General features: G+C 48.4%; 4 protein-coding genes and 1 pseudogene across 4 annotated transcripts; 2 read left to right on the top strand and 3 right to left on the bottom strand.

Moving 5' to 3' along the window:
• Positions 1–7,245: 7,245 nt before the first annotated feature.
• LOC120372653 (olfactory receptor 52R1-like) lies at positions 7,246–8,274 on the top strand. Its single transcript, XM_039489951.1, has one exon. It carries the CDS (start codon positions 7,246–7,248, stop codon positions 8,272–8,274), a length of 1,029 nt encoding a protein of 342 aa, XP_039345885.1.
• Positions 8,275–30,526: 22,252 nt separating this feature from the next.
• On the top strand, positions 30,527–31,483 carry LOC120372962 (olfactory receptor 52E4-like). The gene has a single exon (XM_039490603.1). It carries the CDS (start codon positions 30,527–30,529, stop codon positions 31,481–31,483), a length of 957 nt encoding a protein of 318 aa, XP_039346537.1.
• Positions 31,484–35,658: 4,175 nt separating this feature from the next.
• LOC120373041 (olfactory receptor 52B2-like) lies at positions 35,659–37,061 on the bottom strand. Its single transcript, XM_039490869.1, has 2 exons — positions 36,129–37,061; positions 35,659–35,667 (listed from the first exon to the last, which is right to left on the bottom strand). The coding sequence occupies exons 1-2, from the start codon at positions 37,059–37,061 to the stop codon at positions 35,659–35,661; spliced, it is 942 nt and encodes a 313-aa protein (XP_039346803.1).
• Positions 37,062–48,540: 11,479 nt separating this feature from the next.
• LOC120373148 (olfactory receptor 52E4-like) lies at positions 48,541–50,661 on the bottom strand. Its single transcript, XM_039491093.1, has 2 exons — positions 50,031–50,661; positions 48,541–48,869 (listed from the first exon to the last, which is right to left on the bottom strand). The coding sequence occupies exons 1-2, from the start codon at positions 50,659–50,661 to the stop codon at positions 48,541–48,543; spliced, it is 960 nt and encodes a 319-aa protein (XP_039347027.1).
• A 14,589-nt stretch (positions 50,662–65,250) lies between these two features.
• Positions 65,251–66,198, bottom strand: LOC120398400 (annotated as a pseudogene).
• Positions 66,199–71,153: the final 4,955 nt, after the last annotated feature.

The following is a 71,153-nucleotide window of genomic DNA, read 5'->3' on the forward strand; positions in this document are numbered from 1 at the left end:
GGGACGTTAGATTGCCCAAACCAAGAGACCGGGGAATGCCTAGGGCTCCATACAGATGTTATGCCTGCGGGGAGTGGGGACATATAGCTGCACAGTGTCCCAATGCTGAGGAGCCGATGCAGTGTAACCTGGGGAACTGGGCAGACACATGCTCCCTAATCCACCTTGTGGGGGTCTCACTAACCCCACATATGTACACCAGACCAGTAAAGCTAAATGGGGTAGAGACCATGGCACTGGTTGATTGGGGGAGTGCTATCACGCTTGTCTCGGGGAAGCTTGTGAAGTGTAGTCAGCTGCTGCGGGCTAAGCATACGGGGATAACATGCGTCCATGGGACAGTTGGTTATTACCCCACCATCCCAGTAAAACTCGAGATTCAGGGGAACACTACTGAGGTAGCAGCAGGTGTAGTCCCTAAACTCCCATACCCGGTGCTCATAGGAAGGGACTTCCCAGGGTTTGGAAACTTACTCCCAGCAGGAGGATTGGAGAAAGAGGGGAACCCTGAAGTTAGTGAGGCCTCCACAGTAGACTGTCAATCTCCAGTCTTCTCTGAAATATCCCCAGATTTATTTTCCATTCCCAGACATGGTAGAAAGTCGAAAAGGGAAAGGAGGGCAGCTAAGGACTTGGGAACCCGAATACTGACTCAAAGCCAGTGGGTCGCTCTCGTAGTTGGCGGACCCGAGCAGCTGAAAAGGAGGCCACCCAGGAGGGAGAAGCACCCGAGTCTGACCTCCACCCTAACGCTTCTGAACCAGTAGAGGCAACAGAGACTGGGCCCCTAGATCTTGGGCAGATTAGCCCTGGGAGAGGAAATTTTGGATGGGACCAGGCCGAAGACCCAAGGTACGACAACATTAGGAAGGAGGTGACTGAAATAGATGGGGTCCCCGTGGAAGGGAAAACCCAAGGACCAGGACCCTACTTCATAATGAAGAAGAATCTCTTATACCGGATCAGATGATAAACAGTCACATAAAGAATCTGGCACATCAGAAAAAGGCAGGCTAATAAACAGGGACAAGTTTTTAAAGTGCTTGTACACAAATGCCAGAAGTCTAAATAATAAGATGGGTGAACTAGAGTGCTTTGTGATAAAGGAGGATATTGATATAATAGGCATCACAGAAACCTGGTGGACTGAGAGCAATCAATGGGACACAATCATTCCGGGGTACAAAATATATCGGAAGGACAGAACAGGTTGGGCAGTGGGAGGAGTGGCACTATATGTGAAAGAAAGTGTAGATTCAGATGAAGTAAAAATCTTAAGCGAATCCACATGTTCCATAGAATCTCTATGGATAGAAATGTCATGCTCTAGTAAAAATATAACATTAGGGATCTATTATCAGCCACCTGACCAGGACAGTAATAGTGATGATGAAATGCTAAGGGAAATTAGAGAGGCTATCAAAATTAAGAACCCAATAATAGAGGGGGATTTCAATTATCCCCATATTAACTGGGAACATTTCACTTCAGGACGAAATGCAGGGATAAAATTTCTTGATACTTTAAATGACTGCTTCATGGAGCAGCTGGTATGGGAACCCACAAGGGGAGAGGCAGCTCTAGATTTAATCCCGAGTGGAGCGCAGGAGCTGGTCCAAGAGGTAACTATAGCAGGACCACTTGGAAATAGTGACCATAATACAATAGCATTCAACATCCCTGTGGTGGGAAGAACACCTCAACTGCCCAACACTGTGGCATTTAATTTCAAAAGGGGGAACTATACAAAAATGGGGGGGTTAGTTAAACAAAAGTTAAAAGGTACAGTGACTAAAGTGAAATCCCTGCAAGTTGCATGGGCGCTTTTTAAAGACACCATAATAGAGGCCCAACTTCAATGTATACCCCAAATTAAGAAACACATTAAAAGAACTAAAAAAGAGCCACCGTGGCTTAACAACCATGTAAAAGAAGCAGTGAGAGATAAAAAGATTTCCTTTAAAAAGTGGAAGTCAAATCCTAGTGAGGCAAATAGAAAGGAGCACAAACACTGCCAACTTCAGTGCAAGAGTGTAATAAGAAAAGCCAAAGAGGAGTTTGAAGAACGGCTAGCCAAAAACTCCAAAGGTAATAACAAAATGTTTTTTGAGTACATCAGAAGCAGGAAGCCTGCTAAACAACCAGTGGGGCCCCTTGATGATCAAGATACAAAAGGAGCGCTTAAAGACGATATAGTCATTGCAGAGAAACTAAATAGATTCTTTGCTTCAGTCTTCACGGCTGAGGATGTTAGGGAGATTCCCAAACCTGAGCTGGCTTTTGTAGGTGACAAATCTGAGGAACTGTCACAGATTAAAGTGTCACTAGAGGAGGTTTTTGAATTAATTGATAAACTCAACATTAACAAGTCACCCCAACTATACATACAACATGATGGGGGCTAATTTAGCTACAATGAGTCAGGAAAAAGATCTTGGAGTCATTGTGGATAGTTCTCTGAAGATGTCCACGCAGTGTGCAGAGGCGGTCAAAAAAGCAAACAGGATGTTAGGAATCATTAAAAAGGGGATAGAGAATAAGACTGAGAATATATTATTGCCCTTATATAAATCCATGGTACGCCCACATCTCAAAAACTGTGTACAGATGTGGTCTCCTCACCTCAAAAAAGATATTCTAGCACTAGAAAAGGTTCAGAAAAGGGCAACTAAAATGATTAGGGGGTTAGAGAGGGTCCCATATGAGGAAAGATTAAAGAGGCTAGGACTCTTCAGCTTGGAAAAGAGAAGACTAAGGGGGGATATGATAGAGGTCTATAAAATCATGAGTGATGTTGAGAAAGTGGATAAGGAAAAGTTATTTACTTATTCCCATAATAGAAGAACTAGGGGTCACCAAATGAAATTAATAGGCAGCAGGTTTAAAACATATAAAAGGAAGTTCTTCTTCACGCAGCACACAGTCAACTTGTGGAACTCCTTACCTGAGGAGGTTGTGAAGGCTAGGACTATAACAATGTTTAAAAGGGGACTGGATAAATTCATGGTAGCTAAGTCCATAAATGGCTATTAGGTAGGATGGGTAAGAATGGTGTCCCTAGCCTCTGTTCGTCAGAGGATGGAGATGGATGGCAGGAGAGAGATCACTTGATCATTGCCTGTTAGGTTCACTCCCTCTGGGGCACCTGGCACTGGTCACTGTCGGTAGACAGATAGTGGGCTAGATGGACCTTTGGTCTGACCCAGTGCGGCCGTTCTTATGTTCTTATGGGTTGCACCAGTACAAGGGCAGAAGGTACAGCAGATCCTAGTACTTCAAAAACACCTGAACGCTGTATTAAGTTTTGCTCATAGTCATCTTTTTGGGGGCATTTGGGGGTAGAGAAGACCCTGGCACGAGTCCTACGATGGTTCTTCTGGCCCAGAGCACATGAAGAAGTGCGGAGGTACTGTGCGTCCTGCCCGGAGTGTCAGCTGCACAGTCCCAGTCCCCACCTGAGGGTACCTTTAGTACCCCTTCCCATCATAGAGGTCGCCTTTGAACGAATAGCCATGGACCTAGTGGGACCCCTGGAGAAGACGGCTCGGGGCCACCAATATATACTTGTTCTTTTGGACTATGCTACTCGCTACCCAGAAACCGCCCCCTGCAGAACACAGCCTCTAAAACGATAGCCAAAGAGCTGGTGTGGATCTTTGCCCGAGTGGGGCTACCAAAGGAGATATTAACAGACCAAGGAACCCCATTTATGTCAAAGCTAATGAAGGACCTCTGTAAGATGCTCCATATACATACCCTGAGAACTTCAGTCTACCATCCACAGACTGATGGGTTGGTAGAAAGGTTTAACTGAACCCTCAAGGCTATGATAAGGAAGGTGGTAAGTCAGGACGGGAAGGATTGGGACACCCTACTACCCTACCTTATGTTCACTATCCAGGAGGTACCTCAGGCCTCAACTGGGTTTTCCCCCTTCGAGTTCTTATATGGGCGTCACCCCCGTGGCATACTAGACATCGCCAAAGAGATCTGGGAAGAGGAACCCAATGAAGGGTGAACATGTAATACAGATGCGAGACCGGATAGCCCGGGTCACCCCTATTGTATGGGAACATTTGGAAAAGGCACAGGAGGCCCAGAGAACCCATTACACTCGGCAGGCAAAAGTCCGATTGTTCCAACCAGGGGATCGGGTGATGGTGTTGGTACCCACAGCAGAAAGCAAGCTTCTGGCCCAATGGCAGGGGCCCTATGAGGTGGTTGAACCCGTGGGGAAAGTAACCTACAAGGTGCGGCAGCCAGGATGCCGAAAAGAAGAACAGATTTATCACATCAACCTTCTGAAACCCTGGCATGCACAAGAGGCGTGCATAACTGTCCAAAAAGACCTAACCCAGGAAAACAAGCCTTCCAAACAGGTGAGAGTGTCTCCCGATTTAACACCAGAGCAGAAGAATGAGGTGTCTGAGATGATCCTCCAGAACCAAGATGTGTTCTCAACAAAACCGGGTCGAACGACTGAGACATATCACCACATCGTCACAAACCCTGGGGCCAGAATAACAATGAGGCTCTATCGGGTGCCAGCGGCCAAAAGGGAGGAAATAAAAGCAGAAGTAAAAAAAATGTTGGAGTTGGGGATCATTGAAGAATCCCACAGTCAGTGGTCCAGCCCAGTCGTGCTGGTGCCCAAACCTGATGGCACCACAAGGTTTTGCAACGACTTCCGGTGACTAAACGAAGTCTCCCAGTTCGACGCGTACCCCATACCTCGCATAGATGAGCTAGTGGACCGTCTGGGTAATGCCCGGTACTTGACTACCCTAGACTTGACAAAGGGGTACTGGCAGATTCCCCTTGCGGAAGACGCAAAGGAAAAGACTGCGTTCTCTACACCAGAGGGTCTTTTTCAATATACTGTCCTCCCTTTTGGACTACATGGGGCCCCAGCTACTTTCCAGCGCCTCGTGGACAAGCTATTACGTCCTCGTAACAGTTATGCTTCTGCCTACTTGGACGATGTGGTCATTCATACCCCAGACTGGGAAACCCATCTAGAGAAGGTGGAGGCAGTCCTTGATACCTTCAGGCGAGCTGGCCTTACAGCAAACCCTGCCAAGTGTGCTGTAGGGTTTACGGAGGCCAAATATCTTGGCTACATTGTGGGAAAAGGTCTGGTAAAACCCCAAGTGAACAAGTTGGAGGCCACCCAAAATTGGCCCCGACCACATCGCAAGAAACAAGTCCTGGAATTCCTAGGTGTAGTGGGGTATTACCGACGATTTATCCCCCACTTTGCCACAAGGGCAAGCCCCCTGACAGACCTAGTGAAAGCCCATGGACCTGATCTGGTGAGATGGTCTGACGCAGCAGAGGAAGCATTCACAGACCTACGGACTGCCCTCTGCAGTAACCCCGTACTGATAGCCCCTGATTTCACCAAGGAATTTATCCTGCAGACAGATGCATTGGAAGTAGGGTTGGGGGCCGTTCTATCACAGATGGTCGGGGAGGAGGAACACCCAATTCTCTACCTCAGTAGGAAACTCCTTCCGAGAGAACAAAAATATGCAGCGGTGGAGAGAGAGTGCCTCGCTGTAAAATGGGCCATGGAAGCATTGTGCTACTATTTGCTCGGGCACAGATTTGTCCTCGTGACCGACCATGACCCTCTTCAATGGATGCAGCGGAACAAGGAGAAGAACACAAGGGTGACCAGGTGGTTCTTATCCCTTCAACCTTTCCAGTTCCGTGTGCAACACAGAGCAGGGAGCCATCATGGCAATGCTGATGGCTTGTCACGTGTGCACTGTCTGGCATCCCAAGCTGCCCAACCCCTTGGTGTTGAGCACGGGGGAGGGATATGTGACAGATCCAAACCAGTGGGGTACAGGAGTCTGGTAGAGGGCAAATATACTGGTCACTGGATGAGTAGTTTTCTGTTCCCTGAGTGATCAGAGCATGGGCTGCACTAGAGTAATCAGCAACCTGCTAGAACCAATTCAGGCAGACAGGCTGATTAGAACACCTGCAGCCAATCAAGCTAGGCTAATCAGGGCACCTGGGTTTAAAAAGGAGCTCACTTCAGTTTGTGGTGCAAATGTGAGGAGCTGGGAGCAAGAGGTGCAAGGAGCTGAGAGGGAGAGGGTGTGCTGCTGCTGGAGGACTGAGGAGTACAAGCGTTATCAGAAACCAGGAGGAAGGTCCTGTGGTGAGGATAAAGAAGGTGTTTGGAGGAGGCCATGGGGAAGTAGCCCAGGGAGTTGTAGCTGTCATGCAGCTGTTACAGGAGGCACTATAGACAGCTGCAATCCACAGGGCCCTGGGCTGGAACCTAGAGTAGAGGGTGGGCCTGGGTTCCTCCCAAGTCCTGATCAGACACAGGAGGAGTTGACCCAGACTGTGGGGAAGATCACTGAGGTGAGCAAATCTGCCAATAAGCGCAGGACCCACCAAGGTAGAGGAGGAACTTTGTCACACATCCTATTTTTCTTTTCTCTAAACTAAACAGTCCCAGACTTTTCAGTCTGTCCACATACGGCAACCTCCTCCATTTTCACAGACTGCTTCAGAAACCCCCTTTCTATTGGTGATATCCTTTCTAAAGGCTGGATAGCCAAAACTGAGTGCATGTCCAGAGCAGGTTCTTCTCTATCCCATTCCTAAGGCATTCTAACATTCTCACTGTTTTGCGACTGCTGTGAAAGAGCAGGTGTTTCCACGGAGCTGCTAACAATGACACCCAGGTCTTTTCCCTGAGGCGTGTTCCAGTTGAGATCTTTCTCACTGGCACATGTCTGGGAAAGGTTTAGATTTTTTCCACTCAGATGTTGAACAACTGGGTTAATGGGGAACTCCCTAAAGCATGCATTCTCTAACCTGGGTAACAATGAGGGATAACCAGTATCCACGCTTGTGCTTCCCACTGGTGCCTGTTAAGGTGTCCCAAACAAGACATGTAGGAATTATTGTTATGGTGAGCACCATGCAATATGGAATTGGCATTAGTAGAGTCAGTTGTTCATAATTCATTTATCTGAATAATGAAAATGATATTTTTTGATGTGTGAAGAGCGACCAATCTGCTTCACCCATGAGAACATCCTCCAGTAGTGCATGTACTGGCTCATATTAATATTGTCTCTCCATCTAGGAATTTGTACTGCGACCATCACCCTAGACCCTGGGCACATACAGGAAGTCAGCAGAACATATAGTACATACATATAGTACGTACAGGAGACATTGTTCTGCCTCAGAGTTGGACACCTTCTCCCCTACTCCATGTCAGATTCCAACACAACTGACTTCACCAACCCCTCCACCTTCATCCTGCTGGGCATTCCTGGCCTGGAGGTGGCCCATGTCTGGATCTCCATCCCTTTCTGCACCATGTACGCCATAGCCATCTTGGGGAACTTCACCATCCTGTTCATCGTGAAGAGGGAGCCGAGCCTCCATGAGCCCATGTACTATTTCCTCTGCATGCTGGCCATCACTGACCTGGTCCTGTCCACGTCCACCCTACCCAAAACACTGAGCATCTTCTGGTTCAATTCCAGGGAGATCAATTTCAGTGCCTGCCTCACCCAGATGTACTTCATTCACTGCTTCTTAGCGATGGAGTCTGGGATCTTCGTGGCCATGGCTTTTGATCGCTACGTGGCCATCTGTGACCCCCTGAGACATTCCACCACCTTGACTAACCCTTTGGTGGCCAAGATCGGCCTGGCCGTGGTGCTGCGCGGCAGCATGTTCATACTGCCCTATCCTTTCCTGGCGAGGCAGTGGCCATACTGCAGAACAAACATCATCCACCACTCATACTGTGAACACATGGCTGTGTTGAAGCTGGCCTGTGCTGACATCCGTGTCAGTAGTTACTATGGCCTCTTTCTGGCCTTCTTGGTCACTGGTCTGGATGTGTTTTTTATTGCCTTGTCCTATATCCAGATCCTCAGGGCCATCTTCAGCCTTCCCACAAAGGACGCCCAGCTGAAGACCTTTGGGACCTGCGTCTCCCACCTCTGTGTTATCTTAGCCTTTTACATCCCAGCTCTCTTCTCCTTCCTCACACACCGGTTTGGCCACAATGTGCCCCTGCATTTCCACATTCTCATTGCCAACATGTACCTCCTTGTGCCCCCTATGCTGAACCCCATCATCTACGGTGTGAGGACCAGACAGATCCGGGACAGGCTCCTCCAGCTTGTTACTCATAAAGGGATGAAAGTTTTCTCCTGGTGCCCTGGCTCTCAAACCGAGCTCCATGCAGAGATGGTTGGTGGCATTGGGCTGATCCCTCTTCCCTGAATCACTGTCTGGAGAGTGAAAGTGACATTAAGCCACTTCCTGACCTTATTGTGCTGTGTCTGTGTACCAAACTGGGAAATCGATCTATGTACAATTCATTAACTCATAGGGATGCCACCTTTCCAATGTCTGTTAACTGGAGCCCTGAGATGCTGCCCACTCTTTCCTCCAATCCCCACCCCTGCTGCACATCTCACCTCGAGACTCCACCCACTTCTGCGCCCTTTCCCGCAAGGTCACACTCCTGTTGATCACTCCTCTCTTGCCTTCCTCCGTCACTCTCTAGAACATCTCCAGCTTCCTCTCCTCCCCAGCTGTGCCACCTCTGCTTCAGGGCTGGCAAAGGAGCTGCTACAGCCTGACAAACAGTCTGCCTGCTGGTAGGAACAGCCCCCGATGAGTAGGGGTGGCACAAGTTAATGACCTGCCATCTCTCCCCGCTCTGCAGTAACTGGACACTGCCAGTTTCCATTTTTGATCTGACTTTCTGGTTGAAAACTGGTTACCTGAGAACCCTAAATGGCACATAGACACATAAGCCAAAAACTGGACAGTCTGGGTAAAACCCAGATGAGTGGAAACCCTATAAACTCATGTTTGCTTGTATGAAACATCTCTATCCTTATGTCTTTGGGATTTTCCCGTACTCTTCACTCACATGCCACAGAGGCAGGGAATAGCGTGCAGGTATCATATTGTGTTTACCTGGATCTGGGTATCTCTTGTGCTGTCTAAAGTAGATGAATTGTTTTAGCAACCCCTTTGCAAGGCCTGGGTCTGTTTGCTTTAACAATCTTGTGACCCAATAGAGAGAAATTGGAAAGAGAGTGCACCCAAAGGGGAGTTCTGGGAAGGGTGGGCCGAAGCAATTGGAGAATCTGGGAAGCCAGGCCAAAACTACCCTCCGGGCCTTGGCACATAGCTCTCCGTTCCCAGGGGGAGGTGCTAGAACAGAAGCTACACCCTGAGAGTGGGCCTAGAAACCCAACGTCAGAGGCAGGGCCTGAATGGTGCTGAGACTCAAAAGCACATGGGACCTGTGTGTGGGACCCAAACACAGCTGCCCGGTGGGTGTCCAACTGTGACAGGAAACCTGGAGTTGCTACATGGATGCTGCATGGTAGCTAGGGGACTGTGAGTGGAAGGCAAGTGCAGCTGGGCAGGGAGGTGTCCACAAGATGATCTCTTCACGCAAACCTGGCTTTTCTGCCCTCTGTGTTTCCCTGAGTGCACTTGTTCCAGGAGTGACCCAGCCAGGCTTCCCTGAAGGAAATGTTTCCTGAACAAGCATCACAGGTTTGGGGTCAGGGAGAAGGTTTGGCTCTCTCTTGGAACGTGCTCTCCCTAACAGAAGAGGCAGTGCGTCACTGTGTTGTGAGACACCCCTGATGCTTTATGAAAATATACTTTTAAATATGAATATGACATAACTGGAATATGCTTTATGCAAAATTCCTCTTGTAAGATATCATTAGAAAAGTTATAATCTACTGAATGTGTTCATCCTATTTATGTGCCTGTATCATGAATATGAAGCATATGAGGGCCATTCATGGTAATTCAGGAACTTGATGACTTTTAAGCAAGAAACAATTGGCTGTGAATGGATTTGTTTTCCTGTAGGTCTGTGGGATGCCTGTGCAAGAGGAGGGGTGCTGTGAAGGCCTGCGTCTGTGTCACCTGATACTGGAATCCATCTTGGAGTTGATACAGTCAAACTTCGCAATAACGCACCCCGCCATAACGCGAAATCACATATAACGCGATCATAAGTTGGCTCCCCTTTAAGGCCTAATACCAGTGGTTCCCAATGCCATGGTGCCCGCCAGGACATTGATGTGCCCCTGTCTAGTGCCCAGCAGGGGAGAGGGAGAGTTCCCTGGTGTTCTCTGTCCCCGGCAGGCGCGGGGCCGCGGCTCCTCTCCCCTGCTGGGCACTAGGCACTAGGGGCACTAGGCACTATGTAGCGCACATCAATGCACCGCATTGGGGACCACTGACTTAAACTGACCGGCTTGAAACCCTGCTACACCGCGACCCCGCATTTATTGCAATGGAATTTTTTGGACCCCAAACATTGCATTATAGCGGGGTTTCACTGTATTTGTTCACAAAGCGGGGGGGGGGGGGGAGTTTAAACAGAGAGACACACGATTCCAGGCTTTTGCCAAATCTATATAAGTGTGTGAAGCAAGACAAGAAGGAACGATACCCCATCTTACCACTCAAGATGTCTGCTGGATCTAACAGAGACTGAGCAGGAGGAAGGATTTGGCTTGGACTAGAAATGAGTCTAATCTGTAAAAGAAGCTTATTGGAACATCTTTGAGAATGAGATATAACATGCCAGAAGTTTCATAGTGTATTAAGCTTAGCTTTGCATGTTTGTTTTATTTTGCTTAGTAACTTACTTTGTTCTGTCTGTTACCTCTTATGATCACTTAAATCCGACCGTTTGTACTTCATAAAATCACTTTTGTTTATTAATAAACCCAGTGTAAGTAATTGTTATCTAGGGGTGGAGGGCAAATACTCTGTATCTCTCTCTCTTTACTTCAAGAAAGAAGGCGAACAATCTGAACTTATACTGTGTAAAATTTTAGGGTGTAAGGCTGATTTGTCTGGGGGTCAGGGCCCATTGGGGCTGTGCAGTTGGGAGCCTTTCCAGAGCTGAGCTAAGCTCAGTGTCTGTGTTCTGCAGAGGGGTGTGGCCCAGTCTGTGTGTCTGGCCTGGAGGAGGCCTGGAGTCTCTGGCTCAGCAAGACAGAGGCAAGGGGTGCCCAGGCTGGCAGAAGGGTCAGGCTCAGTGGTATTGTTAGGCCTGAATAAAGATATAGCAGACAAAACAGGTATGACAACCTGACCGAAGTCAGGCTAACAAGGGCTTCTGGGTAATCCTGGAGTGGAAAATACTGAGAAGCAGCATGTTTCACAAAGCCGTGGGGAAAAGTGAGATAAGTGAGGGGCTGCATTCCTGGCATGGTACCAGCTGTGCTGTGTTAGGAACAGTGTTTGAAGAACTGATAAGAAACCCCAGCCTCCCAACGTTCTGTCTGTTTTTAACTCCCCTACATTTCTAACTTTTGGTGCTTGTTAAGATATTACTAACAATCTAATGTTGTAGACATAGGGACTAGGCATGCGTGTATATTAAAGGTGTCTAGTTTCTAGTTGTTGGAAAAAGGGGGGAGGGTTGTTCAAATGAATGATCTATGATGTAATAAAACTGTCTATATAGGCTGCTACTAAGCTGTAAAGAGGGGGCCGGTTCTCTCTGGAGACGAGCTGCTCTCTATTGATGCGTGCACTTGTCAATAAGAAGCTTTTGATCGGACCTTGCTGGTGTTGCCTGTCTCTCTGCGGTCAGACAACGAACTTCACTGTCGGGGTTAGAGTCCCTGACAGTATCTCAGCACATCAAGTGACTGTCCCACAGAGCTCCCAATGAGGGAACTGGTCACACCCTGTTCTAGTGGGTTTCATCCCATCTCTCTTTTTCTCTCCCCCGGGCCATACAAAACTGTTCCACTCTCCCTTTCCTTTGTAATTCACTATGTGAATTATACATAGAATAAGTTTTGCTGAAATCATAGAATCTCAGGGTTGGAAGGGACCTCAGGAGGTACCTAGTCCAATCCCCTGCTCAAAGCAGGACCAACATCAACTAAATCATCCCAGCCAGGGCTTTGTCAAGCCGGGCCTTAAAAACCTCTAAGGAAGGAGATTCCACCACCTCTCTAGGGAACCTATTCCAATGCTTCACCCTCCTAGTGAAAAAGTAATTCCTAATATCCACCCTAGCCCTCCCCCACTGCAATTTGAGACCATTGCTCCTTGTTCTGTCATCTGGTACCACTGAGAACAGACGAACTCCATCCTCTTTGGAACCCCCTTTCAGGTAGTTGAAGGCTGATATCAAATCCTCCTTCACTCTTCTCTTCTGCAGACTAAATAACCCCAGTTCCCTCAGCCTCTCCTCGTAAGTCATGTGCCCCAGCCCCATAGTCATTTTAATGTCAGTGCCAAGGAGTTCCACAGGGCAAATATGGATTATGAAAACAATTTTCTTTTTTCAGTGTTATATGTTCAGATTTTCAATATAATTGAATATTCCCTTGTTGTAAGACAGAGTAAATATTAATGTTGATCTTTATCTTTTCTTTACCAATAAGTTCATAGGGTTCAATGTCAGAAGGCACCATTAGATCATCCTGTAGGACCTCCTATATAACACAGGTTCTGGAAAGGGTCTTCCACAACCTCCCAAGGAATCTGTTTCACTGTCCTGTTGTTACAGTTAGGAACTTTTTTTCTGAGATTTCACTTAAATCTGCTCTGCTGTAGTTTAAACCCATTGACTCCTGTCCCACCCGCTGCGGTGAGACAGACCAGCTTTTCTCCATCTTTTTTATGGCAACCTTTCAAGTAGTTGAAGACCGCTGTCATGTCCCCGCTCAATCTCTTCTTTTCCTTTACACAGCGCACAGTCAACCAGTGGAATTCCTTGCCTGAGGGGGTTGTGAAGCCTAGAACCATAACAGGGTTTAAAAGAGAACTGGATAAATAAATGGAAGTTAAGTCCATTAATGGCTATTAGCCAGGATGGGTAAGAATGGTGTCCCTGGCCTCTGTTCATCAGAGGATGGAGATGGATGGCAGGAGAGAGATCACTTGATCATTGCCTGTTAGGTTCCCTCCCTCTGGGGTACCTGGCATTGGCCACTCTTGGCAGACAGCATACTGGGCTGTATGGACCTTTGGTCTGACCCAGTATGGCTTTCTTATGTTCTTATATTCCAAATTACACATATCCAGTTCCTTCAGCCTTTGCTTGTATGGCTTGAATTCCATCCCTTGGATCCTCTTTTTCCGTCGCCTCTGGATCCTTTCCAGTTTCTCTACATCCTTCCTATACACTGGTGACCCAAACTGGACAGAATGCTCCAGCTGAGGCCTAACCAGTGCTGAGTAGAGGAATACTATCACCTCCGGAGACTTGCATGCTATGCCTTTGTTAATCAACCCACAACTGCATTTTCTTCTTTTGCAATAGCAAAAAAGTCCACACCCCAGAGAGATGTCACTCTATCAACCTAGTAGACAGCATGAAGTGAATGGAAGAATTCTTCCATTAACCTAGTTACCACCTCTTCGGGAGGTGGCTACCTATGCAGATGGGAGATCCCCTGCCATCGGTGTAAGTCGTGTCTACACTGAAGCTGTATGGCAGCACCGCTGTTGTGTTTTAAGTGTAGACAAGCCCTCAAGCAGATCTTCCAGAAAAACATCCAGTCTGCATCTGCAGCCATGGGGAGTTGGTGAGTCCACCACTTCCCTTCGCAGTTTGTTCCAATGGTTAATCACCCTCAGTGCTAAACATCTGGCCCTTATTTCCAGCTAGAATTTGTCTGGCTTCAGTTTCCAGCCATTGGGTCTTGCTCTGCCTTTCTTCACTTTACTAAGGGTTTTCATGCCATGACAGTCTCCACTTGATCGTCTTTTGATAAGTTAAATATCTGATGCCCTTTTAGTCTCTCACTGTCGGACATTTTCTCCAGTCTCCAATCAGTTTTGTGGCTCTTTTCTGCACCCTCTCCAATTTCTCAACAGCCTTTTTGAAATGTGCAGTTTCTGGTTTCACCAATGCGCTGTGCAGAGGCAAAATCCTTCCCCTGCTCCAGCTCACCAACCCCCTGTTTATGCATCCAAGGGTCACATCAGCTCTTTTGCCCACAGCATCGCATTAGGAGATCACAATGAGTTGGTTTCCACAGTGACCACTAAATCCTTTTCAGGGGGGAGGGATAGCTCAGTGGTTTGAGCATTGGCCTGCTAAACCCAGGATTGTGAGTTCAATCCTTGAGGAGGCCACTTAGGGATCTGGAGCAAAAATTGGTCCTGCTAGTGAAGGCAGGGGGCTGGACTCAATGACCTTTCAAGGTCCCTTCCAGTTCTAGGAGATTGGTATATCTCCAATTATTACCTTTTTTTTAGGGTCCCTGTGTTCCATAATACAGTGCCCTAGTCTGAGGGTTGGGCCTGCATTGCCTGTTCCAGGAGAATAACTTTTCATGTTTGTTTGCATGGGCCCAGCTCACCAAACACTCCAGATCAATCGGTGTGCCTGCCATGACCTCCTCATTGTAACCACTCTGCTAACCTTTGGGTCATCTGCAAATTTTATCTGCAGTGTTTTTCTATTTCCTTCCAGATCATTGATGGAACTATTCAATAGCATCGAGCCTAGAACCGATCCCTGCAAAATCCTGCTAGAAACACCTCCATTCACTGACAATGGCCCTTGACAACAGCTTTCTGTCAGTTAGCCAGTTTTTAATCCACTTCACATGTGCTCTACTAGTATTATAGACTGTTCATTTATTATCTGAATGTTTTCCACTACTAAATTAAATGTCTCAGAGAAACTGAAGTTTATTGCATCTGCACAGTACTCTTGATCAACCAAATGTTCACTCGCATTAAAGGATTAAATCAGTTTTATTTTATTAGACAAGACCTGTTTTCCATAAACCATGTTGTTTACTGGCATTAATTATATTCCCAGACATTTTTTTAACTAATCCCATACCAGCTTTTCCATTGTTTCGCAACTGTGTCAAATCTTTTTTTTTAATTTCCCTTTATTTTTTAAATACTTTTCACTTAACACAGAGCTGTCCTGGATTTACCCCACTTTTTTCTTTTGGCTCCGCTGTTGACAGGATGTGTACTTCTACTTTTGAATGAGATGCGTGGTTGATCGGTCAGTTTGCAACTCTGGTATTTGTAACTCTAAGGTTCTACTGTAGATGCTGTTTAACATTCTCCTTGGCAGCTAATGGACTGGAGACTATTCCATCACCTTATGTGATAGTAGCACCTCATACTGCTTCTTTCCAAATGCAGAACAAAACTATTTCTTCAATACATCCATATTTTCTGTAACTTTAGCAATTTTCCTTTCTTCCTCTAGGAATTGGCCTAAATCTTTTTTAGGATTTCTTTTGTTCTTAATATAGTTAATAACCTTCTTTTTCTTATCCTTTGCCACACAAAGCATGGAGTTTTCCCAGATGTCTTTAACATCCTTTATCAATTTTCATAACTTCCAATTGTATTGCTTGCTATCTATTTTCCCTTCTTTCCGATTTGCATATATCGCTTTTCCCCACATAATTGCTGCCTTGACTGTGGAATCGTGATTTTTTTTAGCTAGCTAATAAACTAGTGATTCTCAAACTTTCTAGTGGTGACCCCTTTCAGATAACAAGACTCTGAGTGAGACCCCCCCCATCCAATCAATTAAAAATGCTTTTAAATATATTTAACACCATTATAAATGCTGGAGGCAAAGCGGGATTTGAGGTGAAGGCAGATAAATTGCAGCCCTCCATGTAAGAACCTTGCATTGCCCAGAGGGGTCCCGACCTCCAGTTTGAGAACCCCTGAAATAAACTCTTCTTAAAGAACTCCCAAGTTTCATTCTCATTTTCCTGTCTTATCAAGAAAACTGATTGGGAGGAAAATATTTTCTTCAGCTTTGGGGAATAAGCCCTTTTGAAGCACTATAGGTATTACTGGTTGGGAACTGTTCTCTGTGGTGAAGCACTGGAACGGGTTACCTAGGGAGGTGGAGGAATCTCCTTCATTAGAGGTTTTTAAGGTCAGGCTTGACAAAGCCCTGGCTGGGATGATTTAGTTGGGGTTGGTCCTGCTTTGAGCAGAGGGTTCATAGAATCATAGAATCTCAGGGTTGGAAGGGACCTCAGGAGGTCATCTAGTCCAACCCCCTGCTGGATACCTAGATACCTCCTGAAGTCCCTTCCAACCCTGAGATTCTATGATTCTATAAAGAATGGAACTGATTACATTCAACTGGATCCAACCTAAACCTCCCACACTGCAACTTGAGACCATGGCTTCTTGTTCTGTCATCTGCCACCACTGAGAACAGTCTAGATACATCCTCTTTGGAACCCCCTTTCAGGTAGTTGAAAGCAGATATCAAATCCCTCCTCATCCTTCTCTTCCGCAGACTAAACAATTCCAGTTCCCTCAGCCTCTCCTCATCAGTCATGTGCTCCAGCCCCATAATCATTTTTGTTGCCCTCTGCTGGACTTTTCCCAATTTTTCCACATCCTTCTTGTAGTGTGGAGCCCAAAACTGGACACAGTACGCCAGATGAGGCCTCACCCATATCGAATAGAGGGGAATAATCATGTCCCTCAATCTGCTGGCAATGCCCCTACTTATACAGCCCAAAATGCCATTAGCCTTCTTGGCAACAAGGGCACATTGTTGACTCATATCCAGATTCTCATCCACTGTAACCCCTAGGTCCTTTTCTGCAGAACTGCTGCCCAGCCATTTGGTCCCTAGTCTGTAGCAGTGCATGGGATTCTTCCGTTCTAAGTGCAGGACTCTGCAACTTACCCTGGTTGAACCTCATCAGGTTTCTTTTGGCCCAATCTTCTAATTTGTCTAGGTCCCTCTGTATCCTGTCCCTATCCTCATGTGTATCTACCACTCCTCACAGTTTAGTGTCATCTGCAAACTTGCTGAGGGTGCAGTTCATGCCATCCTCCAGATCATTAATGGAGATATTGAACAAAACCAGCCCCAAGACTGACCCTTGGGGCACTCCACTTGAAACCAGCTGCCAACTAGAAATGGACCCATTGATCACTACCCATTGAGCCCAATGATCTAGCCAGCTTTCTATCCACCCTATGGTCTATTCATCCAGCCCATACTTCTTTAACTTGCCACAAGAATCCTGTGGGAGACTGTATCAAAAGCTCTGCTAAAGTCAAGGAATAACACATCCACTGCTTTCCCCTCATCCACAGACCCAGTTATTTCCTCATAGAAGGCAATTAGGTTAGTCAGGTATGACTTGCCCTTGGTGAATGCATGCTGACTGTTCCTGATCACTTTCCTCTCCTCTAAGTGCTTCAGAATTGATTCCTTGAGGACCTGATCCATGATTTTTCCAGGGACTGAGAGGAGGCTGACTGGCCTGTAGTTCCCCGGATCCTCCTTCTTCTCTTTTTTAAAGATGGGCACTACATTAGTCTTTTTCCAATCGTCCGGGACCTCCCCCGATCACCATGAGTTTTCAAAGAGAATGGCCAATGGCTCTGCAATCACATCCACCAACTCCTTTAGCACCCTTGTGTCATAAGTAGTTAGTTAAGGGTTAAGTTCTACCTGATAGACATTCATAGGGTCTAATCTTATTAATCCCTGGAGAAATTCCTCCCTTTTCCTCACTACAAACAATACAGGCAAAATTACGAATAATCAATACAAACACACAGAATTGCAGACACGGGATTCTTATATGAAATTACCCAGTACTTCTAATACTCACTAGCTTGAATAGAAGAAATTAGTTCAGAAAGATGAGCAGGCTTGATTAAGCATCTGGGCTGGTGTAGTTCCAGACGGCTAAGAACACAGAACAAAGAACACAAAGACCCAAGTTCCCGCTCTCTGGGATTTTCAAATTCTCTTCCCTGATTGGTCCTTTGGTCAGGTGTTTCACCAGGTCTGTGTTAACCCTTTACAGGTAGAACTTAACCCTTAACTAACTACTTATGACACGCCCCCCAAATCACCAACAGTGGAAGCACTGGCGGTGATTTCCTCCTAACCTGTAAAACCAACAGAGTAATAAACACATGCACTATTACATATACTACTAAGCATATAACATGTAAGGAACACTTTTTAGCCACTAGATTCTGGGAAACTGTCACGAAAGAGTGCATCAGCAACTTTGTTGGAAGCTCCTGAAATGTGTTGAATTTCAAAATCAAAGTCTTGGAGAGCTAAACTCCATCTGATAAGTTTTTTGTTGTTTCCCTTGTTAGTATGAAGCCACTTTAGTGCAGCATGATCGGTTTGTAGCTGGAACTGCCGTCCCAAAACGTATGGGCGTAGCTTTTCCAAGGCATACACAATGGCGTAACACTCTTTTTCACTGACGGACCAGTGGCTTTCCCTCTCAGACAGCTTCTTGCTGAGAAACACGACAGGATGGAAGTTGTGATCCGGTCCTTCCTGCATTAGAACCGCTCCTATACCACGGTCAGATGCATCGGTGGTAACTAGGAAGGGTTTGTCAAAGTCCGGGGCCCGTAATACAGGGTCAGACATGAGCATTGCCTTAAGCTGGATAAAGGCTTCCTGACACTCATCAGTCCACTTAACTGCATTTGGCTGGGTTTTTCTGGTCAGATCAGTTAGTGGAGCAGCGATTTGGCTGTAGTGTGGTACAAATCACCTGTAATATCCGGCCAAACCTAAGAAGGATTGGACCTGTTTCTTTGACCTGGGGACAGGCCACTGTTGGATAGCCTCCACCTTGGCCTGTAGGGGGTTGATGGTTCCTTGACCCACCTGGTGCCCTAGGTAAGTCACTCTGTTTTGGCCTATTTGACACTTTTTGGCCTTAACAGTTAGTCCTGCCTGCCTGATGCGCTCTAAAACCATTTTCAAATGTTCTAGGTGTTCGGGCCATGAATCAGAATGGCCACATCATCGAGGTAGGCAACTGCACAGTCTCCCAATCCGGCTAGTAGACCATCCACCAGCCTTTGGAAGGTGGCAGGTGCATTCCGCAGTCCGAACGGAAGCACATTAAATTCATACACCCCTGCATGGGTGATGAAGGCAGACTTTTCCTTGGCAGGTTCATCCGGCCAAACCTAATACAAACACACAGTTCATCCGGCCAAACCTAAGAAGGATTGGACCTGTTTCTTTGACCTGGGGACAGGCCACTGTTGGATAGCCTCCACCTTGGCCTGTAGGGGGTTGATGGTTCCTTGACCCACCTGGTGCCCTAGGTAAGTCACTCTGTTTTGGCCTATTTGACACTTTTTGGCCTTAACAGTTAGTCCTGCCTGCCTGATGCGCTCTAAAACCATTTTCAAATGTTCTAGGTGTTCGGGCCATGAATCAGAATGGCCACATCATCGAGGTAGGCAACTGCACAGTCTCCCAATCCGGCTAGTAGACCATCCACCAGCCTTTGGAAGGTGGCAGGTGCATTCCGCAGTCCGAACGGAAGCACATTAAATTCATACACCCCTGCATGGGTGATGAAGGCAGACTTTTCCTTGGCAGGTTCATCCAGTGGTACTTGCCAGTACCCCTTGGTTAAGTCAATGGTAGAGATGAACTGGGCACGTCCCAACTTTTCCAATAGCTCATCAGTGCGTGGCATTGGATAGTTGTCTGGACGAGTTACAGCATTTAGCTTACGGTAGTCCACACAAAAGCGTATTTCCCCATCTGGTTTGGGAACCAGAACCACTGGAGATGCCCATGCACTGGTAGAAGGGCGGATGATACCCATCTCCAACATGTTGTCAATCTCCTGTTTAATAGCAACTTTGGCATGAGGTGACACCCGGTAGGGTGGGGTCCTAATCGGGTGAGCATTACCTGTGTCAATGGAGTGGCAGGTTTGCTCATTCCATCCTGGGTTGGCTGAGAACAAGGGCGCGAAGTGAGTGCACACTCCTTGATCTGTTGCCGCTGCAGACGTTGCAGGGTTGTGGAGAGGGTCACCTCTTCCACACCACCATTTCTTTTACCTTCGTAGTAGACACCTTCAGGCCACTCGGTGTCATCTCCTTCCTGAACTGTAAAGTGACAGACCTGTAATTCTCTGGGATAAAAGGGCTTTAGAGAGTTAACATGAAACACTTTAGGCTTTAGAGAGGAATCAGGGAATGTTATAAGGTAGTTAACAGCTCCCAGGCGCTCCTGGACCATGTATGGTCCTTCCCAGGACGCTTCCATCTTATGGGCCTGTTGCGCCTTCAAGACCATGACCTGGTCTCCTACCTTGAAGGACCGCTCCTTGGCATGTCGATCATACCAGATCTTTTGCTCCGCTTGAGCATCTCTTAAGTTCTCTCGAGCAAGGGCCCAAGAGTCTTGGAGGGTGTTTTGAAGGTTGCTTACAAAGTCCAGAATGTTAGTCCCTGGAGGAGGTGTAAACCCCTCCCATTGCTGCTTTACCAGCTGTAATGGCCCCTTAACCTCATGGCCATACACCAGCTCGAATGGTGAGAATCCTAAACTGGGATGTGGAACAGCCCTGTAGGCAAACAGCAACTGTTGTAACACTAGATCCCAATTATTGGAGTGTTCATTGACGAAATTGCGGATCATGGCCCCCAATGTTCCATTAAACCTTTCCACTAGGCCATTAGTTTGGTGGTGGTACGGGGTGGCAACCAAATGATGCACCCCATGAGTTTCCCACAGGTCTTTCATGGTCCCTGCTAGGAAATTTGTCCTTTAGCACCCTTGGATGCAGCGCATCTGGCCCCATGGACTTGTGCTCATCCAGCTTTTCTAAATAGTCCCAAACCACTTCTTTCTCCACAGAGGGCTGGTCACCTCCTCCCCATGCTGTGCTGCCCAGTGCAGCAGTCTGTTTACTGACCTAGTTCGTGAAAACGGAGGCAAAAAAGCATTGAGTACATTAGCTTTTTCCACATCCTCTGTCACTAGGTTGGCTCCCTCATTCAGTAAGGGGCCCACACTTTCTTTGACTTTCTTCTTCTTGCTAACATAGCCGAAAAAACCCTTCTTGTTACTCTTAACATCTCCAGCTAGCTGCAACTCCAAGTGTGATTTGGCCTTCCTGACTTCACTCCTCTATCATCTGGCCCCTTCCTTGTCTCTTCTCTAAACAAAACAGTCCCAGTCTTTTCAGTTTTTCCGCATATGGCAGCCTTCCCAATTCAGAGATCCTATCTCAGAAATCTCTTTTATAATGCTATACCCTTTTCATAGACTGGATGATCAAAACTGAGCACATACCCATTTCTTAGGCATCCAAACATTGTCTTTGATTTGGCTACTACTGCAAATGAGCAGGTGTTTTGTTGACCTGCTATCAATGACTCCCAAGTCTTTTCCCTGAGGTGTGTTCTGGTTGGGATGTTTCTCCCTGGTACATGTCTGGGCAAAGTTTTGTTTGTTTGTTTGTTTGTTTGTTTAAATTCTCAGATTTTGAGCAATCGGGTGAAGGGGGAACTCCCTACAGCAGGGACTCTCTAGCCTGGATTTCATTGCATTGAGAAACAAGGATGGATAACCAGTATTCACACTCGCGTTTCCTGCTGGTACCTAGCAAGGTTTCTCACACCATGACATGTAGAATTATTGACTCATGGAGCACCATCAAATATGGAATTGGCATTAGTAGGTGCCTTAAAGTCTGGCTTTGCGCCCAAAAGGTGAGGAAATGCATATTGGCATAGAATGCGTTCAACACTGAATGACAAAAGAAGAGGCCAGGGCAATACCGGTCTGGGCAAGTTTTACAGGATGCAGACAGGAACTCATCTTAACCCTTCTCAGAGGGGGAGCCTTCAGAGGAGGAGGCAGAGCTGGAGCCAGGTGAGCTGGGGCCGGGGACAGGACAGGGCAGGGAGCTGCTGGAGCTTCTGTTAAATTTAAAAGCCCTTTACAACCGGTTCCAAAAGGGTTTCTAAATTTAACAACCGGTTCCCGCAAACCAGTGCGAACCGGCTGCAGCTCACCACTGCCTGAGCCTGTAACCTGAGCCAGGAAGGGGTTGGGCCAGGTGACATCTTTGCCCGGGAAACTGGACAAAGGCTGGGGGAGGAGCCGGGGGGTGGCTGGGTGAGATGGCTGGAGGGGGTTTCAGTTTTGGAGCTGGCTGTTAAATAGAGGGAATCCCCCAGGACTTGGGGTCTAAGATCCCTGTGAATGAGCAGCTGTTTCTGTGGAGCTGCTATCAATGATGCCCAGGTCCTTTCCCTGAGGTGTGTTCTAGTTGGGTTGTTTGCCCCTGGCATGTCTTGGAAAAGGTTTGTTCTTTTTCCACTCTCAAACCTCCCTAAGCATGTGCACGCAGTTTCTCCTACTGACTTTATCTCTCCATCCCGATATTTGTCCTGCGACCAACACCCTAGACGCTGGGCACATTGAGGAAGTCAGGGGAACGTACAGTATATACAGGAGACACCGTTCTGCCTAAGAATTGGACACATTCTCCCCTACTCCATGCCCGATTCCAACACAACTGATTTCACCAACCCCCTCCACCTTCATCCTGATGGGCATTCCTGGCCTGGAGGCTGCCCATGTCTGGATCTCCATCCTCTTCTGCATCATGTACGCCATAGCCATCTTGGGGAGCTTCACCATCCTTTTCATTGTGAAGATTGAGCTGAGCCTCCATGAGCCCATGTACTATTTCCTCTGCATGCTGGCCGTCACCGACCTGGTCATGTCCACGTCCATCGTGCCCAAAATGCTGAGCATCTTCTGGTTCAATTCCAGGGAGATCGATTTCAGTGCCTGCCTCACCCAGATGTACTTCATTCATTGCGCCTCAGTGATGGAGGCTGGGATATGCGTGGCCATGGGTTTTGATCGCTATGTGGCCATCTGCCATCCCCTGAGACATTCCACTATCCTGACAAACCCCATGGTGGCCACGATTGGCCTGGCCGTGGTGCTGCGCAGTGGTTTGCTTGTATTGCCCTTGCCCGTCCTGATAAGGCAGTGGTCATATTGCAGAACCAACATCATTCCTGAGTCGTTTTGCTCACACATAGCCATGGTGAAGCTGGCCTGCGGCAATACCTGCGCCAGTAGTTACTACGGCCCCTTTGTGCTATTCTGTGTGATGGTTCTGGATGTGATTCTTATCGCTCTGTCCTATACCCAGATCCTCAGGGCCATCTTCAGCCTCCCCATAAAGGACGCCCGGCTCAAGACTTTGCGGACCTGCGGCTCCCACCTCTGTTCCATCTCAAGCTTTTACATCCCAGGTCTCCTCTCCTCCCTCCTGTACCGGTTTGGGCAGAATGTGCCCCTGTACTTCCACATTCTCATTTCCAACATGTGTTTCTTGCTGCCCCCCATGCTGCACCCCATCATCTACGGGGTGGGGACCAAACAGAGCCGGGACAGGCTGCTCCGGCTCTTTACTCATAAAGGGACCTAAAGTTTTCTCCTTGTGCTCTGGCTCTCAGACCGAGCTCCGTGCAGAGCTGGCTGGTGACATGGTGCTGGGCCCCCTCCCGGAGTCACTCGCTGGATCTTCTCCACCTCCATCTCTGCCACAGCTGGGCTCCCTCTTCTCTGGGACTGGTTGGAGCTGCTGAAGCCGGAATAAGGGCCCTGCCTGTTGGGATGATGTGGCCCTAGCTGAGCAGGGGCAGGCGTGGGTTAATGACCCAATGCCTCCGCCCTGCCCTGCGGGAACCAGACACAGCCAGATCCCTTTCTTGGCTGCACTTTCTAGTTCAAAACCAGGCACCTAAGAACCCTGCATGACACCCAGACACATAAGCCAAGAAATGGAGCATCCGGATAAAACCTAGATGGGTGGAAACCCCTTAACTCACCCTTTGTTATAGAAACCGTCTGTATCCCCTATGTCTTTGGGCTTCTCCTGTACTCTGCTCTCACCCACCTTGTATGAAGGGGGTGAAGGCTGAGGCAGAGACCCCAGCGAGAGCTCGCCCAGTAGAAGGAGGGAGTAACTGAATTCTAGATAAAAGCAGATTTCTCCAGCTTCTCTGCAGAGGGGCAGGCATGGAAGGACTGGAAACTCCCCAGAAGCAGGAACAGAGAGAGGAAGTGTTGTTCCAGCCCTTCAAAAACACAGAGACTGGATGAGCCAGAAGAAGCTGGGGCAGGAGAGAGGCACCAGGGCAGCAGAGGAGACTCTTTGGTTGCAGGGCTCTGGCTGCAGCAGAGACGGGTTCCAGCTGGAGGAGAAACCAGGAGTTCCAGGTCCCTGAACGCCCTGGAGAGCTCCGACCAATCCCAAAGATGCTCCAGGATGATGTGGACAGAGTAATACACATTGGAAAACATCATCCCAACCAGACATATAAAGTGATGGGGTCTAAATTGTAGCTAATAATTTTAGTTCATTATTCATTTATTTTGTGATGTTATGATTAATCAATATGTTATAGTATATTGTCACTGTATGTTAATGAGGGTTAAATTGTGGAATTATAGACGTGTGGGACTGATCCGTATTTAGAGGAACCAAGTACTAGACGTGAGTAAGACAGTCTTGAAGGCAAGAACCTGTAGGCTGAGGCCTGGGAGACTTTAGTTTAGCTATTGTAGACTTTGGGGATGAGAAATGATGACATAAGTGACTGGAAAATAACCCGATGCCCTAAGATTATGGGAAAAGAGGCACTAAGGGATAGTATTGCACAAAATTACCCAGAAGTTTAATATTAGATCATAAAAACACCGTTAAAGCACGCTTGTCTCAGACATGTGTCTTAATCACAGGATACGGGTTGTGCTTCAATGGTAATGAGAATAATGGGAACTTACCCAACCTCTAGAAGATTGGGGTCCCTTAAGTTTCCAGGGGACACAGACCAATAAGAGAAAAGAGGGTGGACACTTTTAGGGACATGTGCAGAATGTAGGTATAGACAGAATCCCATTATAAAAAGGGGATGCCCAGAGTGGGAAATTCAGCCCCTATGGAAGAGTACAGCAGGAACCACCCAGCTACTGATGATCGAGCTCTGAGAGACCTGCATTAACTCCGTTTTTGCATGGCCTGAGACAAAGCATTAATCAGGATGCCGAGGGGCTGGCACTCATATTTTCCCAAATCCTCCCCTAAATTCACCAGCTCCTTCCAAATCATGTTCCTAAGGGTCTCCTTGGGTCGGCGCTGCCCAGGGTTGGGGGAGGTAGGGGAATTAGAACTGGGAGGATGACTGGCAGAGTGAGGACTATTATTTGTAATGTGATAGCCTGCACGGGCTCTGAGGGAGTCTTTTTGCTGACTTGTCTTTTCAAAACCCCAGTCTCTCGCAGCAAATCTCCTGCCTGTTTGATTTTTACCACTAGTTCACTCCAGGTGAGGTGTTCTAAATCCACAGCCCCTATGGTCATTTTTGTCTGAGAATTTAGTCCTGCATAAGTGCCCTGTACTATTTGTGTCCCTGATACTGGAAAGTGATAATCCCATTCTCTTCTGGGCATGCTTCCCAACTGTAAGGGCAGGAGGACAATGGAAAAGGTGCCTCAAGAGGTTGTGGAAGCTCCTTCACTGGAGGTTTTCCCAAGAAGTCTGGGTAGTCTTCTGTCTGGGATGGTTTAGACGGAACAAATCCTGCATCTTGGAAGGGCGTTAAACTAGATGATGTTTTCTGTCCCTTCTGACCCTGTGACTCCATGATTCAATATTATAAATCCATGTAAATTTAGTTGATGTTGGTCCTTCTTTGAGCAGGGGGTTGGACTATATACCTCCTGAGGTCCCTTCCAACCCTGAGATTCTATGATTCTCTGATTCTAATTGTAGACCAGGCCTTAGTCAAACACAACTCATTGGGCTCAACAGAGGGGTAACTAGGTGAAATTTAATGGCCTGTGTTATACAGGAGGTCAGACTGGATGATCTAATGGTCCCCTCTGACCTTGAAACCTATGCCCTTCTCAATAAAGAAGGAAGATCAGGCATTTATATTTACTCCCTCTCATAACATACAAACAAGGGAACATTCAATTTCATTGAAAGTCTGAATGTATAATGCCAATAAAAGAAAAAATGTCACATAAATTGTATTCGGCCTGTGGAACTTCTTGCCACCAACATTACTGTAACGAAGAGCTGATCAGAATTGGATTCACAAATGGATGGGCCATTGTAGGTGGGGCTGGCAGTACCACATCTAGTTAAGGTTGTCCAACACCTTCAATTAGAAGACCTCATTTTCAGTTGTTTACCTTTTGGACTGAAATTTCCCATGCTGAGTGTCTGCTTCTGGTTGAAATGTATTTCGAAAGTTTCAGGCATAACAGTTCAGCCGACTTCTCAAATTAAGCCAGGAGACAAGATGTCTTGCCCATGTTGAAAAATCCTTAGAATTGTTCCTGTGAGGTGCCCTAGCATCTCCAGGCCTTGCAGCACATAAAAGTCAGGTAACAGCCCCACCTGCCCCCTGCTTCCTGTTAACAGCCAGATCCCTGAGATGGGAGAGGAGGAGGTGAAAGTCTCTGTGCATTAACCCACAGCTGGCTCCTGAGGTCTTTACTCAGTTCTCACTCCAAGGGGAGTTTTGCCTCAGTGTAAGGTACGAGCCATGGCCTTAGAATTTGGTCTTGTATTGTACATCTACTAACACCTTTCATCACTGAAATGCACTGAAATGCAGCAACCTCATAGAGGCCATCAGCTAGGGATGAACAGGAAAGAGGAACATTTTGGCCAGTGATACTAGAGCAAACTCTTCCTCTGTGACAGGGGCCCTAGGATGTTTAATCGCTGCACAGAGTGGAAAGAACAGACCTATTTTCTATTCCATCATGCCCACGTTGCACTGGAAGTGTCAAGTATCAAGAGATGGTACCTGTGAATTCTGAGATGGAAGCATCTTCCCTCAGAATCCCCCTCAGGTATCCGTGTCCCACACCTCTCTCACCCCAGTATCATCAGCAACATCCCATGCCTAGAGCCAGCACATGGCTGTGCCCCATTTATAATATAGTGCTGTGCAATCCAGTGCAGTTTCCTCAGCATCTAGCAGATAAGCAAGAAACCGAATGTAAACAGGCTGGAGACAGGCCTGTCTGCGCTTCTGTGCTAATTATCCAGCTTTAGGAGTAAACAGCAATTAAGGGACCTGCCTAAGGAGAGATGAGAACTCTTGGGCTCTGTGCTGAGTCAGAGAGGAATTGGCTGCTCTATGTATTTAAAAATGATAGTTGATTAGTAAGAAAACAAGGGATAGTGCCTAGGTCTCCATAGGGTCTGATGCCCTGTAAATGCCCAGGATGGATGGGTAGATAGTAGACAGGCAGATCTGGAGATAGATGCCTGAGGGAAGACATGAACACTTTCTCCAGGCACATGGGCCTGTCATTAAGGGATCAGAGATCAGTCATTCTCCTCAGTAACTATCACCTTTCATAGAAGGAACTTCAAAACACCAAGCAAAGGAAAGTCCCTATGAACATATCCCCATTATACAAATAGGTAAACTGAGGCACAGGGCGAGGTGAGTTGGCCACGGGGCAGGCTCCCTCCCTCAGCCTGTCGGGGAGCTGGCAGACTGGGCCCATGCTGGGCTGTCTGGAACCAGGTCAGAGCTTTCCCTGAGTCAGCGTGTGGGGTGGGGCCGGGCCCATCTCTGCTCGTTGCGTGGCTTTGGGCTGTCCTCTCTGGGAGGCTCATTCTCCCCCACCCCCCTGAGCTCCGCACAGACTCCCGGCAGGTCCTGACCCCCAGCGTGGGCAGAGCCGGTGGGACCATTAACTCTCCCTGCTCCCCTGCGTCTGCAGACACGGAGCTGGGGAGGGATGCTCAGGGGTGATCTGGGGCTGGAGAGGTTTTTCTGCTCAGGTCCCTGGGGGCCAGGCAGGGAGGCTGCTCCATGGCGGTTCCTGGGATATGTTACTAACACTCCCGGGTTCCCAGCTGCGCAGTCGTGGCTCTCGGCCATTCCACGGCGTGCCAGTTTCCCGATGCTCCCGGACAATCCTCGCTCTGCTCTCGGGGTGAGTTTGCTGCCTGCCATCTCCCAGCCCAGGCTGGGCTGCGCAAGGCTTCAGGGCAGTGACAAGGGGGGGCTGAGTGGCTCGGAGAGGGAGGTGCCGGCATGGGTGGTTTGCTGGCAGGGGGTCCGATTCCACTGCCCTGGGTTTGGGAGGCAGGTTTTCTTCCCAGACCATAAACTTCAGCAGAGGAGGCCGGGCAGGGAGTTAGAACTCAGGGCCAGGTGGCCTGGCTGTGCTCAGCCTGGGCCTCACGCTAACAGCTCTCGCTCAGCCGCGGCATTTCCTCCCGAGTGGCTTTATCTGTGAACTCCTGAGCTCTGCAGACAGCCGGGTCCGCAGCGCTGGCCGGCAGCGCGGGGTGTGTGACCCTGCAGACCCGGCCGAGCCCGCCCCTGGCCTGGAGACCCCTCCGCAAGGGGGCAGCGACTGCGGTGAAGATCAGAAAAGTGACTCAGGGGCTACTTAGCTCCTGAGACTTCGTTTCTTCATCGGCGTAGTCTGACTTCTACATCTGGGGGGACAGCGCTCCCCTCAGCCAGCCACCCCACCTGCCTGGGATGGGGGGAGGGGGGAGCAGCCAAAAATCATAGCTCAAGGGGGGGCTCAGCTCAAAAAGTCTCAAAATCACTAAGGGAGCAGCAGGGGGTCGCTAGGGGCTGGGGGGGGCAGGGGGTAGCTCAGGGTGCAGGGAGGGGTCACTAGGGGCTGTGTGTGGGCAGGGGTAGCTCAGGGTGCAGGGAGGGGGTCGCTAGGGGCTGTGTGGGGCAGGGGTAGCTCAGGAGCAGCAGGGGTCGCTAGGGGCTGTGGGGGGCAGGGGTTAGCTCAGGTGCAGGGAGGGGTCGCTAGGGGCTGTGTGGGGGCAGGGGGTAGCTCAGGGTGCAGGTAGGGGGTCGCTAGGGGCTGTGTGGGTGCAGGGGGTAGCTCAGGGAGCGGCAGGGGGTCGCTAGGGGCTGTGTGGGGGCAGGGGTTAGCTCAGGTGCAGGGAGGGGTCCTAGGGGCTGTGTAGGGGCAGGGGAGCTCAGGGTGCAGGGAGGGGTTGCTAGGGGCTGTGTGGGGGCAGGAGGAGCTCAGGGTGCAGGGGTCGCTAGGGGCTGTGTGGGGGCAGGGGGTAGCTCAGGAGCGGCAGGGGTCGCTAGGGGCTGTGTGGGGGCAGGGGTTATCTCAGGGTGCAGGGAGGGGTCCCTAGGGGCTGTGTGGGGCAGGGGTAACTCAGGGTGCAGGGAGGGTCGCTAGGGGCTGTGTGGGGGCAGGGGGTAGCTCAGGGTGCAGGGAGGGGTCGCTAGGGGCTGTGTGGGGGCAGGGGTAGCTCAGGTGCAGGGAGGGGTCGCTAGGGGCTGTGCGGGGCAGGGGTAGCTCAGGGTGCAGGGAGGGTCGCTAGGGGCTGTGTGGGGGCAGGGGTAGCTCAGGAGCGGCAGGGGTCGCTAGGGGCTGTGTGGGGGCAGGGGTAGCTCAGGGTGCAGGGAGGGGTGGCTAGGGGCTGTGTGGGGAGGGTAGCTCAGGGTGCGGGGAGGGTTGCTAGGGGCTGTGTGGGGCAGGGGTAGCTCAGGGAGCGGCAGGGGGTCGCTAGGGGCTTTGTGGGGGCAGGGGGTAGCTCAGGGTGCAGGGAGGGGGTTGCTAGGGGCTGTGTGGGGGAGGGGGTAGCTCAGGGTGCAGGGAGGGGGTCGCTAGGGGCTTTGTGCAGGGAGGGGGGAACTCAGGGTGCAGGCAGGGGGTAACTGGGAGTCACTGGAACCTCCTTTTCTCACATCACCCATAGCTACCTGCTAGAGCGACCAGACAGCAACTGTGAAAAAACGGGACAGGGGGTGGGGGTAATAGGTATCTACATAAGAAAACGTCCCAAAACACGGGACTGTCCCTTTAAAAATGGGACATACGGTCACCGTACTACGTCCTGACTACACCCCGAGCTACCCCGTCCTCCACGCTTTAGCTACCCCCTTCCTGCACACTGCCCCAGCCACCCCGTCTCTTCACCCTGCCCTACCTGTGCCCACGCCCTGCCCCAGCCACCCCTCTCTCCATCCTGCCCTACCTCCTGCCTGCACACAGCCCGAGTCACCCCCTACCTGCACCCCGAACGCAGTTTTCAAACTTCTGGAGCTGAGCCCCCTGCCTCTGCGTTCCCCTCCCAACTCCCCTGATATCCTGCTGCCCCTGTACAGTCCGAAGCCAGAAGGGGCCATTGTGATCACCTCGTCTGACCCCCTGCACCGCCCAGGCCAGAGCTCTGCCCCCAAACAATCCTCGAGCACAGCTGTTAGAACGACGTCCAGTTTGGATTAAACAATTGTCAATTTAACAAAAAATCTGCCAGGACCCTTGGGAAATTGTTCCCATGGCTAATTACTGTCCCTGTTAAAGGGTTTCCAAACACTCCTCTGTAAGATTCAGAAATTACAAGGACATTGTCGTACTGTAGTCGCTCCTATCTGTCCCTCCTCATCGCCTTACTGTCCCTGGTGTGAAAGTCTTCTGTTCTGGGCTCCTTCTGTCTTCAGAGGCCTCCCTGACTCTCACTGACTCTCGGTCTCAGCTGACAACTTCCCTCTCCTCACTTGCTTGTTTCTCTTTCTGTAGTTTCTCTCTTTGACTCCTAAGTACTGTTTGGAAGCGCGACGCTAAGCAGAGTAAAGCAGCGCTGTTTTTCCTTGCAGGGAGTGTCTGTGCCCACAGCCGGGACATCAGCAACCGCTGGAGATGCCACTGCTCAATTATACCTACTCCCACCCTTCCACATTCATCCTGCTGGGCATCCCGGGGCTGGAAGCCGCACACGTCTGGATCTCCATCCTCTTCTGCACTGTCTACATCATAACACCGCTGGGAAACTGCACCATCCTGCTCATCGTCAAAACAGAGCCCAGGCTCCACCAGCCCATGTTCTACTTGCTGTGCGTGCTGTCAGCCGTCGACCTGGGCCTCTCTACTGCTACAGTGCCCAGAATGCTGGGCATCTTCTGGTTCAACTTCAGAGAGATCAGCTTTGGTGGCTGCCTCACCCAGATGTTCTTCATTCACACCTTCACGGGAATGGAGTCGGCCATTCTTCTGGCCATGGCCTTTGACAGATACGTGGCCATCTGCAACCCTCTGAGATACACTGTGATCTTAGCAAAGAAGAGAATTGCACTGATAGGCCTGGTGACTATATTGAAGCCAGGAGTCCTCATTTTCCCCCTGGTGTTCCTGGTTGACCGTCTGCCTTTCTGTGGAGCCCGTGTCCTTGCCCATGCCTACTGCGAGCACATGGGAATTGCAAAGCTGGCCTGTGAAGACATTAGGGCCAATGGAGAATATGACTTGTTTTTAGTTTACCTCTTAGTGATAGATTTGATCATGATTTTCTTGTCCTATGTCCGTATACTACAGGCCATCTTCCGGCTCCCATCCAAGGACGCATGCCTCAAGGCTCTCAGCACCTGCGGCTCCCACATGGCCGTGATGTTCATATTCTACACCCCGGTGCTTTTCTCGTACCTCACACACAGGTTTGGCCAGCAGATTCCCCGTTCTGCCCACATTCTGGTTGCCAGTTTCCATATCCTCATGCCCCCCATGCTGAACCCAGTCATTTACGGGGTGAGGGCAAAGGAGATCCGTGAGAGGGTGCTGAGAATATTCCCCAGAGAAAGAGCTACTTACTCCTGTTTTTGATGATCAGTGCGACCTCTAAGAGGTCTTCTCTATGCGACCTCTTATGTTTTTATATGGACTGCAGATGTATCTTCCCCCTGCTGTATCCCACTAGACCCCACTCCCCTCCCAGAGCTGAGATGGAACCCAGCACTGCCTCTCTCTCTCTGCAGAGTTAGGAGCAAAGTAAGAATACACATTAATTTTATTTTTAAATTTAAGCCTAACCAGTGTCCCTGAAGTGAATTTGCATAAGACCTAAGAAAATGTTACTCTTAGAGCTGAATGGGTCTAATATTTATTTATTTACTATATTGGGGAATTCGATATAGTTTTCAAATGTCTAAGTAGCCCCTGGAATCACAGTTATCGTTGCCTTCTCCACACCAAAATCTAAAATTGCTGCCCTTCCGCTGGGGAGGAAAGACATGGGAAAGAACCTAAGAATGGACATTGGTCCATCTAGCCCAGTGTCCTGTCTTCATCAATGGCCAGTGCCAGGTGCCCCAAAGGGAATGAACAGAACAGGTATAAAAAATAAATAATAATAATATATGGAGCTATACCTATATTATGAAACTGGAAGGTCATTGAGTCCAGCCCCCTGCCTTCACTAGCAGGACCCAGCACTGATTTTCACCCCAGATCCCTAAGTGCCCCCCTCAAGGACTGATCTCACAACCCTGGGTTTAGCAGGCCAATGCTATAATCATCAAGTCATCCATCCCCTGTCATCCATTCCCAGCTCTTGGCAATCAGGGGTGAGGGACACACAGAACATGGTTTTGGATCCCTGCCTATCACAGCTAATAGCCATTGATGGACCTATCCTCCATGAACTGATCTAGTTCTTAATGGAATCCTGGTGTAGTTTTGTCCTTCACAACATCCCCTGGCAAAGAGTTCCACAGGTTGGGTGTGAAGAAATACTTCCTTTTGGTTGTTTGAAATCAGCTGCTTATTAATTCATTGGGTGGCCAGTGTTCCCGCTAATTTTTTACATCCACATGTGGAATTAATTTTGGTACGTGGACCAATACGGAGGTGATGTGTGGCACGGGTAGGGCAAAGCGGTTTGGAGTGTGGGAGGGGTCTCAGGACTGGGGAAGAGGGTTGGGGTGTGGGGGTACAAGGCCTTTGGCTGGGGGTGCTGGCTCTGGGGTGGGACCAGGGATGAGGGGTTCAGGGAGCAGGAAGGGGCTCAGGGATGGGGCAAAGAATTAGCATGCAGGGGGATGAAGTCTCTGGGATAGGGCCAAGGTTAACAGGCTTAGGGTGCAGGTCCCTTTCCTTACAGCCAAACTACTTTAATATAAACCTATTATAACCTATTGTAATAAAGCAAAGAATCAAAACCAAAAGGCAATAAGAAATCCATAAGAAAAGATATAGAAGCAAGCAAGCAGGTGAGCCCTATAGGCTACACTTGGGCTGTGGCAGAGAGAGAAGACGCACCCCAGCTCTCTCTCGGTGCAGCAGCTTGGGGCCAGGGAGAGGTGCTGGGCTGGGGGAGGGGTGCTTTCCCCATCCTGCACGGCCTACAGCTTAGAAGAACTTAGTGGGTGCTCCCTAGTTTTTGTCTTATGAGAAGTAGTGAATAACTTTTCCTTATTCAACTTTTCCACACCAGTCGTGATTTTATAGAACCTCCGTCATATCCCCCCTTAGTCGTTTCTTTTCCAAGCTGAAAAGTCCCATTCTTATTAATCTCTCCATATCCCTAATCATTTCTCTTGTCCTTCTCTGTGTCTCCCTTAATGGTGCCCATGTCCAGCCGGGCTCCCTCTGCCTGGGGCTGGGCTGGGAGCTCCTACAGCCTGATAAGGAGCCTGCCTGCAGGTAGGAGGCAGCTCCGGGGTAGCACGGGCTGCCATGGGTTAATGACCCAAGGTTTCCCTCCACCCTGCAGTAACTAGACTCTGCCGTATCCCCTTTTCCAGTTGAAAACCGGGTACCTGGCAACTTTAAATGGCACCTGAACACAAAAGAGTGTGGGAGCCCCAGGCTGGGGGTGGGGAAAGGAGGAGTCATGTGGTGAGGTCATGTGTGCTCCCCTTTAGCTTGTGCCCACCCAGTAATGTATGAGTTCAGGTGACACTCGCTCAACAAGTATCAGAGTAGCCACGTTAGTCTGGATCTGTAAAAAGCAACAAAGAGTCCTGTGGCATGTTATAGTGCATGGAACAACCTCGATGCAACTCTGCCCACATATCTACACCAGCGACACCATCACAGGACCTAACCGGATCAGCCACACCATCACCGGTTCATTCACCTGCATGTCCATCAATGTAATATATGCCATCATATGCCAGCAATGCCCTTCTGCTATGTACATCGGCCAGACTGGACAGTCCCTACAGAAAAGGACAAATGGACACAAGTCAGATATTGGGAATGGCAATATACAAAAACCTGTAGAACACTTCAACCTCCCTCTACACACAATAGCAGATCTTAAGGTGGCCATCCTCCAACAAAAAAACTTCAGGACCAGACTTCAGAGAGAAGCTGCTGAGCTTCAGTTCATCTGCAAATTTGACACCATCAGCTCAGGATTAAACAAAGACTGTGAATGGCTTGCCAACTACAAAACCAGTTTCTCCTCCCTTGGTTTTCACACCTCAGCTGCTAGAACAGGGCCTCATCCTCCCTGATTGAACTAACCTTGTTATCTCCAGACTGATTCTGGCCTGCATATGTATACCTGCCTCTGGAAATTTCCATTACATGCGTCTGACGAAGTGGGTATTCACCCCCGAAAGCTCATGCTCTAATACACCTGTTAGTCTATAAGGTGCCACAGGACTCTTTGTCACTGAACAAGGAAAGTGAGAGAGCGCCAATTTCAGCATGTGTGATGGGTAGAGGGGAAATCACTTGTTCATTGTCTTTTGCTAAGTACCTCAGCTTACTTTTCTCCTCTGTATTTCATGTCATATATCAATGGAAATATTATGATTTACTGAATATCATTACCCTATTTTTATGCATGTATCATTTTTGTACCTAAAGTTATGAACATTGACTATGCACCAGTATTTCAAATGTGTTTGCTCCTGTGGTAGTTCCCACAAGGTAGTTTACATCCAGTCTAGACAGCATATTGTGAAAGGATTATTCAAGTTGGTGGCCCCTCAATGAACACAATGGATCATGGAAGAAACGTATCTCCATCTGATGGACTTAACTGTGGACATTCTAGCCAGAATATGGATAACGGTATCTGGTAAGACACATCAAAGCATGAACATAATAACAGCCATACTGGGTCAGACCAAAGGTCCATTTAGCCCAGTATCTGTCTACCGACAGTGGCCAATGCCAGGTGCCCCAGAGGGAGTGAACCTAACAGGTAATGATCAAGTGATCTCTCTCCTGCCATCCATCTCCATCCAATGACGAACAGAGGCTAGGGACACCATTCTTACCCATCCTGGCTAATAGCCATTTATGGACTTAGCCACCATGAATTTATCCAGTCCTCTTTTAAACATTGTTATAGTCCTAGCCATCACAACCTCCTCCGGCAAGGAGTTCCACAGGTTGACTGTGCGCTGTGTGAAGAAGAACTTCCTCATATTTGTTTTAAACCTGCTGCCCGCTGCATGAAAGGACGTGTGACCAGTCCAGTAAAACTGGACTAACTCTTGTGCCTGAACTTTCCCACTAACGGTACTGGGGGCTTTTGCTTGTAACAAATTAATTTCCATCCACAGGGCAACACTATGAAAGACTCTGACTGGGCAGGTGGTCCCAGGCTGGAAAGGAGAAATCCCAGCCTGTGTATGGGGGATTGGAAAACTGTTTGTACCATGAGGGTGAGACATGGCTTGACTCAAATCCTGTCTAGTTTACAGAACTCAGATTGCAATTTTGTTTTATTTCTTGAGGAATCTGCATTGATCTGTACACTTATTACTTATAGCCACTTAAAATCTACCTTTCCGTAAAGAAAAATCTGCTCATGAAAAGGGGCTGGTGCATAGAGGGATGGGCAGGCTGGCTAATAAACAATAGTATATATATTGTATATATATATATATATATAAATTTTAAACCTAATCAGTGTCTCTTATGTGACTGGCCACAAGATGTGAGAACATGTTAGTATTAGAGTGGAGTGGGTCTAGTATTTATTTAATTTTCTTTCTTTTATATTAGAATTAGATACAGTGCTCCTGCCACAAATTTTCCTAAGTTATCTGCCAAAAAATAGAGTTTTCAAGACCATAAGTAGCCCCAGGAATCACCGTTACGGTGGTCACCCTGACTGAAATCTGAAACAACTCCCTTGCAGCTGCGGGTGGGTAAGGGAGGTTTAAATGATCCAGGGTGTGACAAGGGTAGGGAGTAGAGGAGCAAAATATGATGGAAAGAGGAGGCACAGGGACAGAGCCTTGGCAGAAGAGGTGGGGTATGGCATGGGGAATTCAGGGTCCATTGCCAGCAATAAGAAAGGTGGCAACCCAGTGAGTTCTACATAGACCATCTCCCCAGGTTCTAACGCTGACACTGCACAGTAAGATCAGGAAAAGATTTAATGTCTCTTTGACTGTCCAGTCAGTGATTCAGGGAAGAGAGTGCAGCACCATGCACCAGCCAGCTCTGCACGGAGCTCAGTATGAGAGCCAGAGCACCAGAAGAGAACTTTAGATCCCTTTACAAGTGAAGAACCGAGCAGGCTGTTTCTGATCTGTTTGGTCCTCACCCCATAGATGATGGGGTTCAGCATGGGGGGTACCAGGAGGTACACGTTAGCAATGAGAACATGGACGTGCTGGGGGACATTCTGGCCAAACCGGTGTGTGAGGATGGAGAACAAAGATGGGATGCAAAATATTAAGAAGACAAAGAGGTGGGAGCCACAGGTCCTAAAAGCCTTGAGCTGGATGTCCTTTGTGGGAAGACTGAAGATGGCCCTGAGGATCTGGATATAGGACACGGAGATAAAAGAAACATCCACACCGGTCACCAAGAATGCCACAGAGAGGGCGTAGTAACTACTGACACGTATGTCAGTGCATGCAACCTTCAACACAGCTATGCCCTCACAGTACGTGTGGGGGATGATGTTGGTTCTGCAATATGGCCACTGCTTTGCCAGGATAGGATTGGGCATTATGAGCATACCACTGCGCAGTACCACGGCCAGGCCGATCTTGGCCACCACAGAGTTTGTCAGGATGGTGGAATATCTCAGGGGATGGCAGATGGCCACGTAGCGATCAAAAGCCATGGCCACGAGGATTCCAGACGCCATCACTGAGAAGCACTGAACGAAGTACATCTGGGTGAGGCAGGCACTGAAATCGATCTCCCTGGAATTGAACCAGAAGATGTTCAGCGTTTTGGGAATGGTAGATGTAGATAGTAAAAGATCGGTGACAGCCAGCATACAGAGGAAATAGTACATGGGCTCATGGAGGCTCGGCTCCCTCTTCACAATGAACAGGATGGTGAAGTTCCCCATGACAGCTATGGCATAAATGGTGCAGAAAGGGATGGAGATCCAGACATAGGCTGTCTTCAGGCCAGGAATGCCCAGCAGGATGAAGGTGGAGGGGTTGGTGAAGTCAGTCATGTTGGAATCTGACATGGAGTAGAGGAGAAGGTGTCCAACTCTGAGGCAGAACAGTGTCTAGTGCGTGTACCGTATGTTCCTCTGACTTCCTGTATGTGCCCAGGCTCTAGGGTGATGGTCGCAGTACAAATACCTAGACAGAGAGACAATGTTAACATGAGACACTGCATGCACTATGGGAGGCTGTAGTCATGGGTGAAGCAGATTGATTGCTTTTCACACACTGAAAAATGATATTTTCATTACTTAGAGAAATGAATTATGAAGAACTGACCCAGATAATGCCCATTCCTACACATCATGTTGTGGGAAACCTTAATAGGCACCAGCAGGAAACACCAGCCCAGCTAGATAGCCACTGTAGTGGGCCGTTCCCCATATACCCGTTCCTCAAAATGTGAGAGTGCAGAAAACACCAAACCTTTTCCAAAATGTATAACAGGGAAAACATCCCAATTAGAACACACCACAGGGAAAATCTCTTGGTTTCATTGACAAACTCCTGCTCAGTCACAGAAATGGCCAAAACAAAGACAATGTTCAGATGCATAAGGAATGGCAAAGAGAATAACCTGCTCTGGATGTGCGCTCAGTTTGGTCACCCAGTCTCTATAAAGCATGTAGCAGATAGAAAGGGGGTTTTCCAGACAGGCTCTGTGAATGGGGGAGGCTGCCAGAGGCAGATGGAATGAAATGTCTGGAACTGTTTGGGTTAGAAAAGAAACAAAGAAGGGGGTCAGAAGATAGAGGAGAACAAGATTAAAGATTGGAACTGATTGCATTCCCATGGAGAAACAGAGAACAGTTCACACAGAGTAATCTCTAGAAATACTTAGTGCTTCAGAGGAGCCAATTCCCCAGAGCTGACAGAACAAGGACAAGGAACAATGGTCTCAAGTTGCAGTGGGGGAGGTTTAGGTTGGATATTAGGAAACACTATTTCACTAGGAGGGTGGTGAAGCACTGGAATGGGTTCCCTAGGGAGGTGGTGGAATCTCCTGCCTTAGAGGTTTTTAAGGTCAGGCTTGACAAAGCCCTGGCTGTGATGATTTCGTTGGGTTTGGTCCTGCTTTGAGCAGGGGGTTGGACTAGATACCTCCTGAGGTCCCTTCCAACCCTGAGATTCTATGGTTCTATGATTGTATGTTGGGCATTATCAGAAAAAACTGATTAGGAGAAAATATTTAGACAGTAAATGGGAATGACGACCGGGAATCCATGAAGAAGAGTTTATTAAACAGCTAAAAAGCCATAATTCCACAGTCAAGAAAGTGGACAGCTTTGGCTACAAACCCGTTTCAGTGACAAAACCAAGTCGGTAATTGGCCGGGTGGGAGCAATAGATACAAATGGGAAAAAGGGAAAGATAGACAGCAAGAAATGCAAATGGAAAGTTATGAACATAAGGGATGTTAAAGACATCGGTAGATGTGTTCAAGGAATAGTTTTGTTCTGCATTAGGAGAGATTGCAGGCCCAACCAACAGACTAGGACACTGTTATGGAATTCAGGGACACTGAAAAGGATTTAGGGGTCACTGTGGACACCCAACTCATTGTGAGCTCCCAGTGCGATGCTGTGGCCAAAAGGACTGACGTGATCCTTGGATGTATAAACGGGGGAGGGTGAGTTGGAGCAGGGGAAGGATTTTACCTCTACACGTGGCATTGGTGAAACTGACTGTGTCCAGTTATGAGGTCCACATTTCAAAAAGGATATTGAAAAATTAGGAGGGTGCAGAAAAGAGCCACAAAAAGGATTGGAGGCTGCAAAAAATGCCAAATAGTGAGAGACATAAAGATCCTCGTCTATTTATATTACAAAAGGGATGATCAAACAGGCTTTCATGGGGAGAAATCCATGGGTATAATGGGCTCTTTAATAGAGCAGAGAAAGACAGAGGAAAGCCCAAGACAAATTTCAATTGCAAATAAGGGCCAAATGTTTAGCACTGAGGGTGTTTTACTATTGGAACAAACTGCGAAGGGAAGTGTTGGATTCTCCAACTCCCCATGTCTGCAGATCCAGACTGGGTGATTTTTCTGGAAGATCTCCTTGAGGGCTTGTCTACACTTAAAATGCTACAGTGGCACTGCTGTAGCACTTCTGTGTAGACACTACCTACACCGAATGTAGGGGTTCTCCCATCAGTGAGGGAAATCCACCTCCAGGAAAGGTGGTAGCTAGGTCGATAGAACAATTCCTCCCCTTACCTCGTGCTGTCTATACTGAGGTTAAGTTCATATAGTTTCATCTCTCAGGGGTGTGGATTATTTTGCTATTGGAAAAAACAGAAAATGCAGTGTGGGTTGCATTACGAGAGATATAGCATGCAAGACATGGGAGATGATATATGCCTCTCTCAGGGTAGGTCCTACTTTTAATAGGGTGTTGGACTAGAGGGACCCAGAGTCAAAAGACAAAGCTGATCCAAGGGAAGGAATACAAACCACACAAGAAAAGGCTGTAGGAACTGGGTATGTTTCATTTAGAAAAGAGGAGATTGAGGGGGACATGAGAGCGGTCTCCAGATACTTGAAAGGCTGACAAAGAAAAGGAGGAGAAAAGTTGTTCTGTCTCACCACGGAGGGAGGGGCAAGCGTTCAAACTCCAGCATAGCAGATTTAGATGAAATTTTGGGAAAAGCTTCCGAACTGTCCAAAGAGGAGGACAATTGAACATGTGATTTGCGAGGTTGTGGAAGCTCCTGCGCTGGAGGTTTTCAAAAGAAAGCTGGAGAGTTATCTGTCCTGGGTGGTTAATATGCAAGAAATCCTCCATCTCAGCAGCAAGCTAAATGAGATGATACTTGCAGCCCCTTCTCACCCTGTGGCTCTATGATTCAATGATGTAAAATCCTAGTCTACACCGGGTCTCAGTGTAACAAAAGTCATTGGGCTCAATACTGGGGTAACAAGGTGAAATGTAATGGCCTGTGTTATACAGGATGTCAGAATGGATGATCTAAAATCTGAGTCCCAGCTCATAACACAGGGAGAGGGAAACATTCAGTCCCATCGAAAGACTGAACGTATAACACCTATAAAAGGAAATTTGTTACATTAATCATATTTGGCCTGTGGAACTTTTTGACACCAACATTATTGGAGCAAAGAGCTTAACAGAACTGGATTCCTAAATGGATCGACCATTGTAGGTGCTACTGGTGGCACCGCCGTCAGTTACGGCTGCCTGACACCTTCCATTAGAAAACCTCATTTTCAGTTATTTATGTTTGTCAAACTTTAACCCTTTGCACTGAAATTTTCCACACTGGGTGTCGGCTTCCAGCTGAATTGTTTTTTGAAAGTTTCAGGTGTAACAGTTCAGTCGACTTCTCAACTGAATTTAGTATTGAAGATGTCTTGCCCATGCTGAAAAAGGAGGAGCCCTCGCACTTCCATACTTCCCAGCAGATAAAAGTCAGGTAACAGCAACCCCTCTCCTCACTAAGAGCCAGAGGGCTGAAATGCAAGAGGAGAAGGTTACAGTCTCAGTACATTAACACAGAAGGTCTTTACTCAGGTCTTCCTCCAAGGAGAATTTTGCTTCCATGCAGCCTGAGTAAAGTACAGGCCACAGCCTCAGAATTTGGATTTGTATTGTACATCTACTAACATATTTCATCGTGAAGGATTCCCTGTGCCACTGAGATGCAGCCACCTCGGGGCTGGAGGCCATCTGCCAGAGTGGGCGGGGCTGCTCAGCAAAGTGTGAGGTTTTGACCCATGATACTGGAACAAACTCATCCCTGGTGGGAAGGGCCCTGCAATGTTTAACCGCTATGCCGAGTGGAAAGAACAACAGACCTATTCTCTATCCCATCATGCCCATGTTGTACCGGGTGTGTCGGACAGCAAGACATGGGTACCTGTGACTCCTCAGGTAGCCGTGCCCCACACCTCTCTCACATCCAGGGCCGCCCGGGGGGGGGGCAAACGGGGCAATTTGCCCCGGGCCCCGGGCTCCACAGGGGCCCCCAAGAGAAGAGCGGAGGCTCCCGCCTCCGCCCCTCTCCGGGAGCCTCGGCGCATCAAGCGCCGAGACTCCGGCCGAGCCCCTGAGCCCCGCCCCGAGCGCCGTGGGGCAGCTGCCTCCGCTCGGCGTGGAGCTCACAGCCCCGCCCCCTCACCACGCGGCTCTGAGCGGGACGGAGCTCAGGCTCTGCCGGCGACGCGCTCGGTAAGAGGCCGGGGCCGGGGCCGGGGAGAAGCCGGCCGGGCCGGGAGAAGGGACCCGGGCCGGGCGGGGGAGAAGCGGGACCCGCCGCCATCGAGCGCAGCCGGACTTGGCGGCGGGGCCTTCTGTTCGGGACCCGCCCGAAGTGCTCGAAGGCCCGCGGCGAGCCCCCGCCACTGAATTACCGCGGCGGGACCCGCCGCCGGCGCAGCCCGGTCTTCGGCGGTAATTCGGTGGCGGGGGCTCCGCCAGGTCTTCGGGGCACTTTGGCGGCGGGTCCCGGAACGGAAGGGCCCCGCGCCGCCGAAGACCCCGGGCCCCCGGAATCCTCTGGGCGTCCCTGCTCACATCAGCATCTGCAGCAGCATCCCATGCCGAGAGCCAACACAGGGGTGTGCACCGTTTATAATATAGCTCTGTGCAATCCCAGGGGGGTTCGCTCAGCCTCTAGGGGGGAGGCTTCTGTGCTATTTATCCAGCTTTCAGAGTAAACAGTAATTAAGGGACCTTCCCAAAGGGAGATGAGAACTCTTGAGCTCTCTGCTGAGTCAGAGAGGAATTAGCTGCTCTCTGAATTTGTGTATATTTAAAAATTCTAGCTGATTAGTAAAGAAACTAGGGATAATGCCTAGATCAGCATAGGGTTCGATACCCTGTAAATGCCCAGGATAGCTGGATAGATAGTAGCCAAGGTCACACAGAGATTGAGTGGCAGGATGACAGACAGAACCCAGCAGTCCTGACTTCCCTATCCTAATCACGGTCTCTCCCTCACACCAAGAGGGAAATGGACTCCTGCTCTGGCAGGGCCTGTTTGTTAGGTGGGATGCAGAGGAAAGGCTGGAAGAGGGAGCCTGAGCCTTCACCATCCTCTCAAGGTGAATTTGACATTTTCAGAACAAGCTGGAGTTTGTGAGTTCTTTGCTTCTGTGAGGTGTGAACTTCAGGCCTCCACTTCTGCACCTACTCAGAAACCTGCCATTGCATCACAGTTACTGTGGTTGCTTCAGGAGAAGAGACTTAGTAAAAGCAACACCAGCACGACGTTACGTGATTGGAGTGCAGCCGCAGGCCTGTCCTGGGCACAGAGGCCTTTCCCTCCCCAAACAGCTGCCCAGGAACAAAGGGGCCCCATAGGCAGGATAGAGACTGGATTAACGTTTGCTTTGGATTTGTTCTCTCCCTCTTGGTTCATTTCCTCCCAGTCTCTCCCAGGGGGAATTGAAATCGAATGTTCCAGGCTGAGCCAGACTTTCCAGCACTGCCCCAGCTGGAGGGTCTTGGATTCCCATAGGTCAGGGGTGGCCAAGCTGAGCCTGAGAAGGAGCCAGAATCTCTGGTGCTAATGGAGTGGTACGCCTGTTCGCTCCATCCTGGGGTGGCTGAAAACATCAGCGCGAAGCTGGTGGACAGTTCCTTGATCTGCTGTCACTGTTCATGCCCGAGTCTTATGGAGAGGCTTACCTCCTCGACGCCACGATCATTTTCCCCTTCATCGTAGACTCCTTCAGGCCACTCAGCATCATGTCTCTCCTGGGCTGTGACCTGAAGAACCTCGAATTCTTGGGAGTGAAAGGGCTTTAGACAATTATCATGATTCACCTTAGGCTTAAGGTAAGGGTCTGGGAAATCTATGAGATAATTAACAGCTCCCATGTGCTCTTGGGCCTTGAACGGCCCATCCCACGATACTTCCATCTGATGGGCCTGGAGTGCCTTCCAGACCATGACTTGGTCACCTACCTTGAAGGAACGCTCTCTGGCATGTGTATCATACCAGGCCTTAGGTTCTTGCTGAGAATTCTGTAGGTTTTCTCAAGCAAGGGCTAAAGCATCTCTGATAGTGTTCTGAAGTTTGTCTACAAAGTGCAAAATGTTAGTCCCTGGAGAAGGTGTAACCCTCTCCCATTGCTGCTTCACCAATTGCAATGGCCCCTTAACCTTGCTGTAGGCAGGTCAAGAGAGTCTGCTTTAAAGGTTGAACCATTACTTGGGCCTCTGGATTAATGAGTTTGAGGTCCCCTAGGGATTGGTGGATAGCTGACACCTGCGCTCCAGTGTCTCTCCATGTGATAACCTTCTTCCTGCCCACATTCAGGGTCTCCCTTTGCTCTGGGGGTATTTGAGAGGCATCTGGGCCTGGGGACTCATGGTGTAATCCCGGTGCAATGAACTGCAGTCTGCTAGTGCTCTTGGGGCAGTTGGCGTTCACATGCCCCAGCTTGTTACATTTAAAACATCGCCCAGCTGGCTTGTCACTGGAGCAAGGTGGGTTGCTGGGGAATGGGGTTGAGGGACAAGAGGGCATCTGGGGTCTCCCTTGTGGTGGAGAGGGCTCCTCCCTTTGAGGTAGGCCCTTGGGTTGCCTCCAGGGCTGATAGGCCATCTCTGGGTGCCCCTTCTGTTATCCCCACAAACTGCTATTAGTTTTGGTCCTCTCTGTCACTCCCACCCATCCTCCAATCTCCCTTCCTCTGTTATGGTTTTGGGCTTCCCTTCAAGATGTATCAGGATTAAGTTTAGAAGTGTGAGCAACAAGGGTGATCTTGTGGTGGGAGTCTGCTATAGACCACCAGACCAGGGGATGAGGTGGACGAGGCTTTCTTCCGGCAACTAGCAGAAGTTACTAGATCACAGGCCCTTGTTCTCATGGGAGACTTCAATCACCCTGATATCTTCTGGGAGAGCAATACAGCAGTGCACAGAAAATCCAGGAAGTTTTTGGAAAGTGTAGGGGACAATTTCCTGGTTCAAGTGCTGGAGGAACCAACTAGAGGCAGAGCTCTTCTTGACCTGCTGCTCACAAACCAGGAAGAATTAGTAGGGGAAGCAAAAGTGGATGAGAACCTGGGAGGCAGTGACCATGAGATGGTCGAGTTCAGAAGGGAACTGATGGGTAGGATACAATGGGAGAATAACATGAGGGGGAAAGGAGTCCAGGAGAGCTGGCTGTATTTTAAAGAAGCCTTATTGAGGTTGCAGGAAAAAAACATCCGATGTGTAGAAAGAATAGTAAATAGGGCAGGCGACCAGCTTGGCTTAACAGTGAAATCCTTGCTGATTTTAAATACAAAAAAGAAGCTTACAAGACGTGGAAGATTGGACAAATGACCAGGGAGGAGTATAAAAATATTGCTCAGGCATGCAGGAGTGCAATCAGGAAGGCCAAATCACACTTGGAGTTGCAGCTAGCAGGAGATCTTAAGAGTAACAAGAAGGGTTTCTACAGGTATGTTAGCAACAAGAAGAAAGTCAAGGAAAGTGTGGGCCCCTTACTGAATGAGGGAGGCAACCTAGTGACAGAGGATGTGGAAAAAGCTAATGTACTCAATGCTTTTTTTTTGCCTCTGTCTTCACAAACAAGGTCAGCTCCCAGACTACTGCACTGGGCAGCACAGCATGGGGAGGAGGTGACCAGCCCTCTGTGGAGAAAGAAGTGGTTCAAGACTATTTAGAAAAGCTGGATGAGCACAAGTCCATAGGGCCGGATGTGCTTCATCTGAGGGTGCTAAAGGAGTTGGCGGTTGTGATTGCAGAGCCATTGGCCATTATCTTTGAAAACTCATGGCGATCGGGGGAGGTCCCAGAGGACTGGAAAAAGGCTAATGTAGTGCCCATCTTTAAAGTGAAGAAGGAGGATCCAGGGAACTACAGGCCAGTCAGTCTCACCTCAGTCCCAGGAAAAATCATGGAGCAGATCTTCAAGGAATCAATTCTGAAGCACTTAGAGGAGAGGAAAGTGATCAGGAACAGACAGCATGGATTCACCAATGGCAAGTCATGCCTGACTAACCTAATTGCCATCTATGAGGAGATAACTGGGTCTGTGGAAGAGGGGAAAGCAGTGGATGTGTTATTCCTTGACTTTAGCAAAGCTTTTGATACGGTCTCCCACAGTATTCTTGCCAGCAAGTTAAAGAAGTATGGGCTGGATGAATGGACTATAAGGTGGATAGAAAGCTGGCTAGATCGTCGGGCTCAACGGGTAGTGATCAATGGCTCCATGTCTAGTTGGCAGCCAGTTTCAAGCAGAGTACCCCAAGGGTCGGTCCTGAGGTTGGTTTTGTTCAATATCTTCATTAACGATCTGGAGGATGGTGTGGACTCCACCCTCAGCAAGTTTGCAGATGACAGTAGACTGAGAGGAGTGGTAGATACACTGGAGGGTAGGGATAGGATACAGAGGGACCTAGACAAATTAGAGGATTGGGCCAAAAGAAATCTGATGATGAGGTTCAACAAGGACAAGTGCAGAGTCCTGCACTTAGGATGGAAGAATCCCATGCACTGCTACAGACTAGGGACTGAATGGCTAGGAAGTGGTTCTGCAGAAAAGGACCTAGGGGTTACAGTGGACGAGAAGCTGGATATGAGTCAACAGTGTGTCCTTGTAGCCAGGAAGGCTAACGTCATTTTGGGCTGTATAAGTAGGGGCATTGCCAGCAGATTTAGGGACGTGATCATTCCCCTCTATTCGACATTGGTGAGGCCTCATCTGGAGTACTGTGTCCAGTTTGGGCCCCACACTACAAGAAGAATGTGGAGAAATTGGAAAGAGTCCAGCAGAGGGCAACAAAAATTATTAGGGAGCTGGAGCACATGACTGATGAGGAGAGGCTGAGGGAACTGGGATTGTTTAGTCTGCAGAAGAGAAGAATGAGGGGGGATTTGATAGCTGCTTTCAACTACCTGAAAGAGGGTTCCAAAGAGGATGGATCTAGACTGTTCTCAGTGGTATCAGATGACAGAACAAGGAGTAATGGTCTCAAGTTTTAGTGGGGAAGGTCTAGGTGGGACATTAGGAATCACTATTTCACTAGGATGGTGGTGAAGCACTGGAATGGGTTGCCTGGGGAGGTGGTGCGATCTCCTTCCTTAGAGGTTTTTAAGGTCAGGCTTGACAAAGCCCTGGCTGGGATGATTTAGTTTGGAATTGGTCCTGCTTTGAGCAGGGGTTGGACTAGATACCTCCTGAGGTTCCTTCCAACTCTGATATTCTGTGATTCTATGAATACTTTGGAAGTGGGAATTGGGTATGTGATTTTGCCGAGGTCCTCGGGGATGGTGAAACTGCCCAGCTATTCGCACCTGTGTAACCTTAGACCCAGGAGGAGGGTGCGACCGGGTGATACCTTTGGCCGGGGAAATGAGTCAAAGGCGAGGTGAGGGACTGGAGAGTTCAGTTTAGAACTGGGTGGGGAAACTGAGGGATGCCCAGAACCAAGATAAATTATAAAAGGTACAGAACACTTCCGTGTGAGGAGATATTAAAAAGACTGGGACTTCACAGCTTGGGAAAGAGATGATTAACCAGTGTGAGAGACCCAGACAAGTTGGGTACAGGAGTCTGGTAGAGGGCAAATATACTGACCACTGGCTGACTAGTTTTCTGTTCTCTGAGTCATCAGAGCAGGAGCTGCCCTAGATCAATCAGGAACCTGCTAGAACCAGTTCAGGCAGGCAGGCTAATCAGGGCACCTGGCTTTAAAACGACCTCCCTTCAGATACTGAGGGGCGCGCCAGGAGCTGCTGGAGGACCGAGGAGTAGGAACGTCTTCGGGAAAAGGTCCTGTGGTGAGGATCAAGAAGATAATGGGGGGTGGCCATGGGGAAGTGGCCCCAGGAGCGGTCACTGTCACACAGTTGGTTCAGGAGATGTTGCAGAGCGCTGTTATCCACAAGGCCCTGGGCCGGGACCCAGAGTAGAGTTCGGGCCTGGGTTCTCCCCATCCCCCAACTCCCTATTTGACACACGAGGAGTTGACCTGCGCTGTGAGTCACATCAGAGGCAACATCTCAGTTGAAGGGATCTGATCTGTCCTCGACCCACTCGGTGAGACACAGAGACTGCGGGGATTGTTCTCCTCCCTTCCCCCATGCTGGCCAGCGATGAGGTGAGCTGAGTGAATGGCAGGTTTGAGTCTCTAGCAAACGTGGTCAAACTGAGGGTTGCCGTGAACCTCTGAGATGAGAAAATCCTCCAGAAAGGGCAGGATGCACCAAGGCAGAAGAGGGACTTTGTCACACCAGGGGTATGAGAGAGGGCTCTAAATCATGACACGTGTGGAAAAATTGAATAAGGAAATGTTATTTACTCCTCCACATAACACAAAAATTAGGGGTCACCCAGTGAAATTAATAGTCAGCAGATTTAAAATAAATGAAAGAAATAATTTCTTCACAGACACCCTATGGAACAATTTGCTGGGGGACTATTATTATTATTATTTATTATAAGAACTATATAAGTTCATGGACAATAGGCCCATCAATGGCTATTATCCAGGATGGGCAGGGATCCAACACCACGTTCTGCATGTCCATAGGGTCTGTTTTCCAGACCCTGGAAGTGGGTGATGGGGGATGAATCATTAGATGATTGCCTGTTCTGTTCAACCCAACTGAGGTACGTGGTATTGGTCACTACTGGAAAACAGGATACTGGGACAGATGGACTATTGGTCTTACTCAGTAGGGTGATTCTGATGTTCTTTTATAGACCCAAGATATAGCTGTCCCCCACTGTAACACACTAATTTCACTAATGCCAACTTGCACACTGTAAATAAACACCCCGATTTTCAATATAAGCCAAAAATCAAGCCAATCCCATTTCAAAACAAGACCATAACAAGCCATTCCATAAAATAAACTCCAACATGATGTTACTAGGTCCCCCAGCAGGCAGCCTGGGACTGCGGTGGGCCCGTTTTGCACCCCTGAAATCTCTCCTCCCTTGCTCCTGCTTGCCCCTCCTTGCCTCAAGATGCCAGAACATGTTAGTACCAGAGCTGAGTGGGTCTAATATTTATTTATTTTTCATTCTTTTATACAGGAATTAGATACAGTGTTCCTGTCCGCTAATTGCTAAGTTATCTGCCTAAATAGCCCTTTGAATCATGTTTAAAATTGTCACCCCTAACTAACCCTTAAATGTCTCCCTTGCACATGGGGAGCGGGGGAGGATGGACCTGGGGATGATCCAGCGAGTGACAAGGGGAGGGTAAGACAGGAGCATGCGACAGGGACAGGGCCTTGCGGGGAAGAGGCAGAGCAGGGGCAGGGCGTTGGTAGAAGAGGAGTGGCAAAGGGGCCTTGGGGGTCTAGTAACAAACCCTTAGAAAGGTGTCAACTCAATGAGTTGTACACAGACCGATTCCCCAATTTGTCACATGCTGACACTGCACAAAAAGTTCAGGAAAGGGATTCATGTCTCTCTAACTGCTCAGTCAGTGTCAGGGAAGAGAGCCCAGCATCACGTCACCAGCCAGTCTGTTTGGAGCTGGGCCTGAAAGACAGAGGACCAGGGAAAACTTTAGGTCCCTTTACAAGTAAAGAGCTGGAACAGCCTGTCCCGAATATGTTTGGTCCCCACCCCATAGATGATGGGGTTCAACATGGGAGGCACCAGGAGGTAAATGTTGGCCATGAGAACATGGAAATGCAGGGGCACATTCTGGCCAAACCGGTGCGTGAGGATGGAGAAGAGAGCTGGAATGCAAAAGGTTAAGAAGACACAGAGATGGGAGCCGCAGGTCCTAAAAGTCTTGAGCCGGGCGTCCTTTGTGGGGAGGCTGAAGATGGCCCTGAGGATCTGGGTGTAGGATAGAGTGATAAAAAACACATCCAAACCAACAAAGAATCCTGTGGCACCTTATAGACTAACAGACGTTCTGCAGCATGAGCTTTCGTGGGTGAATACCCACTTCTTCAGATGCAAGTGGTGGAAATTTCCAGGGGCAGGTTTATATATGCAAGCAAGAAGCAAGCTAGAGATAATGAGGTTAGTTCAATCAGGGAGGATGAGGCCCTGTTCTAGCAGTTGAGGTGTGAAAACCAAGGGAGGAGAAACTGGTTCTGTAATTGGCAAGCCATTCACAGTCTTTGTTGAATCCTGAGCTGATGGTGTCAAATTTGCAGATGAACTGGAGCTCAGCAGTTTCTCTTTGAAGTGTGGTCCTGAAGTTTTTTTGCTGCAGGATGGCCACCTTAAGATCTGCTATTGTGTGGCCAGGGAGGTTGAAGTGTTCTCCTACAGGTTTTTGTATATTGCCATTCCTAATATCTGATTTGTGTCCATTTATCCTTTTCCTTAGAGACTGTCCAGTTTGGCCGATGTACATAGCAGAGGGGCATTGCTGGCATATGTGGCATATGATCTGGTTAGACCTAACCAGATCAGCCACACCATCACCGGTTCATTCACCTGCACGTCCACCAATGTAATATATGCCATCATATGCCAGCAATGCCCCTCTGCTATGTACATCGGCCAAACTGGACAGTCTCTAAGGAAAAGGATAAATGGACACAAATCAGATATTAGGAATGGCAATATACAAAAACCTGTAGGAGAACACTTCAACCTCCCTGGCCACACAATAGCAGATCTTAAGGTGGCCATCCTGCAGCAAAAAAACTTCAGGACCACACTTCAAAGAGAAACTGCTGAGCTCCAGTTCATCTGCAAATTTGACACCATCAGCTCAGGATTCAACAAAGACTGTGAATGGCTTGCCAATTACAGAACCAGTTTCTCCTCCCTTGGTTTTCACACCTCAACTGCTAGAACAGGGCCTCATCCTCCCTGATTGAACTAACCTCGTTATCTCTAGCTTGCTTCTTGCTTGCATATATAAACCTGCCCCTGGAAATTTCCACCACTTGCATCTGAAGAAGTGGGTATTCACCCACGAAAGCTCATGCTGCAGAACGTCTGTTAGTCTATAAGGTGCCACAGGATTCTTTGTTGCTTTTACAGATCCAGACTAACACGGCTACCCCTCTGATACTTGACATCCAAACCAGACACCAAGATTGCCACAGAGAGGCTGTAGTAACTATTGATGCGGATGTCGGCACAGGCCAGTTTCACCACGGCCATGCCATCACAGTATGTGTGGGGGATGATGTTAGTTCTGCAATATGGCCACTGCCTCGCCAGGAAGGGAGTTGGCAGTACGATTATGCAGCCACGCAGCATCACGGCCAGGCCAATCATGGCCACCACAGGGTTTGTCAGGATGGTGGAATGTCTCAGGGGATCACAGATGGCCACATAGCGATCAAAAGCCATGGCCGCAGAGATCCCAGACTCCATCACTGAGAAGCAGTGAATGAAGTATAGTTGAATGAGGCAGGCACTGAATTCAATCTCCCTGGAGTTGAACCAGAAGATGCTCAGCATTTTGGGCAGGATGGACGTGGACAGGACCAGGTCGGTGATGGCCAGCATGCAGAGGAAATAGTACATGGGCTCATGGAGGCTTGGCTCCATCTTCACGATGAACAGGATGGTGAAGTTCCCCAAGATGGCTATGGCGTATATGGTGCAGAAGGGGATGGAGATCCAGACATGGGCTGTCTCCAGGCCAGGAATGCCCAGCAGGATGAAGGTGGAGGGGTTGGTGAAATCAGTTGCATTGGAATCAGACATGGAGTAGGGGAGAAGGTGTCCAACCCTGAGGCAGAACGGTGTCTCCTGCATGTACCATACGTTCCTCTGACTTCCTGTACGTGCCCAGGGTGATGGTCGCAGTACAAATACCTGGATGGAGAGACAATGTGAATATGAGACATTACATGCACTACTGGAGGATGTTCTCATGGGAGAAGCAGATTGGTTGCTCTTCACACACTGAAAAATGACATTTTCATTATTCAGAGAAATAAATTATTAACAACTGATCTTACTCCATGTGTCAATAATTCCTACACATCATCGGGTGGGAAAACATAATAGGCACCATCAGCAAGAAACACGAGTGTGGATACTGGTTATCCATCCTTGTTCCTTAGTGCAATGAAAGCCAGGCTAGAGAGTCCATGTTGTAGGCCTCTGGCTGGGTCCCTGGAGGCTGTGTAGCCTAGTGACTAGAATGCCAAGTAGGGGGGCAGAAACTGGGGGAGGCTGGCTGCCTTCACCCACTTCTTCCTGGCCCAGGAACTCCAAGCCACTTCCTATCCAAGTCCTTAAATTTGGGATGTGGGCCCCAGAAGTCCAGATTCCCCTTACTGTGGGGTTTCTCAATAGGTTCCCCCCTATTTAACCAGTAGGGGAGGCTAACTGGCTCCTGTGGCTTGATGTCATTGAAAAACACCTGCTCATTTGCAGAAGTGTCCAAAACAAAGATAATGTTCGGATGCCTAAGGAATGGGATAGTGAATAACCTGGTATGAACATGCACTCGGTTTTGATCACCCAAACCTATAAAGATATAGCAGATAGAAAGGGGATTTCTGAGACAGGCTGTGAGAATGGCGGAGGCTGCCTGATGCAGACAGACTGAAAAGTTGGGAACTGTTAGTTTAGAGAAGAGACAAAGAATCATAGAGTCATAGAAGATGAGGTTTGGATAATGCCTCAGGATGTCATCCAGTGCAATTCCCTGCTGAAAGCAGGACCAACACCAACTAAATCATCCCAGCCAGGGTTTTCTCAAGCCTGACTTTAAAAACCTCTAAGGAAGGAGATTCCACCACCTCCCTAGGGAACCCATTCCAGTGCTTCACCACCCTCCTTGTGAAATAGTGTTTCCTAATATCCAACCTAGACCTCCGCCACTGCAACTTGAGACCATTGCTCCTGTTCTGTCATCTGCTATGACTGAGAACAGCCGAGCTCCATCCTCTTTGGAACCCCCTTTCAGGTAGTTGAAAGCAGCTATAAAATCCCCCCTCACTCTTCTCTTCTGCAGACTAAATAAGCCCAGTTCCCTCAGCCTCTCCTCATAAGTCATATGCTCCAGCTCTCAATAATTTTAATTTCCCTCCGCTGGACTCTTTCCAATTTGTTCACATCCTTTCTGTAGTGGGGGGCCCAAAACTGGACACAGTATCCAGATGAGGCCTCACCAGTACAGAATAGAGGGGAATGATCACGTCCCTCGATCTGCTGGCAATGCTCCTACTAATGCAGCCCAAAATGCCTTTAGCCTTCTTGGCAACAAGAGCACACTGCTGACTCATGTCCAGCTTCTCATTCACTGTAATCCCCAGGTCCTTTTCAGTAGATCTGCTTCCTAGCCATTCGGCCTGGTATTTTTTCCCTCCTAAGTGCAGGACTTTTTTGGCACAATTCATCCCATCATCCAGATCATTAATGAAGAGGTTGAACAAAACCGGCCATTGGTTCGACCCCTGCGGCACTCTGATTGATATCGATTGCCAACTAGACATTGAGCCATTCATCACCACCCATTGAGCCCGACAAGCTAGCCAGCTTTCTATCCCCCTTATAGACCACTTTAACTTGATGGGAAGAATACTGTGGGACACTGTAACCAAAGCTTTGCTAAAGTCAAAATATATCACGTCCACTGCCTTCCTCATATCCACAGAGGAGGTAGTCAGGTTAGTCAGGCATGACTTTCCCTTGGTGAATCCACGTTGACTGTTCCTGATCACCTTTCTTTCCTCCAAATTCTTCAAAATGGATTCCTTGCAGACTTTCTCCATGATTTTGACAGGGACTAAAGAGAGGCTGACTGGTCTGTGGTTCCCCAAGTTCTCTTTCTTCCCTTTTTTAAAGACGGGCACTATATTTGCCTTTTTCCAAACATCCAAAAACCTATTGCCACAATTTTTCAAAGATAATGGTTAATGAATCTGTGATCACATCAGCCAATGCCCTCAGCACCCTCAGATGCATTAGCTCTGGAACCATGGACTTGTGTTTGTCCAGCTTTTCTAAATAGTCCCTGTTGTGCATTTGGTTGTCATGGTTTTTGTTCCTATGGGAACTGAGTTAGATTATTAGGGGATAGCCCAGCCAGCTTCGGCCGGTTAGGTGAGCTCCGTGTCTGTAAATAAATGGTAGCTTTGTTAGCTGTCTGCTGTCTGGCCTCAAGTGATTTCTTCCTAAACCTGCTGCCCCCAAGGATATAACAGTCCCGAACCACTTCTTTCTTCACAGAGGGCTGGTCACCTCCTCCCCATGCTGTGCGGCCCAGGGCAGCAGTCTGGGAGCTGACCTTGTCTGTGAAGACGGAGGAAAAAAAGTGTTGAGTACTTCAGCTTTTTCCACACAGGGGCGGCTCTAGAAATTAGGCTGCCCCAGGCAGCGCGGTGTGCTGCGCCGCCCTTCCTCGGTCTCGCGGCGGGTCCCCTCTTCCCGCGGCTCCGGTTGAGCTCCCGCGGCAGGTCCACCGGAGCCCCGGGACGAGCGGACCTGCCGCAGGCATGACTGCGGGAGCTCCACCGGAGCCGCGGGAACAGCGAACCTCCCGCGGGCACGGCTGCAGACGGTTCGCGGGTCCGGCGGCTCCGCTTGAGCTGCCGCAGTCATGCCTGCGGGAGGTCCAGCCGAGCCGCGGGACGAGCGAACCGTCTGCAGTCATGCCTGCGGCAGGTCCGGTCGTCCGCAGCTCCGGTGGACCTCCCGCAGGCATGACTGCGGCAGGTCCACCGGCCCAGCCTGCCGCCCCCTAGATTTGGCCGCCCTAGGCAACAGCTTGGTTTGCTGGTGCCTAGAGCCGCCCCTGTTTCCACATCATCTGTCACTATGTTGCCTCCCCCATTCAGGTGGGATCCCATACTTCCCCTGTTCTTTTTCTTGTTGCTAACATACCTGAAGAAACCCTTCTTGTTACCCTATACATCCCTTGCTAGCTGCAAATCCTTTAGATTTTTGGCCTTCGTGATTGCACTCCTGCATGCTTGAGCAATATTTTTACACTCATCCCTAATCATCTGTCCCAGTTTCCACTTTTTGTAAGTTTCTTTTTTGTGTTTAAGCTCACTGAAGATTTCACTGTTAAGTTAAGCTGGTCACCTGCCATATTTGCTATTCTTTCTGCATATTGGGATGGTTTGTTCCTGCACCCTCAGTAAGGCTTTTTCTAAATACAGCCAGCTCTCCTGGCCTCCTTTCCCCCTCATATTAGCCTGTCATAGGTTTCACCCCTACTCTGAACTTTAGGGTACAGATGTGGGGACCTGCATGAGAACCCCTAAGATGAATTACTAGCTTAGATCAATCTGCTGCCACCACTCAAATCGTTTAAACAACCGTTAATGAGTCATTTGAGAACTCTGTCTTCCCACCAAAATAGCTCCCTCCCAAGTACTGTAACTCTTCCCTGGGTAGCCTTGAGAGACTCCTCCACCAATTTCCTGGTGAACACTGATCCAAACCACTTGGATCTTAAAACAAGGAAAAATCAATCAGGTTTTAAAGAAAATACTTTTAATTAAAGAAAAAGGGTAAAAGAAATACCTCTGTGAGATTAGCATGCCAGCTATTCTCACAGACAACAGATTAAAAAACACAGAGGATTTTCCTTTTGGCAAAAACCTTAGTGACACAAAAGAAAAACCCAATTTAATTCCCCCTCTTATGCAAAACCAAGTCACAAAAGGAAATAAACATAATCTAATTTATTCCTTCTTTAATACTCACTACCCTGGTTGATTCCTGGATCTTTTCACTCCGGCACAGAACTTAATGAAGAGAACAAAGGAAAAACTTCCCTCCTTCCTCTTGAAACATCCTGTCCCCACATTGGTTCCTCTGGTCAGGTGTCAGCTAGGCTAGGTGAACTTCTTAACCCTTTACTTTCTGTTTACGACAGCCGCCCATGGGATTTCTGAACATCATAAGGGAATCAAAGTCTGCTTCTCTGAAGTACAGATTCTGTATTTTGCTGCTCTCCTTTCTTCCTTTTGTCAGGATCCTGAACTCGACCATCTCATGGTCACTGCTGCACAGGTTGCCACCCGCTTCTGCTTCCCCTACCAATTCTTCTCTGTTTGAGAGCAGAAGGTCAAGAGGAGCACGGCCCCTAGTTGGTTCCTCCAGCACTTGCACCAGGCAGTTGTCCCCAGCACTCTTCAAAAACTTCCTGGATTGTCTGTGCACTGCTGTATTGCTCTCCCAGCAGATGTCAGGGTGATTGAAGTCCCCCATTAGAACCAGGGCTTGTTATCTGGAAACTTCTGCTAGTTGCCGGAAGAAAGCCTCATCCACCTCATCCCCTGGTCTGGTGGTCTATAGCAGACTCCCACCACGACATCACCCTTGTTGCTCTCACCTGTAAACTTAACCCAAAGACTCTCAACAGGCTTTTCTCCAGTTTTTTACCGGAGCTCTGGGCAGTCATACCACTCTCTTACATACAATGCAACTCCTCCACCTTTTCTCCCCTGCCTGTCCTTCCTAAACAGTTTGTACCCATCCATGACAGTGCTCCAGTCATGTGATTTATCCCACCAAGTCTCTGTTATTCCAGTTACATTATAGTTCCTTTACTGTGCTAGGACTTCAATTCTTCCTGCTTGTTTTCCAGGCTTCTTGCATTCATGTACAGGCACCTAAGATAACTCGCTGACTGCCCTACTTTCTCAGTATGAATTAAGAGGCCTCCCCCATTGCACCCTCCTCCTTGTGTTTCCTCCTGGTGTCCCACTTCCCCACTTACCTCAGAGCTTAGGTCACCATTCCCCGGCGAACCTAGTTTAAAGCCCTCCTCACTAGCTTAGCCAGCCTGCCTGAGAAGATGCTCTTCTCTCTCTTCATTAGGTGGAGCCCGTCTCTGCCTAGCACTCCTTTTTCCTGGAACACCATCCCATGGTCAAAGAATCCAAAGCCCCCTCCCTGACATCAACTACGTAACCACGCATTCACCTCCACAATTTGACGGTCCCTACCTGGGCCTTTTCCTTCAACAGGGAGGATGGATGAGAACACGACTTGCGCCTCAAAGTCCTTTATCCTTCCTGCCTCAAGGCCCAAACCAGACAAATTCCAGATGGAAACAAGGGCCAAAATTTTAGCTCTGATGGTGATTAACCATTGGAACAAACTGTGAAGGGAAGTGGTGGGTTCTCCAACTCCCCATGTCTGCAGATCCAGACTGGATGCATCTCTGGAAGGCTTCTCTATACTTAAAATGCTACAGTGGTGCTGCTGTAGCGCTTCTGTGTAGACACTACCTACACTGATGGCAGGGGTTCTCCCATCAGTGTGGGAAATGCACCTCCCAGAACGGTGGTAGCTAGGTCAATAGAACAATTCCTCACTTGACCTCATTCTGCCTACACTGGAGTTAAGTTGATATAGCTTCATCTCACAGCGGTGTGGATTTTTTACTATTGGAAAAACAGAAAATGCAGTTTGGGTTACATTACGAGAGGCATAGCATGCAAGACATGGGAGATGATATATGCCTCTAGACCTCAGCTGGAGTATTGTGTCTAGTTTGGGTCACCAATGTATAGGAAGGATGAAAAGAAACTGGAAATTATCCAGAGTCAAAACATAAAGATGAGCGAAGGGATTTAATACAAACCATACAAGAAGAGGCTGAAGGAACTGGTATGTTTAGTTTAGCAAGAGGAGACTGGAGGGGGAAACATAACAGCCTTTTTCAGATATGTGACAGGCTGCCATAGAAAAGGTGGAGAAAAGTTCTGTTTTACAAACCCTGGTTCTAATGGGGGTCTTCAATCACCCTGACATCTGCTGAGAGAGTAATACAACAGTGCACAGACAATCCAGGAAGTTTCTGAAGTGTGTTAGGGATAGCTTCCTGGTGAAAGTGCTGGAGAAACCAACTATGGGCTGTGCTCCTCTTGACCTTCTGCTCACAAACAGGGAAGAATTGGTAGGGGAAGTAGAAGTGGGTGGCAACCTGGGCAGCAGTGACCACGAGATGTTGGGTTCAGGATCCTGACAAAAGGAAGAAAGGAGAGTAGGAAAATATGGACCCTGGACTTCAGAAAAGCAGTCTTAGACTCCCTTACGATGTGCAGAAAGAATAGCAAATATGGCAGGCAACCAGCTTCGCTTAACAGTGAAATATTAGGTGAACTTAAACACAAAAAGGAAGCTTACAAGAAGTGAAAATTTAGAGAGAACTAAGGAGGAGTATACAAATATTACTTGAGCATGCATTGGGTGCAATCAGCAAGGCCAAAAAACAAATGGAGTTGCAGCTAGCAAGGGATGTGAAGGGTAACAAGAAGGGTTTCTACAGGTATGTTAGCAACAAGAAGAAGGTCAGGGAAAGTGTGGGACCCTTACTGAATGGGGGAAGCAACCTAGTGACAGAGGATGTGGAAAAAGCTGAAGTGCTCAATGCTTTTCTTGCCTTGTCTTCACAGACAAGGTCAGCTCCCCGACTGCTGCCCTCAGTGGAGAAAGAAGTGGTTCAGGACTATTTAGAAAAACTGGACGAGCACAAGTCCATGGGGCCAGATGCGCTGCACCCGAGGGTGCTGAGGGACTTGGCTGATGTGATTTCAGAGCCATTGGCCATTATCTTTGAAAATTTGTGGCTATTGGGGGAGATCCGGGATGATTAGAAAAAAAAATAGTGTTCATCTTTGAAAAAGATTAAAAAGGGAACCCAGGGAACTACAGACCAGTCAGCCTCAGCTCCGTCCCTGGAAAAATCATGGAGCAGGCACTCAAGGAATCCATTTTGAAGCACTAGGAGAAGAGGAAGGTGATCAGGAACAGTCAGCATGGATTCGTCAAGGGCAAGTCATGCCTGACCAACCAGATTGCCTTCTATGATGAGATAACTGGCTCTGTGGATATGGGGAAAGCATTGGACATGATATATCTTGACTTTAGCAAACCTTTGGATATGGTCTCTAACAGTATTCTTGCCAGCATTTTAAAACAGTATGCATTGGATTAATGGACTATAAGATTGATAGAAAGCTGACTAGATTCTCATGCCCAACAGATAGTGATCAATGGTTTGATGTCTAGTTGGCAGCTGGTATCAAGCAGAGTGCCCCAGGGGTTGGTACTGGGGCTGGTTTTGTTCAACATTTTAATTAATGATCTGGAGGATAGCGTGGACTGCACCCTCAGCAAGTTTACAGATGACACTAAGCTGGGGGGAGAGGTAGATACACTGGAGGGTAGGGATAGGGTCCAGAGTGACCTAGACAAATTGGGGGATTGAGCAAAAAGAAATCTCATTAGTTTTAACAAGGACAAATTCAGAGTCCTGCGTTTAGGATGGAAGAATCCCATGCACCACTACAGGCTGGAGACTGACAGGGCTAAGCAGCAGTTCTGCAGAAAAGGACCTGGGGATTACAGTGGATGAGAAGCTGGAAATGAGTCAGCAGTGTGCCCCTGGTTGCAATGCCGGCAGATCAAGGGAAGTGATCAGTTCACTTCCTCTGTTCAGCACAGATGAAGCTATATTTGGAGTATTGTGTCCAGTTTTGGGACAAATTGAAAAAAGCGTAGACAAACTGGAAGGAGTCCAGGAGAGAGCAACGAAAATTATAAGGAGGCTGGGGCACATGACTTATTAGGAGAGGCTGATGGAATTGGGTTTATTTAGTCTTCAGAAAGGCCTGGCTTGACAAAGCCCTGGCTGGGATGATTTAGTTGGGGTTGGTCCTGCTTTGAGCAGAGGGTTGGACTAGACACTTCCTGAGGTCCCTTCCAACCCTGATATTCTGATTCTATGATTCTACCACAGATGGCGGGAAAAGAGTCAATGGCTTCAAACACCAGCACAGCAGATTTAGATGAAATTTCAGGAAAACCTTCCTAACTGCCCGTTCAGGAAGAGAATGGAGCAAAAGCAGAAACAGAAGATTATTTAGTTATGGATTGGTCCTGCTCTGAGCAGGGGGTTGGACTAGATACTTCCTGAGGTCCCTTCCAACCCTGAGAGTCTGTGATTCTATGAAGCCATGGGAGGTTGTGGAAGCTCCTTTGTTGGAAGTTTTACAAAGGAGGCTGGATAGTTGTCTGTCTTGGATGGTTTAGATGCAAGAAATCCTGCATCTCAGCAGGGGTTAAATTTGTGATCCCTTCTCAGCCTGTGCCTCTATGATTCAATGGTGTAAAATCCTAGTCTACTGCAGGTCTTAGTCTAACACAAATCATTGGGCTTAATACTGGGGTAACTAGGTGACATTTAATGGCCTGTGTTACACAGGATGTCAGATTGGATGATCTAATAATCCCCTCTGGGCTTGAACCCTATAAATTATCAATAAAGAACGTAGATCAGACATTTATGTTCCGGTGAGGAGCCCTAGCACCTCCTTGCTTTCCAGCAGATAAAAGTCAGGTAAGAGGAAGCGACAGTCTCTGAGCATTAACCTGCAGATGGCTCCTGAGGTCTTTACTCAGCTCTTTCTGCAAGGGGAATTTTGCCTCGGTGCAGCCTTAGTAAAGTACAGGCCACAGCCTCAGAATTTACTACTGACACCTTCATCATGAAAGGTGCAACTGAAATGCAGCCACCTTGGGGCTGGAGGCCATCAGCCAGGGCAGCTGGGGATGCACAGCAAGGAGGGACATTTTGGCCAGTGACACTGGACTGAACTCATTCCCTGTGGCAAGGGCCCTGGGGTGCTTAATGGCTGTGCAATGAGGAAAGAACAGACCTATTCTCTCTTCCATCATGCCCCCGTTGTACTCGGTGTGTCGAGCAGCAAGAGGTGGGTACCTATGAATCCTGAGATGGAAGTGTCTTCCCTGGGAATCCCCCGCAGGTAGCCGTGTCCCACACCTCTCTCGGCCCAGCATCTGCAGCAACATCCCACACCGAGAGCCGACACAGAGGTGTGCACCATTTATAATATAGCTCCGTGCAATCCCAGTGGGGTTCGCTCAGCCTCTAGGGGAGAAGCGGCATCTGGAAGTAAACAACTTGAGACTCTATGTCTGCCCTTCTGTGCTATTAAACCAGCTTGAGGAGTGAACAGTAATTAAGGGACTTTCCCACAGGGAGATGAGAATTCCTGGCCTCTGTGCTGAGTCAGAGAGGAATTAGCTGCTCTGTGTATTTGTGTATATTTTTAAATTATGAATTATGTTTTATTAGTAATAAAACTAGGGATAGTGCCTAGGTCTCTGATACCCTGTAAATCCATGGGTAGATAGCGGACTGACAAATCTGGAGGCAGATGAGAGTGGGAAGACACAAACACTTTCTCCTAACACACAGGATTATTGCTAAGTTACCAGAGACCAGTAATTCTCATCAGTAACTATCATCAAACTAGCAAAAAGCCCTGTGGCACTTATAGACTAACAAACGTATTGAACATGAGGTTTTGTGGGTGAATACCCACTTCGTCGGATACATATCATCATACTGTGCAGCACCTTTCACTGAAGGATCTTCAAAACACCTAGCAAAGGAAAGTCACTATGAACAAATTCCCATTATAGAGAAAAGTAAACTGAAGCACAGCCTTCACCAAGGACAGATAGCGAATGAGTGACACAATGACACACAGAACCCAGGAGTCCTGACTTCCCTGCCATAACCCCAGTCTCTCCATCATGCCAAGAGGGAAATGGACTCCCACTGTGGCAGTGGCTGGTTTTTGGCAGGATGTAGGGGAAAAGCTGGAAGAGGGAGCCTGAGCCTTCGCCATCCTCTGAAGGTGAATCTGAGGTTTCCAGAACTAGCTGGAGGTTGTGAGCTCCCCACTCCTGTGAGGTGTGAACTCCAGGACTCCACTTCCACTGCCCCTCAGAAACCTGCCAACGCATCACAGTCACTGGGGTCACTTTGGGGGAACAGACGCAGTAAAACCAACACCAACAGAATGTTCCAGTGGACAGAGGGCAGCCGAGGCCTGTCCTGGGCACAGAGGCCTCCCCCACCCCATGAAAGCTGACTTGGAAGAAGGGAGGCCCTATAGGCAGGATAGAGACTGGATTAATGTTTGCATTGGATTTGTTCCTTTTCTCCCAGTCTCTCCCAGGGGGAATTGAAATCGAATGTTCCAGGCTGAGTCAGACTTTCCAGCACTGCCCCAGCTGGAGGGCGCTTGGATTCCCACAGCTGAACTCGCTGCCTGCTCCTCTGGCCAATCCCGGTACACAGCACCTGGGCTTTTCAGCACTGGAATGGGAATGAATAAATTCTCCTGTCTGAGCGCAACAGGGTCCCCGTGTCCACCTGTACTCAGGTGACTGACGCTCTGTGGCTGGCCAGCCTGGTTTGACCTTCGTCTGCAGCTAAAGGCAAAGGGGGGAGGGGTTAGGCCTTGATTTGGCTGGATCACTGTGTCTATCATTTCTTATTATTGTCTGAATTGTGGAAGCCTGCAGAGGCCCCGCTCCAGTTCCGGGCCCCTCGTGCTGGGCCCTTCGCAAACCCAGAAGCAGAAACAGCCCCTGCCCCAAGGAGCTTAGAAATCAAATTCAGACAAGACCCAGCTACTGAGTGTAACACACCAGAGAGGGGGCAGGCGGGAGATGGGGAGGAGCAGCACTCAGAACGGGTGGCTCCATAGGCTGCTGGGTGGGTGTGAGACAGCGGAAATGCACAGCCCGGCCCTGGCGGTTAGAAGTGAGTCCTGGGCCGTTAAGAGCAGATCACGTGTTCGGGGAACTAGACTGGGGTGAGCGAGAACCGGCCATTGAATGGCGGCTGCACCAGACACAGCTGGGAGCGCGTGACTCTCCATTAGCTTTTGTAACCTGCTTTAGTTCTACTCACACCTCCCTCCTTCCAGTGCAGACTGAGCCTCCTTCTCATGAATTCCCAGGACAACCCCCGGTACCAGAGGGGAGACCAGAGGAGAGGGCAGAGGTACAGGGCTGTGGGGCAGTGGTCAAGTGTCTTCCTAAATATTAATACTCCTTTTTGATCTTTGAATCAAAGCCATATTAATAGACAAGACGTGTTTGCTGACATCCCACGACCTGAGCACACAGCTCCCTTCTCTCTCTAACAATGCAGGCTCAGAACGTCACACAGGCAGCTCCAGCTCACACAAAAGACGGGACCCCTCCTGACCTCCTGAGTCCCTCATTGGCCTTCCCTCCCTGTCAATCAGGCTGACCAGGAGCTTTGTCCTCTCCCCATTGGCCTTTGGGCCTGTCAGTCTCAGGGTCCTGGCTTCCCATCGACCCTCCCCCTTCCTTTTGGTACTGGGAGCTGCCAATCAACCCCCACCCCACTAAGTTTTTGTTAGTGTCCAACAGGCCCTGTACACAGAGTTGACGCTAACGAGCCCAACCTGCAGCTGTTCACAGTTAACAGAAGCCTTCAAAGCTCAGCCCGGTGGGGTCGGAGCAGAAGATGGTGCCCATCCCATTCTTCAGTCACACACCAGAGTTCAGCCCAAATTCAGTGCACCAGGAATGATAGATACAAAGCACCAGACACACAGCGGGTTGGTTCATGCACTGAAGGACACTGGGAGTGTTATGTAGAGAGATGTAGGGGTGCACAAAGAATCACAGGGAGTCGGTTCATTTCCTAGCAGCGGCACTGAGCAGCAAGCATCAGGGGAAAAGGAGTTTGATAAAAGCAGGCCAGGCAAAGGTCCAAGAACAGTCAGTGAGTGGGCGTTGAAGGCAGACAAATGGAGACTAGAGATACAGAGGACATTTTTAACACTGAGGAGAATTGACCATTAGAACAATTTAGCAAGGATCAGGTTGTGTCTCCATCACTGGCCACATTTAAAAGATCTGCTCTAGTTCAAACAGGAAGTCATCCAGGGCAGTCCTACAGCCTGTGCAATGCAGGAGGTCAGAGCAGATGACACTAAGAGGGGGAGGTTTAGGTTGGACATTAGGAAAAACTTTTTCACTAGTAGGGTGGTGAAGCACTGGAATGGGTTACCTAGGGAGGTGGTGGAATCTCCTTCCTTCGAGGTTTTTAAGGTCAGGCTTGACAAAGCCCTGGCTGGGATGATTTAGTTGGGTTTGGTCCTGCTTTGAGCAGGGGGTTGGACTAGATGACCTCCTGAGGTCCCTTCCAACCCTGAGATTCTATGATTCTATGATTCTAAGATGGGGGAGAGGTAGATAGGCTGGAGGGTAGAGATAGGGTGACGTAGACAAATTGGAGGACTGGGCCAAAAGAAATTTGATGAGGTTCAACAAGGACAAGTGCCCTTAGGAAGGAAGAATCCCATGCACTGCTACAGGCTGTGGACCGACTGGCTAAGCAGCAGTTCTGCAGAAAAGGACCTGGGGATTATAGTGGATGAGAAGCTGGATATGTGTCAGCAGTGTGCCCTTGTTGCCAAGAAGGCCAGTGGCATATTGGGCTGTATTAGTAGGAGCATTGCCAGCAGATCGAGGGACATGATCGGATAGAGAGATATGCACAGCTGTTTACCCCCACTCCACATATTAATACATACTCTGAGTTAATTAATAAGTAAAAAGTGATTTTATTAAATACAAAATGTAGGATTTAAGTGGTTCCAAGTAGTGACAGACAGAACAAAGTGAATTACCAAGCAAAATAAAATAAAACATGCAAGTCTGAGCCTAATACGGTAAGAAACTGAATACAGATAAGATTTCACCCTCAGAGATGTTTCAATACGTTTCTTTCACAGACTGGACACCTTCCTAGTGTGGGCACAATCCTTTCCCCTGGTACAGCCCTTGTTCCAGCTCCGGTGGCAGCTAGGGGATTCCTCATGATGGCTCCTCTCTTTGTTCTGTTCCACCCATTTATATATCTTTTGCATAAGGTAGGAATCCTTTGTCCCGCTCTAGGTTCCCACCCTGTAGCAGGGTGCTTCCCCTGCTCCTGCCCTGAAGGGCTTAAAACAGCCCTGGGGGAAGGTTGTGGCTGGGAGCTACTAAGCTGGGCTGATGGGAAGTGGCTGCAGCTGGGCCACACCTCAATCAGGCCACAGCTGGCCTGGATAAAGAGACTGGAAGCCAGGAGCCCAGTCAGTCTCCCTCTGCCTGTAGAGGGAGAAGGGCCTGGCTGCAGGAAGCTGGACACAAGGTACCTGAGGGGAGCAGGGCTGGGGACAGGCTGAGGAGCTGGGGAGCTCCAGCCTGGAAAGCCCCAGGCTGCGGCCTAGCACAAGGCCAACAGGTACTGGGGGTTGCAGAGGGCAGCCCGGGGGTAGGCCAAGGCAGCAGGTCCAAACCCAACCTTGCCAGTGCTGAGTGGCTGATCCTGCAGTCTGCCCCAGGGTGTGGGGTCTAGACGATGACTGGCAGTAGCCTGATACTGAGGCGAGGTGGAGATAGTAGGTGGGGGTTCCCAAGGAAGGGGAGACGCTAAGACTGAGGGGTTACTGCCAAAGGCAGCACCCCAGATAAAGGGGAACTGGCATCCAGGGAAGGAGATGGGGCCAGAGGACAGGTGGATTACGGCCTGCAGAGGGTGCTCCGGAGATGAATCACGCTAATTCCCAGAAGTCACCAGCAGGAGGCGCCACAGGGGTGAGTCCGCTCGTCTACACACCGTCCTTCTCAATGGAAAGACACCAGATTAAAGATGGATTTCAGTCCAGGTGACATGATCACATGTCACTGCAAGACTTCATTGCCCACTTGCCAGCACACACGTATACAGACTCACAGGTAAAACACACCCATCTGCAGTCAATTGTCCTGGTTAATGGGAGTCAACCAGATTCCAAACCACCATTAATGGCCCACACTTTGCATAATTACAATAGGCCCTCAGAGTTATATTTCATATTTCTAGTTTCAGATACAAGAGTGGTACATTTATACAAATAGCATATTTATATTCCCACTCATTAGCATATTTTCATAAAATCATATAGAATTGTCACAATTAGGAAAACCTTTTTCAGTAGGGGAGTGGTGAAGCACTGGAATAGGTTATCTGGGGAGGTGATGGAATCTCCTTCCTTAGAGGTTTTTAAGGGCAGGCTTGACAAAGCCCTGGCTGGGATGATTTAGTTGGGGTTGGTCCTGCTTTGAGCAGGGGGTTGGACTAGATACCTCCTGAGGTCCCTTCCAACCCTGATATTCTATGATTTTATGACAGGGGCGGGACTTTTGTGGGGGAGGAGAAGATGTAAACAGGGTCGGAGCCTTGGCAGAAGATGTGGGGCAAGGGATGGGATTTTGGGACTCCAGTTACGAGCAATTAGAGAGGTGGCCGCCCACTGAATTGTACATGGCCCGATTCCCCAGTTTGTCATGCTGACCCAGCACAGTACGGTCTAGAAAGGATTTCATGTCTTTTTGACTGTCCGGTAAGTTTTTCAGGGAAGGGGGCCCAGCACCACGTCACCTGACAGCTCTGCACAGAGCTCGGTCAGAGAGCCAGAGCACCAGGAGGAAATTTTAGATCCCTTTCTGAGAAAAGAGCCGGAGCAGCCTGTCCCGGATCTGTTTGGTCCTCACCCCATAGATGATGGGGTACAGCATGGGGGGCACGAGCAGGTACGCGTTGGCCATCAGAACGTGGAAATGTAGGGCCACATTGTGGCCAAACCGGTGCATGAGGGCGGAGAAGACAGATGGGATGTAAGTGGATAAAATGACACAGAGGTGGGAGCCACACGTACCAAAAGTCTTGAGCCGGGCGTCCTTTGTGGGGAGGCTGAAGATGGCCCTGAGGATCTGGGTGTAGGACATGGCGATAAAAAACACATCCAGAGCAGTCACCATGAATCCCAGAGAGAGGCTGTAATTACTGCTGATGCGGATGTCGGCGCAGGCCAGCTTCACCACGGCCATGTGCTCACACTACGAGTGAGGGATGATGTTGGTTCTACAATATGGCCACCGCCTCGCCAGGAAGGGAAAGGGCAGTACAAGTATGCCACTGCGCAGCACCACGGCCAGGCCGATCTTCGCCACCACGGGGTTTGTGAGGGTGGTGGAATGTCTCAGGGGATGGCAGATGGCCACGTAGCGATCCAAAGACATGGCCACAAGGATCCCAGAGTCCATCACTAAGAAGCAGGCAACGAAGTACATCTGGGTGAGGCAGGCACTGAAATCGATCTTCCTGGAATTGAACCAGAAGATGCTCAGTGTTTTGGGCACGGTGGCCGTGGACAGGACCAGGTCGCTGATGGCCAGCATGCAGAGGAAATAGTACATGGGCTCATGGAGGCTCGGCTCCCTCTTCACAATGAACAGGATGGTGAAGTTCCCCAAGACGGCTATGGCGTACATGGCGGAGAAGGGGATGGAGATCCAGACATGGGCCATCTCCAGGCCAGGAATGCCCAGCAAGATGAAAGTGGGGGGGTTAGTGAAGTCGGTTGTGTTGGAATCTGACATGGAGTAGGGGAGAAGGTGTCTAACTCTGAGGCAGAACCGTGTCTCCTGCATGTACCGTACGTTCCTCTGACTTCCTGTATGTGCCAATGCTCTAGGGTGATGGTCGCACTACAAATGCCTAGACAGAGAGACAATGTTAGCATGAGATACTGCATGCACAACTGGAGGCTGTTCTCATGGGTGAAGCAGATTGGTCGTTCTTCACACACTAACCAATGACATTTTCGTTTTTCAGAGAAAAATGTCGTCTTGTGGGAAACCTTAATAGGCACCAGCAAGAAACGTGAGTGTGGATACTGGTTATCCCTCATTGTTCCTTATTGCAATGAAAGCCAGACTAGAGAGTCCATGCTGTAGAGAGTTCTCCATTCACCCGATTGTAAAAAAAATAGAAGCTTTTGCCAAGACATGTGCCAGGGAGAAACATCTCAACTAGAACACACCTCAGGGATGGAGAGTAACCTGCTCTGGAGATATGCTTAGTTTTGGTCATCCTGTCTCTAAAAAGGATACAGCATTATAAAGGGGATTTCTGAGACAGGCTATAAGAATGGGGAAGGCTGCCATATGCCGACAGACTGATAATTCTGGGACTGTTTAGTTTAGAGAAAAGACAAAGAAGGGGGCAGTTGACAGAGGAGAGGAATATAAAGAAAAGAACTGATTACATTCAACTGGACAAAGAAAGAATAGTTCCCAGCCAGTAATATCTATAGACACGGTGCTCCAAAAGGGCTAATTCAGAAGAAAATTATCAAGAAAACTGACTGGCAGAAAAATGGGATTGAAGCTTGGGAATCCTTTAAGAAGAGTTTATTCGATAGCTAAAAAGTCACGATTCCACAGTCAAGGAGGTGAAGAACTTTGGCTAAAAACCCAGTTCAGTGGCAAAGTGAAGGCAGCAATTATATGGGGAAAAACAATATATACAAATTGGAAGGAAGGGAAAATAGATAGCAAGCAATACAAATTGGAAGATATTTAAATTGATTAGGGACGTTAAAGACATCAGAGAAATATCCATGCTTGGCAGGGCTAAGGATCACAAAAAGGAAGTTATTAAGTATATTAAGAACAAATGAAATCCTAGAAAAGGTTTAGGCCAATTCCCAGAGGGAGAAAGATGGAAGAATTCCACGCTTGTTGTATAAAATGTAGATTTGTTGCAGAAATAGTTTTGTTCTGCATTTGGAAAGAATCAGTATGAGGTGCTTATATCACATGAGGTGATGAAATATTCACCCGTCCAGTAGCTGCCAAGGAGAATGTTAAACCATAACTCTAAGGTTCTACTGTAGATGCTAACACCAGAGGAACGAACTGACCGATCCACCACACATCCCCTTCAGAAATGGAAGTAGACAATCTGTCAGCAGCAGAGCTAAAACAAACCAAAGCCAAATACAGGACAGTTCTGTGTTAAATGTAAAGAATTTTAAAAAAGGGAAATATTAAGAACAATTATTTGACAAGGTTAGGAAACAATAGAAAACTGGCATGGGATTAGTTTAAAAAAAGGTCTAGGAATCTAATTAATGCCAGTAAACACATGATTTATGAAAAACAGGTCTTGTCAAATAAAACTGATTTAATCCTTTAATTAATGTGCACGTTTGGTAGATCCAGGGTACTGCGCAGATGCAATAAACTTCAATTTCTCTGAGACATTGGATTCAGTAGGGGAAAACATTCAGATAAAAAATGAACAGTCTACAATATCAGTCGAACACATGTAAAGTGGATTAAAAACTGGCTAACTGACAGATCTCGGAAAGCCATTGTCAAGGGGCCAGTGTCAGGTAACGGGGATGTTTCTAGTGGGGTTCTGCAGGGATCAGTTTCAAACCTGATGCTATTCAATATTTCCATCAATGATCTGTAAGGAAATAGAAAATCACTGCAGAAAAAATGTGCAGGCAACCCAAAAATTGGCAGCATGGTTACAATGAGGAGGCCATGGCAGGCACACCGATTGATCTGGTGCATAGGCCCATACAAACAAAATGTTTTAACACAGTCACATGAAAAGTTATTCTCGCAGAAGAGGGAATGCAGGCCGGATCAACAGACAAGGGCACTGTATTATGGAATGCAGGGACCCTGAAAAGGCTTTAGGAGTCATTGTGGTCAACCAACATATTGCGATGCTGTGGCCAAAAGGGCTGATGTGATCCTTGGATGCATAAACAGGGGACTGGTGAGTTGGAGCAGGGGAAGGATTTTACCTCTACACATGGCATTGGTGAAACGAACTGCGTCCACTTGTGGGGTCCACATTTCAAAAAGGCTGTTTAGAAATTGGAGAGGGTGCAGAAAAGAGCCACAAAAATCCTTGGAGGCTAGAGAAAATGCCGGACAGTGAGAGACTAAAAGGGCCCCAGATATTTAACTTATCAAAAAAATGATCAAGGAGAGACTTTCTTGGGGTGAAAATCATTAGTACATAAGAACATAAGAACGGCCCTACCGGGTCAGACCAAAGGTCCATCTAGCCCACTATCTGTCTACTGACAGTGGCCAATGCCAGGTGCCCCAGAGGGAGTGAACCTAACAGACAGTGATCAAGTGATCTCTCTCCTGCCATCCATCTCCATCCTCTGACAAACAGAGGCTAGGGACACCATTCCTTACCCATCCTGGCTAATAGCCATTTATGGACTTAACCACCATGAATTTATCCAGTTCTCTTTTAAACGCTGTTATAGTCCTAGCCTTCACAACCTCCTCAGGTAAGGAGTTCCACAAGTTGACTGTGCGCTGTGTGAAGAAGAACTTCCTTTTATTTGTTTTAAACCTGCTGCCTATTAATTTCATTTGGTGACCCCTAGTTCTTGTATTATGGGAATAAATAAATAAATAACTTTTCCTTATCCACTTCCTCCACAAGTTGAGAAAGGCCGAGCAAGACCCAATGGCTGGAAGCTGAAGCCAGAGGAATTCCAGCTAGAAATAAGGGCCAGATGTTTAGCACTGAGGGTGATTAACCTTTGGAACAAACTGTGAAGGGTAGTGGTGCTGATCATCCAGCTCCCCATGGCTGCAGACCCAGACTGGATGCTTTTCTGGAAGATCTGATTGAGGGCTTGTCTACACTTAGAACTCTACAGCAGAACTGCCATAGCGCTTCAGTGTAGACACTATTTACACTCATAACAGGGGTTCTCCCATCCACGTAGGAAGCCACCTCCCCAAGAAGTGGTAACTAGGTCAATGGAAGAAATCCACTCTTCTCCTAGTGAGGACCAGAGGATGGAAGATGATAAAATACCAGAGCCGCCTGGAGGATTCAGGGGGCATGGGGTCTTCAGCAGTGGGGGTCCTTCCGCTCCTGGTCTTTGGAGTACTTTGGCGGCAAGTCCTGGAGCAAGTGAAGGACCCCTGCCACCGGATTGCTTCCAAAGACCCAGAGCGAAAGGAGCTCCGGGTCTTCGGCAGCGGGTCCTTCACTCGCTCCGGGTGTATTCGGTGGCACTGAAGGACCTGCCACCGAAGAACTTCCAAAAACTCTGTTGGGGGCCCAGGGCCTGGGGCGAATTTCCCCACTTGCCCTCCCTGCCCCCCCCCCGGGCGGTCCTGTAAAATGCGGGCAGGGTCTGATCAGAAAAAGTCATTAAAAAGAATCCCATTCAATTACATCGTGTAATGGCAGACAGCTCACAGGAGACAAGTTTTTAAAGTGCTGTTATACCAATGCTAGAAGTCTAAATACAAAGATGGGTGAACTAGAGTGCCTCTTACCAAATGAGGATATCGATATAAGAGGCATCACAGAAACTTGGTGGAATGAGGATAATCAATGGGACACAGTAATACCAGGGTACAAAATATACCGGAAGGATAGAACAGGTTGTGCTGGTGGAGGACTGGCGCTAGATGTGAAAGAAAGCATAGACTCAAATGAAGTAAAAATCGTAAATTAATCAGACTGTAGGGAAGTGGATTGGACTGAAGAACTTGTGATCTAAAGGCAGAGGAGGCCTGGAATTACTTCAAGTCAAAGTTGCAGAAACTATCAGAAACCTGCATCCCAAGAAAGGGGAAAAAAATCATAGGCAGGAGTTGTAGACCAAGCTGGATGAGCAAGCATCTTAGAGAGGTGATTAAGAAAAAGCAGAAAGCCTACAAGGAATGGAAGATGGGCAGGATTAGCAAGGAAAGCTACCTTATTGAGGTCAGAACATGTAGGAATGAAGTGAGAAAGGCCAAAAGCCATGTAGAGTTGGACCTTGCAAAGGGAATTAAAACCAATAATAAAAGGTTCTATAGCCATATAAATAAGAAGAAAACAAAGAAAGAAGAAGTGGGACCACTAAACACTGAGAATGGAATGGAGGTTAAAGATAATCTAGGCATGGCCCAATATCTTTAATAAGGCTCATGAGGAGCTTAGGGATGATGGAAGGATGACAAATGGGAATGAGGATATGGAGGTAGATATTACCACATCCGAGGTAGAAGCCAAACTCGAACAGCTTAATGGGACAAAATCAGAGGGCCCAGATAATCTTCATCCAAGAATATTAACGGAACTGGCACATGAAATTGCAAGCCCTTTAGCAAGAATTTTTAATGAATCGGTAAACTCAGGGGTTGTACCATATGACTGGAGAATTGCTCACATAGTTCCTATTTTTAAGAAAGGGAAAAAACGTGATCCGAATAACTATAGGCCTGTTTGTTTGACATCTATAGTATGTAAGGTCTTGGAAAAAATTTTGAAGGAGAAAGTAGTTAAGGACATTGAGGTCAATGGTAATTGGGACAAATACAACATGGTTTCACAAAAGGTAGATTGTGCCAAACCAACCTGATCTCCTTCTTTGAGGAGGTAACAGATTTTTTAGACAAAGGAAACACAGTAGATCTAATTTACCTCGATTTAAGTAAGGTATTTGACACGGTTCCACATGGGGAATTATTAGTTAAATTGGAAAAGATGGGGATCAATATGAAAA

The sequence above is a fragment of the Mauremys reevesii genome, linkage group 1, assembly GCF_016161935.1.
Source record: "Mauremys reevesii isolate NIE-2019 linkage group 1, ASM1616193v1, whole genome shotgun sequence".
Taxonomy (NCBI): domain Eukaryota; kingdom Metazoa; phylum Chordata; order Testudines; family Geoemydidae; genus Mauremys; species Mauremys reevesii.

Coding starts and splice junctions, on each gene's coding strand:
- LOC120372653 (XM_039489951.1), top strand. CDS start 7,246: ATGTCAGATTCCAACACAACTGACTTCACCAACCCCTCCACCTTCATC.
- LOC120373148 (XM_039491093.1), bottom strand. CDS start 50,661: ATGTCTGATTCCAATGCAACTGATTTCACCAACCCCTCCACCTTCATC. Junction 48,870..50,030: donor TGTGGCAATCTTGGTGTCTG/GTTTGGATGTCA, acceptor AAGGTGCCACAG/GATTCTTTGTTGGTTTGGAT.
- LOC120373041 (XM_039490869.1), bottom strand. CDS start 37,061: ATGTCAGATTCCAACATGACTGACTTCACCAACCCCTCCACCTTCATC.
- LOC120372962 (XM_039490603.1), top strand. CDS start 30,527: ATGCCACTGCTCAATTATACCTACTCCCACCCTTCCACATTCATCCTG.